We start from the raw sequence: 71,005 nt of genomic DNA, 5'->3' as shown, positions 1-71,005 counted from the left end.
CTCTATACAGTCTGTGATCAAAGGAGTTTCACAGGCCTGACAGTTGTACATCTTGTCAGATTAGAGGAAAACTCTGTTTGTTTCAGCTTGCTGCTTGCCTTGTGCCTACCGTTCCTGCAGGATGCTTCTAACTCAAGTCCGCTGTTGTGCATCAGGACTCTGAGAAGGGCTCTAGAAGGATGGAAGAGCCCATTCCTACTGCAGAAATGCGTGTCTTCCTTTCTGTGGATAGAAACACTCCATACTCATTTTCCCTTCCATTTGCTTTAGTGTGATTTGTGTTTCCAAATTGTCTTGTTGATGATAATCCCAACATCGCTTCCAGCAGGGAAAGTGAAAACATTGCTGACAGCAGAAAGTTTGGCTCCTCAGAGTAGTAGGCAACACTTTATTTCTGATTTAGTTCCCCAGTTTTTACTGCTGTGTCTGTGGTTTATTTGATGTCCAAGTTGGCTGTGCTGCTTCTCACTTCCACAGTCCTTTCTAGTTTTTGTTAATCCACATTATCCTGAGTCTATTGCCTCTTATTTTTGGTGATTACTATTCTACTCCTTAAGCAGTTCCATGTGAAACTAATCCCGTGGACTTCAAAGGTATTGCTGACATGAACAAAATGTGTCACCATTCCTTTTCTTATTCTTACTTTGAAAAGCAACATTTCTGGAAGTGTCTGGTGACTTCTGGGTGCTTTAGCTCTCAGTTACCCACCTTGAAACTTCACCAGCAGGCCTGATGTTTAGGAACTATCATACACTTCATCTTACTATCAGTCATGTCCCTTTATAGAGACTCTGAACCATCTCTTGAGGCATCCAGAGCTGCTTGTTGCCTTCTAGAGTTTTGGCTGAGCTGTCTCCTGCTGATTAGATGTGGGCTGATTGCGCAGAGGTATGAAGAGGCTCCAAGCTTCAAACTGCCTTAGTCCAAAGTCATAAACGCATTTATCCCCTTGCTACCAGAATGAGCCTGTGCTTTCAGGTCCAATGCATTTAACTTATGCTTGAATGCCTAGAACACTGCAGTGGATTTTGGTGCCTTTGCCAGGAATCATGTGCTGATCAAACTGGAACATGAATAGGAAATACTCAACAGCTTTCTAGGTGGCCAGCTCATGGTTGCCTTCAAGACTGGAAGGTGTTACTAAGTGCTGGTTGGACCAGTTGCTTTTAGGTACAGAACAGAGTGTACCTCTCCCAGGAATGGAGGGGGGAGCATTGTTTAAAGGGTGAATTGCTCTGGTGACTTCTTGAATCTTTCAGATAGGGATGTCTGGCACATTGTCAGAATGTATCTGACAAAAGTAGTAGTTGTTCTGTGCACGTTACTCTTCGTCCAGTTCTTACACACTCCAGTTTTTGGAGGTGTTGCTGCAATAAAAGTGGATCCCATTCTGCAAAGTGCTGAATCTGGGCAAGAAGTTCCTTGAGATACAGTGGAGATAATAACAGCGTCCTGCTCTTGAGAAGCTTGGTACTTTGACCCCTAATAGTAAAACAGTTTATCACTTCAGCTCTGAAGTTCTGATACTGTTTCAGAATGTCATAGGCAAATAGTGGCTAATTAGTGCTGAGAAAGTGCTTTTTCCTTTTTTAATGCAAGAGTAAGTAACTTTAATATTAGAGACCTGATTCTTGCAGCACTTCCATTCTCAGTGGGGACTTCAAGCTGCAGAGAGATGGAGCTTAATGTAAAGGTATAAAGTAGCTATAGAAAATGAAGGGAAAGCTGCAGTGCCAAATTCTCTATCTCTCTGCATCTTGTGCAGTTTAATGAAAACTGATGTGCTTACTGCAAATTGGGAGTAACTTGTTCTTCATTCTTCTTGACAACAAAGGGATCAATATCCTTCCTTGGCTTTTTTCCTTCCAGAGCAAGACCCTTAGTTCCCAGCCAAGATTTCCTGTTCCTCATTTCAACACTGTTCCCCTGTTTGCCATTTGCTTGTTACCTGAGACAGGTGGCAAGATAAAACCTCTTTGGAATGAAAGGTGTCTGGAGCTGTGGAGCTGTGCATCTCTGTGCAGTGCCAGCTCTCTGAGCGGGGCTTGTGTCGTTCTGCAAACATGAATCAGTGAAACCACAGGCATCCTTTATGGGAGAGGAATCTGTTAGGAAGCCCGTGTTGAATAGGAAGGACTGGAGGTACAGAGGCCAGCTGCAATCCCTGTGGTTATGCACATCAGAAATCCTGCCTGTCTCAGCCCTGCCAGCATGAGTTAGCTCAAGTGCTAGTTTCCACAGAGGTGCTATCCAGTGGAGGTGAAGAGTTTCTTGGCAGCATATCCCAGGTTTCTTAATATGCAGTGGGCAAAGCCACGCTATGAATTCTCATTCGGGTTGCAGGAGAGCTTGTCTGTTCTTTCTGAGCACCTGAATGGAAAGGGGAAGGTGTTGGAGGCCTGAGAACAGTTGGACAAAGATTAATGGCTGGATTGCTGGTGGGTTACATTTGTTTGCAGCTGATGAATGGGATCCCATAGCTTTATATTCTCTGTGGGTCTATCAGCTTGAGTTTAGATTTGATACCTATAGGTGTGATGCTAGCCAGGGACAAGGAGTTTTGACTCAAGTGGACTGTATGGTGAAGACTAGCTTGTAGGTAGAGTTGGGCTCCATGCTCCAGCGCTGTGCTTGTTAGACCTCCTCTTCACCCTGACTCCCTCTGGAATGAATGCAAACAGCAGAACTCATTACACAGTCACTCGCTCCGTTCTGTACAGTAGTATTTCCAGGTTTTCTTTCTACTTCCTTTGATGTTTTGCCCAGCAAGAACTAGGACAGTAATTTAAAGCCAGTGGCAAATTCACTTAATTCTTTTGAAAGTGCCACACGCTTTCAAGTTGGGAATTAGCTGAGTTGTCCAATTTATCAAGTGATGGGTTTTTGCTTTTACAAATCTGCTTGAAGATTTCATTGCAAAAGTAACTCTTGTGCTTCATGTATCTGAACACCAGTTGCACGTTTGCAGGCTTGGAGGGGGAAAAAAAAGGTTATTACAGACAGACTTGGTAAAATTCATTTGCAATCTCCATATTGTAAATGAGCATTTGCTTCCTCACAGGCCACAGAAAGGGAAATGTTCCACATCAGAGGTTACTCTTGTGAAAACTGCATTTCAGACCTCTGGTAGGTATATGCAGTTGTTAAAGCCAGAATGTAAGTACCACGATACTCAGAAGACTGAAGGGATGGACCCCTTCTTTTGTAGAGGACAACCCAAAGACTGGTTATGTGCCCATTTTCTTCTACATCCCTATCTCTAAAATACACAGCACAGAGAAGATGGATGGTATTTAAGTTTATTGAATTCCCATGATATCAATAGGCCTGAACACAAATCACATTCTGATTCAGCTGAAGCCAGTGGCAATCCTGTTGATTTCTCTGCTCATATGACAGTTGGAACAGGGTTAGAATGATTGCTCTCAAGGACAAGGTTATGATTTAATATATTTTTGGGGAGAATACTGATCATTCAGGCTAGATGTTACTGCTCAGATTTCAAAGAGGCAGGATATAGCCCCAGGGCTTGGAAGAAATGCATCTTACAATAATATCAAGCACCCTTTAACCTAATAAGATCTATATGGCTCCTGTCATTGTGGTATCTAGTTCTTGTAGCCTCGCCAGGAGATGAAAAGGAGCAGTCTTGTCTTGTATCCTGCGTGCTGAGAAGGTCACTGTGTTACAGGGAAAGCAGCTGAATGTACATCTTGGTAAAGGAATGAAGCGATTAAGTGCACTAGGTAGATGTTTTGTGAAATCAGAGCTGGTAGAAGATGCAGCTTTGATAGCACCACATCTGAGGTTTCTCGGCAGCAATAACACCATTGGGAGCTCTTGCTGCACCTTTTTCCTCCTCGAGCCAACTTAGGCTGCTCAGCCTTGAGCACCGCTAAACCTGGAATGTCAGTGCAGCATCGCTGCCTGCTTCCTGCAGTTCATTCCACTGCAGCACTGACATGCTATTGCATTTTTGTTTAGTTTCAATCAGCCAGAGCTGAAACAGGCTGTAGCCTTAAAAACTGGTTTACACTGTGGCTAACACTTCATTGTTTTATCTTCCCTTCTTATGTCTGAACACTGTGAGGTGTTCTCACTGACTGCAGGAAGTAGATGGAGGCTGCTAACGCAGCGGGAACATCACAGCCAAAGTGATGTTGCAGACAACCTTAAATGGTTGTTGTGTAAAGATGTATCAAGAGAACCTGATAAAAGTTTATAGAAGTGTGACTCTTCAAGTAGAGAGGCTGGGCTGCTTTCTTTTTCCATCTGTGCATCTGCAAAAGGGGACATTTCATGATGTTCCGAGGAGATGGAATTGCAGTCCTAGGGGTTGTTCATTGATGTTTTCTTCTGTCAAGCACCAGATTTGGTATATTCAGGAGCAGGTTGGCTCTTACACTGCAAACACTGATTTATTTCTCCACTGGCTCACACCACTCCCTCTTACTCCAGACATAAGCCGGGACAGCTAATGTAGATTAATTCTTTATCTGAGCTTAAAATCCCTAAGGGCCCATTAGGAGAAAATAATAAAGGAAGTAGGGAGCCTAGTGAAGAAAATGACACAGCCAACGATTTGTGTGTGGGTTACCCATGTGTACAGTAAATGCATGGTAACTGTTGTGTACTGCAGCTCTGCTGTGCATTATTCTGGTACACATTTGCAGTAAGATGGTCTGTGTGTATAAAAACAGCAGAGCTTTAACTCCATGGTAAGATGGATAGAAGGGAAAATTGAGCTTTGTAACTTTTGAGGACAGGGTGGGTTGTTGCAGATCCTGGAAGCTCTGAATCGAGTCAGGGTGAAGGCAGAGTGGGTTTTGCCCAGGGTGTCTGTGTAAGTGTATTTGGAGAGACTTGTCTTCAGGTGGTTTTCCTACTGCAGGTTTTCTTTGCCGTTGGTTTCCATGGCCTAGTTGTGAGGAGGAGGCAGAGAGGCTGAGACTTCAGTGTTCTGTCCGGGCAAAGCGTGGAGCTACTTCCAATGTGCACTTAGTGACAGAGAGAGGTCTTGAGTGTCTGTCTGCTCACAGTTTGCCATAATGCTGTAACCAGTGCCCTGCCAGCCACTCTTGTAAAGGTAAGTTTGGAAAAGTGACTGGGCATCCAGAAAACTTATTCTAGAGCCCCCTCAGTATAATAGAGGGTTCCTGTGCAGTTCAGATCACAGAAGCAGCTACAGTTTGGGTGCTGCTACCCCAAGCACACTTACAGAGAGACACAATAGCTTGTGCTGTGATGACATAATCACTGCTTTCCAAACCAGTGTGTGTTTAGGGTGTGTATCTCTCTCCTTATTGCAGTATAGATGCACTTTGAGAACAGAATCTCTCTTATTTTCCTGCAGCTACTGTGGTATAAACACTGCAATAAATATTTAAGGAGAAGATGACTAATGGGAATTCTGCAGACATGAAAAGATGGAGATTATTTCTTTTTCCTTTATAATCAGTTTGTCTCCTGCTTCAACAGTTCTGAATCATCTCAGTTTGTCTGATCTGACTCTGCTAAGCTCTAATTAAAATATATGGACTAATTTGTCATTGGGCCTGCCACTTGCTCCAGAGCATTGTTGTGGAGCTGACTGAGGTTTGAGTTTGTAGAGTTTAAAGCCATAAGAGACCATTAGATCATGTAGTTGGAGCACTTGGGTGATGCTTGTGAAGCCAACCCTATTCCCAGGGGCTGAGGTTGTTCAGTTGGGGCTTTTTAAAGCAATTCAGGCTTTAAGAGATGAAAACATTGATGCTAGAATCTGATCCAGTGTATGATGGAGAGATGAGAGTATCCAAAAGTTGATGATGGCATGACTGAAAGAGAGAATCTTCCTCAGTCCCAGATCTGGAAATCAGTCTGTGCATGACACACTCTGCAAAACATTAGATTATTTGCTCATCCCATCCCCAGGATAATATTCTGTTATTCAGAGGAAATCAGTAAAATCCTACCAGGCTTTTGATGCACTGTGCATCTGGCAGACACGTTTCCTTGTCCTGGGCACACGAGCAGGTAACACCCTGATTGAGTTTGGTTATTGGAATAGTTTTAGGTTGGAACTGCAAGTGTGGGAAGCATGTCAAGAACAGTGGCTGTTCCTGCTTCTCTCATGGTTCTCAAAGGAAAGGAATGAATATAGAAACTTGGTTGTTACTGAACTCATATGAAACAGGCGGTGCCACGTCCTCCTGCATAGGCAGATGGTCTGATTCTGCATTGATTTAATGCCCTTTTTTAGAGCCCTGAAATGATTTGGGTGGGAAGGGACCTTAAAGATCACTCAGTCCCAACCCTCTGCCATGGGCAGGGACACCTTCCACTGGAGCAGGTTGCTCCAAACCCCATATTTGAACACTTCCAGGGATGGGATAACCAAGTTTAAGGGTAAGTAAGGTCTTTCCAGGTGTATTCCTGTGTGTGGGGCCAGCCTGAAATTTGAAGTACAGAAGATGTTAAAGGTCCACCTCCAGCTCATCATGTGTTTGATTCTGAGGTCTCATGATGGCTGTTAATGAGAGCATTTCCACCCTTGTAATCCTGCTGTTCTGCATTATTTGCATTCAGAATGCTAAGCAGTCACTTGGAACTTTGTGTGGAACTCGGCATCAGCTCCATTCAAGAGTAAGTTTTCTCATAACCCATTAATGTGCATGTTTCCAGTGGTGAACTATGACTTACTTTTTTGGTTTTGAAGAAGTCATTTGACATCTAAATCTTCATTATGTTAGTCTCAATTTTTCAGACACAAATTCCTGGGAAGCTACAAGAACATTTTTGCTCTGACATCAAAAAGCCTTTGTTCCTATTAAGAATTAATTCCTTGGGCAGTTCCTTGTCTTTTAAATAAAGCCACTGTTTTTTTGGTTACATCTTGGCAGCAGAGAGCATACCAGGCTTCTCCAAAGGGGCGTCCAGCAGAAATGCCACGGCTCAATACAGGGGTCTGCAGCAGAAAAGCACATACTTGTGTTTCTGTACAATACTTTTTGACTCTCCAGTTGAAAGATGTAATGGGATGAAGTCTGGTTATTGCAACAGCTCTGAATGTGATTCTTTGTTCAGAGGAAGCAAGGCACAGCCCTCTCCTATCAGATAGTGGTGAGGGCAGGCTGCAGAGAAGTGGGACATGGTATTTGGAAGCAGTTATCGTGTCTTTGTGATGGGTGGAGGGGTGGTTATTTTGAGCCAAGTTAGAGATAATGGATCTTGCAGTGGCTGTGCTTTTCAGGCCAATAATCCACATTCGAAATGCATTTGAACAAGTTATTGAGGGGAGGATTCCATTTCATTCTGCTCGGAATTACACACAAAATAGTATGTGACAGTTTCTGCCTCATTCACGTCGGTTTCAAACGGTTCAGCTTCACTTTGCTTTTAGAAGAGTCTTGAAAATGAGTTAGTCTTGTGGTTAAAATGGGTCTAGGAATTAAGACTTGATTTTCACCTTTGAGTGTGCTGCAGATGAACAGGACAATGTTCAGTTTTCCTGCCCTCAGTTCCTCTGCACGCGGAGACCAGTCACTACCTTTCTGACCTGCACTGGTGGTACTGTGTGAAAGACACTGTATTAGTGCAGGAGATCACTTACCCAGGTGTCTGCTGGCTCTTTAACGAGCCAGATGTGTATGTAGCATTGGAGCCCACTGCACCACCACCTTCCTTCCACATGGATGTTGTAGGTAGGCACCGAAGAAAAGAGCCCGACTTTCATGGAGACGTGTGCCAGGTCTGGTTTCACTGAAAACTAGGATCAGGCTCCATGAGTTACTTACCAGACCTCTTGGAAATGCAGGTTCTCTCTCCTAGGGCTCTTGGACAAAGTGAAGCACACTGTGGAAAAACCACAAAGTGGTTTTTCTAAGTGTGTTTTGGGTTTGGGTTTTGTTTGTAATACAATTTTGCTGCTTCTCGTTTTCTGCCCTGTGCATGACATTGAGGCTTCTCACTGCTTTAAGTGCCGCTCTCTGGTGTTTCACAGAAATGTGCTGTGATTAATCTTCTGTCTTCATGCAACTGCAGGGAGTGACATATCAAACCTGCTCTTCCCATCACAATACTGCTGTGTGCCAGCCCACATCACGCTCTGTGCCTTCTCAGAAACATCCAGCTCACTATCAGTCATTACTCAGAGCCCTGGCTACTCTGGAAAGCCCAGGTTTCCTGCCTCTGCTTTCCTTTTGTGTAGCCCTTGGTTCTGGAGATGACTGTTGTGTGATGCTTCAGAGGAGAGCAGTGTACCCCCACATGAAGGGTGCATGCCCTGTTATGCAATGCCTTTAGAGGTCCTTCTCCATCTGCTCTGAGGAATCACCTTCTGCCCTGAAGCATGAAAATTGCTTCTCCTTATCTTCACCTCCATTACTCTGGCTGCTGTCATCAGTCATAAAGTTATCTGTTGCCCTTTTCAAACCAGCCCCAATGTTGACTCCTCTGACCTTCCCTCCTAATGAACTCCATGGGCTAGATGCACTGTAGAAAAAAACATTTCTTAGACTTTCCACTCGTCAAACTGGGGTCTGTAAATGAAATAATACCTTATATTGCCTCTAGTTACACTCAGAAGAATGTGATTGTTCAAACAAACCCACTGTCTCCTTCTCGTGGACCACGTTCTCCACCTCTGCCTCTTTATTTGTATTGAATTTGCTAGACTTGAGTGCTGCTTTTCATTCAGGAAGATAAAAGGAAGGGAATCACTGTTCTAAAGTGAATTTCAAAGGACAAAATCTCAACTGAAGTTTAGCTTGAAGCAGAAAGACTTAACTTCAGATATTCCTGCAAATATGGGGACAGAAGTCTCTATTTTTTTCCCCTTCTTGCTGCTGTCAGGATTTATATGAAGGACTTTTATATTTTCATGCCATGACCATGTTTGTTATGTGCAGCTTCCTTTTCCTTTCAAGTCTGCAAGAGGTCAGATTAAATACACACAAGGAAGAAGAGGCGAAGCAGTTCAAATAACTGCAGATGGACTGTTTGGGACAGGAGTGACATCAGGCAGCAGGAAGCATCAGTAAAGCTCCCAGGGAAAATATGCCAGCAATTTGTCTTTCATAACCTTCTGCATAACCACTGGGTAGGAGATTTTCTATACAGCGACCCTCTGTTCTTGCAAAGCAAGATACTACCAGTCTTGCCCTTCTTTTTGATGTGCAGTGGCAGAAGTGTGTTTCTTTAGCTTCTAAATGCTACACATGGGATCTGAAACCTTTCTGGTAGAGAAGGGAAAGAGAAGGGAACTGCAGTGTTTAGTTCTCTGTTTTGTGGCTGTTGTGATCTTTGAGGAAGGGAACTGCAATGTTCAGTTCTCCCAGTTCTCCCTCTACTTGGGGCTCTTGTGTGCTTGGGCTTTGAATTAACAGTGTGTTCTCTAAAGAAAGGCTTGTCTGATGGCCGCCCACCTTTCTGTGGGACACTGGGTGCTGCTCACACTGCTTTTGTCTGAGGCTGAGGCAGCAATTTATGGAAAAACACAGACTGGTATTTATATAATGTCTGTTTGTCCCACAGAAACCCAAGGCATCTAGAAACTGGATGGAGGAATCCCTCTCCATACAAGCACACACGCGTTTGTAACCAGGAGCCATTCCTCGTGGAGAGAGAGGACAGGAATCCCAAGCAGTGTTTTAGCACAGAAATCAGGGCAGTCCAGCTGTAACCACAGGAGGAAACCTCAGTAGACAGAGTGTAATCAGCCAAGTCAGAAACTGACAAAGATGCTCTCCTTTAAATCTTGGAAGCCTGTTGACCGTGCTGTGGGATTGTTAATGTCCATAGAGTGTGTGATGCCCGGACTTCACCTGGGGAATGGCACCTCTGGATAGTGCAATGTCCCTGTAGCCAGCGGCTCAGCAGTGACTCCAGAGGAAGCCCAGATTGCTTTATCCATCCACACCTCTTCCTGCTGCACCTTGGGGAGGTTTGGGATGTCCCATCCAAGTAATGGATTGCAACATCACTCCTTAGCACTGGGGATTTGGCAGGTTTACTGCAGCAGAAGGCATAGCTTCAGGGATTCACTTCCCTTTGGGGTGGGCGCTGCACTTCCCTGCTGACTCCTGCAAACCCTGGCAGGGTTATTTTCTGTATCTGGCAGAACAGTTTCTTTTTAACTGAATCAAATACAATATTAACCAGCTCTTCTGACCATTCATGGTCTTGGCCTCTGTCAAAACAAGGTAGTTCTTAATGGATTACTGTGATCTACTCCTGCGTATGTTCATGTTTGTGTTTGGCCATAAACGTTATCCAGAGTGTTCTGCAAAGATGTGGATGGAATTTTTACTTCTGGGCCTATTCTGGTGCCTTTAAGGTGTTTAAACTGAATATCCAGATTACCAAGTTCTTAATTTCTTAAACTTACACAAGTTTTTATATCTTGGCTTATGAAACCATTGCAGGGAGGGAGAGGAAACTGGATGTTGAAGCAGCCAGTGCCATAGGGGCAGAAATCCAGCAACGTTCCTGTGACCCACTGGAAAACAACATCATGGATTCAACCCATCCTCTGTGTGTGTCTCTGCAGGCACTGGCGTTATAGTAGGCATGAATTAGAACCTCTGAGAACAAACACGGCCCCTGCAGCGTAAGAAAAGAAGTATGTGTTTGTGATCAGGGTCTATTTAAGATCCTGCAGGGAATTCACGTCTCCTGCCTGCTTCTCTGGGATTATTTATAGTTAGAAGCTGGTGTATGTGAGGGAATTTCCGGTGTGGTGAGCCACAGTCATTTGTTTGTGCTGGATCCTTTCCAGGAGGCAATATACCTCCTCTTGATGGAAATGATAGGCACTGGATGGGAATTTCCTGACAGAAGAGCTCTATCTTTAAATTTATTTATTGAATTTTCAGAGTTCTTCAGGCACAAACCCTCTGAATCTGAGAGATTTTCCCAGAGCCCCCTGCAAATGCTTGCATCATTGATTTGCCTTCTGAAAGATCAGCATTTGTGCTTCTTTCAATAATAGGTTTCCTTGGGGAACAGATTGGGATGTGTAAATATGGCACTTGTGTGTGTGAGGAGGTTGTGTCGCTGCAGTTAAGATGTGAACTGTACTTAAACCAGTGTTTTAAAGAAAGAAAGAAATGAGATAATCTGGTTTTGGTGGAGGAGTGGTCTGTTCTGATTCAATTCATTGAGCCATAGCAAAGCATTTTCCTGCTGCTTTATGTCTTTTTTACCTGTGCTGGTTTGAAAGCAAATTCAGATTAAACTTTCTCACCTTAGAAGCCTCCAGCAGCTCTGAGAAAGGCTTTTCTGCTTTGCCCAGGGAATCTGTGCACCCCTCAAGAAAGTCCCAGAGAAAAGGCAGTTTAGAAGCCTGGGCTTCTGGACTTAATCCTATTCCCACTGGAAAGCCGATAAGCGTTCGGATTAGCTTTGTCTTTGGTAGGGATTACATCTGCAGAGGATCTCAAGTTTTCATGCTAAGATTGGTTCTTGTCTGGGAAGAGCCTTTAGCAGTGAATAGTTGGAGACATTTAGTATAGAATAGTGCCAGTTTTGCTTAGGACGCCCAATTGATGTCGTTTTGCCAGTGCTTGTGAGTGCTACATTGCAGTTAGTGCTGTGAAATGCTGATCAAAACTCACAGCTACCTCCTTGATCCCTAACCTCTGTGTGAGGCAATAGTGACCTTTGCTGGGCAGGTTGTCAGTGAAGTGACAGGATGCAGCTTCTTCATAGAGTGTCACAGATGTGTGTTTTTAAAGGGAAAAGACAAACTTTGTAGGCTGTTAAGAATGGCATTTCTTATCCTTGCAGGAAATGATGATAGAATCTGGAAATACATATGCTACATGTTTTTCTGGTGTGTTATATACACAGGACAGCTAGTCCTGTGCTTTGTCATATCATAGTCTTCAGAGTGCTTTGTCAAAATCGTATCCTGCCTTTGACAGGTGCCATCATACCAGATTTCAGTGTCTGATCACTTCACAGCCTTCATGGTCGTGGTTCTCATTTCTCTCTCCCCCTCTTCCTCTCTTTAGCCATCTACAATTACGATGCTGTCCAAGATGTGGAGCTCTCCTTGCAAGTTGGTGATACAGTTCACATTCTGGAGATGTATGAAGGTAGGTCGCAGCTCACTTCCAAGTGCTTTGCAGTGGGTTTTGACAGTAAATGTAACCAATTCAGGTATTTTTAAAAAGAATACAAATTCCAGATCTAGATTTTCAACTTCCAATATGCCCAAAAGCACAAAGCTTGCTATGTAGAGGTAGCTGTATGCACCTTATTGTTGAAGCTGTATTAAAAAGGCATAAACCACAGAAGCATCAATCCGATCTACACTGCTCCTGGCAGAGGTCTGTCAAGGTAAGGTGTCACTGGTATCTCAGAGCAGCACTGCAAGAGGAACACACACTTTTGGCTCTTCATTCCTGTTTTCACCCCCACACCTGCTTACCTTGGCTCTTCCTTGTGCCAGGCCTCCTTCTATAGTCATGTGATGAACTGATCCAGCTAGAAAATAGTAATAATTAAAAAGAAAAGTAGCTTTTAACTTGAATTATTTCTTTGATCTGAGACAGCGGAGGCAGTGGATGAAAGAAGAGGAGAGGCCAGGTCTAATTGTTCCAAAAGGAATGTTGGTGTAAGCCATAATATCACGAGCTGGCATTATGTGTTTTAAAATGCCTCCAGTTACGGAGCTTCTGTGCCTTTTTTAGGCTGTTTCTCCCAGTACTTTACTGGGAAGTTCTTCATAATACATACCTTAATGTAAAACATCTTGCAGAAAGGCAGACAAAACCCCTGTTCTAAACACGGTGAAAATCACACTTGTGCTTCAGATCTGCTTACTGAACTAGACTGTTGGCTGAAGATTGCAATATTGGGAATGGAACACAGCCATTTAATATATTTTACAGAATGCACTCGGAGGCTCTCCAAAATTTAAAAACTCTTTCCAAAATATAAATCCAATCGTTTTCACAAGCAGCATCAGGTTGAAAGAGACTCAATGTACAAAACCTCTTCAGTATCTCTGCTGGGAACAGCAAGCTGCTTGTTTAGCATTTTGTTCTTAGCCAACTCTTCCTTTTCCATTTCTCTTTGACCTTGACACTGGAAACAGCCAGTTCCTACGTGTCAAAGCGTATTATGTTGCTGAAGTGTGTTTTTACACTGATGTGTGTGATAGTGATGAGTGTGTTTGGCAGAGAGAGAGGGAGAAAGGGAATAAAATCTGTATATAATGGTCCTAACTTACGAACTGGATTTGCGAAAAGACACAAGGAAGAGGGAGCATCAGGGATGAAAACTGCCCTCATGAAGAGGATGCATCTCAGACTTCCCATAATGTTGAGCTGTTTCTTTTTCCTTTCTTAAAACAACATCATTTTTCAATCCTACTACTTGGTTTTAATCAGCTGTTTAATGGAGAGACAGTCAAAAATAGAAAGTGAATACCCAAATGGCATCCCTTCTTCCACATGAAATATCCCAGTTTGGAACTTCAGCCTGAGGAGATTGATTGTAAACTGTTTGGGAAAGTGAATGTGTTTTGAGTGTTTTCATATACTGAGCCATCAGTGTGGTATCCTCATTTGTGACTGAGCCACCAGGACTTGTGCAGTACAACTGGATACTTGTCCTGGAAAGACCAGCCAAAATCCCAATCCAGGCATGTGAATGTGAAGTAAAAGTTGCAGGTTGCCTCTGAGATGGCAGCTCTGCTGTGGCTCCGGTCTTGTTCCCAGAAATTCATCTTTAAAACTCCAAATTCTGCTATCTGTCTGCCAGGGAGGAAATTCTTACGTCTCATTGTATCTATTTTTCTTTCTTTTGGGACTCAGCTTTCAGCTTTGTTCCCAGATATCTGTGGGTTGTGTTTTTGAGGGTTAGTGTTCCCACAAGAAGCTTTTTTTGCTTTCTTCTCGTGCTGATGATGTGAACTTCCAAATACAACTCCAGGCTGATAAAAGTGGGGGTTTGTTCACTAATCACTGCTCTTATCTAGGTACACAAGTCCCAATTTAGAAAAAGGCTCCATTTAACCAGGGTGTTGGCTTTGCAATAAGAAAGGCTCAGAGGTGCCTTGTGAAGTCCTTTTCTTAGTGCGTATGTTATCCCTGCAGCTCCCAGCTGAGGGCATTCCTTAGGCTATCGGAACATTCCTTAAGGAATTAAGGAGGAGTTTTCCAGGATTGTCCAGAGCTGTCATGTAGTGGTGGTAGCCACGTGGAAAATCTTGCTCCTTGCTATTGTTCCCTACTTCAGGATGCACAGGAGCATCTTGTGAGTTACCAGAAGGTTCTCCACGCTGTTGAACCACTATTTGCTTCCCTCTCTGGCAGCCATCTAGAACGTGCCTCCTTTTTGCTCCTGGTTGAAGCCAGCAGGTATTCATTCCTTAGCTCAGTGAAGGCTCACTGTGTATCAGCCAACCCTCACTTGAAAGCTCTTTGTATTCTGCATCTGGGCTTTGGGCTGGCTCCGCTCTGTCTGTAAGAATTGAAGTGCAGGGTTTGTCCCTTGACAGAAGGCAGCAAGGTTGAAGCTTGTGCTGGGTTTTGGTGTTAACAATAAATGTTATCTGACTCCCAACTAGCTGAATAGCTTTGAGACATAACACTGATACAGCTAACCTACTGGGGGAGGTGCGTGAGGAGCAAAGAGGAATTGAAGTGCAAGCCAGAAGGTGGGGATGCACTTTGGTGCAGGTCACAAACTTCTAATGGTATGTGGCTTTGCAGACTCTTAGGTGGATTGCCTGCAGTCAGGTGCTGCTGTTGTACTGCCTTATGGCCTCACAAGGAGAAAAAACACCTTTAAATTGCAAATTCCCTGCTCATTTATGCTAGTGCATGCTGTCGGGAGTTTGAGGCCTGTTGCAAAGGCTGGAAGTCCCTGGAAAGTTGGCCAAATTTGAGGTGAGTCTCTGCCGTGTAACTTTTGCTAGTAAAGCTTTCTTTTCCATGCCCAGACAGATGCTTTGCCTAATGTTTTGTAAGTGCCAGCTATAACTACACAGTTAGGCTTGGATTGTGAGCGCACAAAAGATAAGGGAGTGATACTATGGTAGATTGTCCATGTTGCTGAACTGCAGCTTGCCTGTGTCAAGGATTCATCAAAGGGTGATCATTCAAATTGGACAAAGTCCACAGCATTAAAGTGAAGGTCATCAGAGCTGAAACCACAGGCTGAGAGTTTGAGCTAAAGGTTTCAGGTATTTCTGGTACAAGCTATAATGTGCTGATGCCCACTGCAGCTTGGATCAATACAGAGACAACGTGAGAGCTGTTTGCTGTTGTGTTGAATAATGTCTATGCTGCAGCATTCCTTCAGTCCAGGAGAATGAAGATTGTGGCATCTTTGTCAACGTGCCATTAGATGCAGTTGTGAGTGAGGTTTGCAATGCTGATAGGGTCTAAACTTGCATCTTCAGTGGTTTACTTTGATTTTAAATAACTTCTGAAATGCCTCAGTTGGGCTTCAAGCATGCTTTGGAACACCCTGGTGTGTTTATTAGACAGGAAGATCTGGAGGATACCAGTTTTCTTAGACTTACCTTCCCTTTAAAACAAATACACGTGTACCCCCTGTGAAGAATGGTTTTCTCAGTTTAGGGGTCTTTTTCACACTACACTCTTCTAAACTGCAAAGCAAGGGGGTTTTCCCCTCCTTTCTCTGCAGAAGGGCATGAGGCCTTTGTGCAAAATTACTTTATCCACTCGATAATAAGATAAGCAGAGTGTGCTTATCCAGCAGGATTGCCAAATATTGTCAAGACTGGGCATATGCTGCAGAATCCAAGAGAAGAAGGAAACTTGCTGCACCCAAGGCTGCTTCAGTGCAGGATTTACTCTCTGGGAATCTGTCCTTGAGCAGTGAGCTGGGGAGGATACATTTCTGTTTAAGGGAATCTCTTCTAATCAGCACTGTATGTTGTTATTTCATGGAAGCTGTGGGAAATAGCCAAGTAGTGGATAGAAGGAACGTGCCCACATACTGTGATTCCTATCAGTTTCTTCTCCCAGTGACAAGTTTGCATTGAATTTGATCCTAATTTCAATCTTTTATGTTTCCTCTGACCACTGCAGGCAACTGAAGCAATCCCTTGTTTTACTTCAGTGCAGTGCTGTATGTTGTGGTTCTGAGAGACTACACCACAGTGGAAGAGGAACAGAGACCTTGTGGTTAAGCACGTGATGTGGGACTGCATCGCTGTGGATAACTTCTCATCACCTAAACTCTTGTCTTTCGAATCATTTTTCTGATCTTTTGCATACCGTGTAAAATTCTTTTAGTGCAAAGGTAGAATTGAGGACAACAGTTCCATTGAAAACAAAAACCAAAGCCCAAACTTGATGACATTTCTTTGCAAGACACAGTCTGCTCTTCCTGCATTCTTCATCAGGCTTCCATTTTAAAGAGTGGTGTAGTAGCCAAAACTTGCCCTGTCTCCAACTGAAAAGCCTTGCTCCATTTAGCACCTCTCAGCTGAGGAAAACACTCAAGAGAAACACTTAAATAGTCTTTTATTCCCATGAAGCTTTAGGCAGATTTTGGTTTCTTTTTGAAGATGAAATCAAGGAATCAGTTGCCCACCAGCAAAAGCTGTTGTTCCTTTGGAAATGCTGAAGAGGAGTATTGAAAATTGGAGCAGGATTCTGAAAGAATTGCCTGAGATTCTTGTTGAAAGACTTTTGTGTCATAATATACAACGTGCTTTTATGCAATGATTGCAAAATATTGCACAGGAATGTGGTTAATGCCAAGAGGTCATGTTAAATATGAGGAAGCTGAGAGGCTGTGTCAGATGGAATGGAAATCACTGGGAAAATACTCTTGTTGAATTCCATGAGCTTTGTATTACACCCTAAATAACCAGTACTTGGTCATTCAAGTAATTACAACTTAGACAAAAATAGAGCCTAAATCTTCTCATCCCTAATCCATACCTTATCCATTGGTGCATGATCAATGGATAATCTTATCTTCATCCTGTGGAAAGAATGGAATTTCTTCTTTGCTCCTGAGTTACTACTGGAATGTTTGGGGTTGTGTGGTTGAGATGATTCACCTTCTCCTTGCTGGGGAAAGGGGACAAAGCTGTGCTTAACACCCCCCCCAAAACCAAAACTAAACACAGCCCAAATAACCCCCCATGCCCCCCCACCCAAAAAAAACCCAAAGCAAAGCAATACCAAACAACTCCCACACTAAGCTGTGATTTATGGTCAAGGGGTCTCAGATCCATGGTTCTTCATGGAACCTTCTTTGCTAAATGTATAAATATATGGGGGGAAAGAAACCAAGCAAACAAACCCCCACCCTCCCCTCTCTTCTTTGCCTGATTATTCCCTTAAATCCCTTTGCCTCTTGGTGCTGTTCCCTCGGCCAGCTGGCTGAATGTAATCATCTTGGAGCGGTGATGTCTGTCTTGATAGCTCTGAACACCATTCATTCAGGCATTATAGACCTTAATCTATACCCTTCATGTTTGCTAAGAGTCAGTGTTTTCATTTCCAGTGCAAGTAGAACCTTAGGAGAAGAGGCAAAACCAGTGCTCTGGGAGCACAGTTAACAGAGCTGGGGTTGCAGTGTCCTGACGTTTGGAATGATGTTTTTAGCGGCTGAGAGTCAGTGAGAAAGTGCAAGCTTGCATCCTGTCCCACAGTGGTGCAAGGGACATTATGTCTGCACAGCAGCATGTAAAACGAGCAGATTATTCTTCCAGAGTGTTCAATTTGTTATTTTCAGTACAGTAACTTCTGGAGGGCTGAAGGTGACGGAAACTGTTGCTTATGGCAAGGAACAGGCAGGCAGTGGAAAGAGGGCTTGAGCATGCACGGCTCTTACATGGCCCAGACAAATGACACGGTGAGGGTGGAGAGAAAATAACCCTTTGTCTTTCAGTTTGGAGGCAGTGGAGGAAGAGTGGGAGTGTCCTGCCCACAGCCACGCTCCTCTGCTCTCTGCACATTAAGCAGGGCTCGCTGGAGGACAGCACAAATCCAGCAGTTCTTCCATACACTTGCATGTCAGTGGCCTTGAAATCAAAATCCTGGTCAAACCCCGGGTGCTGAAGGGAGAGGAACCTACCTCTCAAAGTGACACCATGCTTCTGAGTCTTGGGGACCACAGTTACTACTTTGTACCTTTTACTTTACTAGATCTTGTCCAGATAATGTTGAGAAACAGTATCTGTACCAGGGCGAGCAGTTCAGGGTTGGGCCTTTTTTTACCTTATCTAATAAAACATTCTCTTTCAGCCTTCCTTTGGAGGAAGGTTTTAGACTGAGTCACAGGAGAAAATAAAGAACCTGTACAAAGCGGAGCTCAAGCACAATCTGTAAGATGATTTGGGTGAAAATGCACTTCATGGAAAAGAAGATTTTAAAGGGATGAAGTGGAATTGGACTTGGGACACTTGAATGTATTTCTCTTTGCCGAATAGATGCTATATGACCTTGGGTCGGTAGTTCTGTGTGCATGTCTGTGTGTCTCTGCCTTATCTGGCAAATGATCAGACAAGTAGTTCTGTGCTGTGGGAGCTTTATGGAGCAAGAATTGCCACTTTGAAAACACATAGCATGGAGTGGCCTGTTTTCCAATGAGCCCTCTCAGCACAACCCCAATGGATAGCTAGAGTAGATGTGAGGGTGTCAGTCCCTGGTAGGAAGAGACACCCTCTGCCCTATTCTGAGGCCCCAAGCCTGCTACAAATAGAGCAGAGGTGGCTTCACAACAGTAGATCTCAAATAAGAGGGATCAATAAATAGAAACATGGTGAGAATGGCTGTGGACAGGCAAAACTCACTATGACTGTTTTTGTTTCCCTTCGACAGGCTGGTACCGAGGGTACACGCTCCGAAATAAATCCAAGAAGGTATGACCTCAATTTTCAGGAGCTGATTTTGATTTCACGCCTTGCCAGACCCCATCCAGTGCTGGAATCTGCTGTGCTGCTGCTGTATTTCTTGTCTTAATATTGTGCAGGACTCCTGACCTCTGTGTCCTTTTCCTTAGTGATAGAAAGAAGTGCCCTTGAGCTAAATGTTTCAGAACCATTAACTGGGTACTCCTCCACTGTGAGCATGTGTAAGGGAGTTTAAAGTAGCAACATTGACTGTTGCATATCCACATACACAAACTTACTGCTTTGATATTATGGTCTTGGACCTGTACACATCCAGCATTAGTTATATGTAATGCTAAGATTAGAGTTTTGTTTTGACTTGGAAAATACTCCCCAAAATGATGCACGTATGGATCTCAGCCAAACTGCTTGAGGTTTGTGAAACCAGTCCGAAAACTGCATGGAAGTCTGGTTTCCCATAGGAATCCTGGCACCTCTCACGTGGTAACATCCATCACAGCCTCCATTTTTCAGGCATAAAGGGAGTGAAAAGAGAACAGAAAAGGATTCCATCACTCCTAGAAGATTTCTCTTAAATAAAGGAAACTTGGGGCAGGAGAATGTCTCCAAATGGTGTCTTGTGTTAGGAGGTTTTCTAGAGAACCACAGGTCCAGGGCAGCTTGACAAATGACTCCAACAATATTCTGTAGTAAGGGCGGATGAGTGAACATCAGTCACAGTTCCTGTTCTGATCATGCTCTTACCCCTTTTCCCTGCTTTCTGCTGAATACATTTTTCTCATGTTATATCCTAGGATGCAATTGATTTACTTTATTTCTGTATTTATTTTTAGGGCATTTTCCCAGAAACATATATCCATTTAAAAAAGGCAATTGTGAAGGACCAGGGGTAAGTTGGCACTTCCTGAGATGTACTTTTGGTAGCATTTAGAAACAAACAAACAAACAACTTTAGTGGTGGTTGTAGTGGATGCCACTGCTTGGTGTGTGCAGCAGCGCACAGGACCTGTGCTAGGCTTCCAGAGCTGTGTGACTTCTTTTTCTCAGAGCACTGTACATACCAAACCAGTTGTAGGTATAGGTGCAGGAGGACACTACTTGCAAGCATGAGAGAGCTCTGCTATACAAGTTAGTAGTGAGGCAGGTCAATCAAGCTACATTTAGCTCCTCTGGGGACTCCTGCAAGTCATAACACACTCCTGCTCGCAGCCAAGTAGCCAGCAGGAGTGTGGATTCCTTCCTGTCTTGGAAAACACTTAAGGAAATGACTCCTCATTTGATTCTTAGAGCTGATTCTGTGATCATTATAGTGAAAGGAAAACAGCAGTTGTGGCAAAGGAGGAGACTTTAGAAAGTACTTTCTTTACTAACTGTGGCCAAGTTACATTGCAAGTGGTGATTCTCCCAAACCTCATTTCTGTTGAGCATGTTTCTGGAGTGGATCCACTGATACTAACAAGACAAAGAAACTTGGAACATGTTTGCATTAGAAATGGATAATGAATGTGCCTGTATGTGTTGGGGAACCAACTGAACAACTTAAGAATCTTGGCATCGTGTGAACTGTGTGAATATCCTCTGAAACTCCATTTACATACTTCTCCAAAAGGATGTTTTACTGCTAAGTTTTAATCCCAAGTGCAGCACCTTTTTTCTGTTTTCTTCTTTTTTATGCAGACAACATGAGACAGTGATTCCAAGTGAATTGCCCCTTGGACAAGAACTCACTTCTACCCTGAGGGAGTGGGCAGTTATCTGGCACAAGTTATATGTGGTAAGTTTTCTTTAGTAGCTGGTATTTTATTACATGACTTTGGATGAGATGAGACTGGGCTCTTTGCAGGGTGCTTGAAGCCTTTGGAATAGAACATTATGCAGACTTGTAAAACTATCAGTATTGCCAAATTGGTTTTAAGAGGCTAAAAATGTTCTACTTCAACCCATGTACTTGCATAACTGTGTGATGACACAGCACTGATGAAGCACTGATTGGCACAAGTCATACTGGTCGTCGTGTCAGGTGGTTGGGGCTCTGTGTGTGTCACAGCTCACTAGGAAAAGAAAGGTTCCTGCTTTGTTGTGTGTCTGTCCTGATGAGGGCAAGGTACCTGATGTTCCTTTAACAGAACCTTTAGCAAGTATGGACTCTGCTTTTCTAGAAGTATTGTAGGTACGTAACAGAATGGTTGATCCTCACCCCAGCGTGCCTGCAGCTCACATAGGCAACATGGACAAAGGATGGGAAGAGAATTAGGGCCATGTGTGGAGGGCAAAGTCACAAGAACATACTTAGTTCTCAGTAGGGCAGCAGAGACACCTCTTGTCTACTAAATCTGAGCCTGACCATATGACAGTCACCTCAAAAAAATCAGAAGCCAAGGTTGTTACCCATAGAATGGGTGGTTTTGCTGAGGTAGGTGCATTCTTGGTCAAAGAAACACAACTGGAGTTCACAATGAACTGCCTCTTTTGAAAGTGATTATTAAGGCATATTAAAGAGAATCAAACTTGGGTTTTCCTGGGATAGTAGTGGGTTCAGCCCACGTAGTGTGTGCTCTGAGACTTCCATTAAGATGAGGGGATGGGTTTAAATTATCTCTAACTGTTCAGTTTACCCAGAGCAAGCTTTCCTATTGAAAAATTCACCAGGCCACAAGTACAGTTTGTGTGCCACGAAACCACAAGAATTTATTCCACCCTCTTAATTTAATGAGAAGCTGTATGCGAGGGTATTATTGTGTGAAAAGAGAGGTTTGTGCCTGGCTTTTCTTTTTTCCTCAGTAACTTCAGCATTCTTCCCTCAGAATCTATTAAGAGCAAAAATCTTTAATGGTCCTGTGCTTAACCGATGTCTTAAAATAGCCTTGGAAAATGTTGTGGTTTGGAATGGATTTGAGTTTATTTTCCTTTCCCCGCAGTATGTATAAAAAGAAAAGAGGAATAAAAAAGGCTAAAGGAGGAAGGAGGTATTTGAGGAGAAGGAAACATGGTTGATTTTTTTCTCTTTGGCAGCATTTCACTTCTTCATTTCACAACCCACTTCTAACACCAGTGGGTATTATCTCCACTGCAAAACAGATGTAAGAATGGGTGAGAGTTTTTAACTTCGTGTAGTTCACAGGAGCCAGGTAATGTAAATAGCTGGAGAGATAATTGAGCTTTAGCCAGCTGTCATGCTGAGGTCTGCTCTGTGTTTCCCTGGGAGCTAACACAGGTTGCCTTCTCTTTGTCATTATTTTTATGCAAGTTAAGAACATGCTTTTTTTCTCTGTTTACTAAATATGTCTCTAACATCTTCCCCATAGGAAGTAAAAGACTCATCTTGCCCCTGTCAGCCCCTTGGCCCAAATCAAAGGAAGATGGCTATTTATAACTCCCTTTAGATTTGTGTTCTCAGGGGGCAAATTAGGAGTAGTTGGTATCATTCCTGTTCTTTGCAGAGAGCAGAGTGGGGAAACAATTGAACTGAGCCTCTCTCTCTGGCTGTGTGGGAGCAGTCGGGGTTCATGGTTAAACATTAACAGCCTTGCTGCAGCGAAGTGACACTAGTCAGCTGCTGCCTGAAGCATTGGCCTGTTGCTGCTGGCTGTTGGGTGTGATGTAGTCAAAAACCTCTCGAGGGTCATTTTGGAGCTGCATAACTATAAACATTAAAGTTTAATGTCCTTTGATTTGTGGCACCTCCCTCTGAACATGAGCTGCACTTGGCACTCAGTGCAAGTCAGAATCATCCCAGTAGCTGGCTCACTGTGTGCTGGTAAAGGCTGGGTTCTCTTTTGAGTGGTATAAATGATTTAGCTGACACTTCTAAAGGCTTAATTGCTTATCTAAGTGCATACAAATATGGTAGGTTACCAGATAGCCATCCACATTTTAATTATGGCATCAGCCTTGAAGCCTGAAACTATAGGAAAGAGGTGGTGAGTGTGACTGATTTCATTAGGGTGGAACCAATAAATAGCATGAGAAGTATTTCCAGGAATTAAAGATGATAGCAATTGAAATGGCAGGAGAAAACTCTTCACGAAGCAGGTTTTGGTGTCCTTTTCAGTCAGTGCTTTCTAATTACAGGTGCTGCATTTATACCAAAAGATGGAAATGCAGTGGCTGATGACTGCAGCAAACAGGGGCGAATACCTGGGTAGACTGGGGAGGTGGTGCCTGGGAATCCAGTCCTGTGAACTTCTTGTTCCATTTTTGGACAATCTCTGGCATGGTGGATGCTGAGCAACTGCTGCTGGGGTAGTGCTTAAAAGCATGGGATGAGTCAAGACTGATTCATTCAGTTCTGTACAAATGCAATCACAAATGAGTGTAAGGTGGTATTCAGCCTTATACACTGATAGAGACTAGCCAGAGAGATTATTGGGTTCCTACAGAGCTGCTTTGATTGCCATGAAACTCTTGTCTGCAGATCACACGTGGACACAGTGAGCCAAGTGTGAGTTCCCAGCGGGGGTAGAATATGAGCCCTGAAATAGAAGGTGTGTAGAGGCAGGGAAGCAGTGGTATCCCAGACACTGCTGCTACTGCTTTTATTAATGTGATGTGATGGGACAGGATGAGAGCAGGCAGCCATGGAAACAGGGGAGGAGCAGGCATGAGAAAAATCCAATGTGGGTTTCAGTGTTGGCCATCTATGGTTAATATTTGTGTGTTGGTATCACCTTTAGAGTTGTAAAAGCAAATAAAGTTTTTGCCTCAGAGTCTTACAACTAAATAGACAACAAGAATTGGAAACAGACTTAAAAACGGTTTGCTGAATGTCACACGTTCTGGGAGAAGCAGAGGTGGGGAGAAAGGGCCTTTCCTGTCTCAGTCAGCTAGAACACAGTTGCAGTCATTTAGCATCATCTCTCCATCCTGTATATCGAAACCATGCATCAGAGCAGCTTTGAAATCTATTTTTGTCTATGAAGTTTGTCTGAAATAATGTCCTGAGGAAATGGTGAAGTACTTGTTCCATGGCTCTAATCTTGTAGTGTTGTAGGGTGCCAGTTTCTCAGATAGTTTGTTCAATACAACTTGTTTGATAGATTCAACTGAGCACTTTTGGAAGGATCTCTGAGCACATTGTTTAAAACTGTCCCTTTTTGTCATGTAGACTAACAAGACAACACAGTTCCGGCATGTTCAGCAAATGACTTACAGCCTGATAGAGTGGAGGTCACAGATACTGTCTGGGACCCTCCCCAAAGATGAGCTCGCTGAGCTCAAGAAGAAAGTCACTGCTAAGATTGACTACGGCAACAGGTAAACTCCAGACTGTGTCGAGGGGAGGGGAGAATCCAAATCCCAGCAAAGGATCTAGCTGGCTACTAATGGAAAATAATGGAAATGGCCACGAGGCGAGCACTGAATTAAGTGTCCATTGGAAAGGGGACAATTAGAGCTTCCAGTTCCCATCTCAATGTAACTAGCCTGGCAGGTGGGCTTGTGGCAGTTGGTGTTCATATGCCAGCAATCTCTTTGACTTGGCAGGAGACCTTTTCTGCCTTCGTTCTGCATTACTGCTGGCACATGATGGTGCTTCCCATAGAGCACAGTTTGTGCCTGGCTGGCAAGAGCTGGGATTTGGATGCTGGTGATGAAGTAAACTGCTTTCTCAGCAGCTGAGTAATACCATTCTAGAGGCCACCCAAACTCCACCTTTCATTAGTTTGGAGAGAACAGGGATTGTCTCCAGAACTCATTTATCTACCTGTCAGACTTGGTTCAGGTCAAATAAGTCAATTAACAAGAAAGCTTATGGTAAAGAATAACAATCAGCCATCGTCTATAAGCTCGATAGGTACACATAGTGTTTTGTTAAAAAAAACAACCTTTAAGCAAGAACAAAGGAGATGTCATCTTAAAATTAAGTTACCTGATGAATTATTTTTCCCTGTAATGGGAAAATGGAGGATAACTGTTTCGAGGCAGGAAAACCAGCAATGTGATTGTTGCATGAATGGAGCTGGTTTGCACTGGTGCAGTCCACAGATGGAGCTGTGGCTTGTGCTCTTTCAGTCACCTCTGCTTCTTAAATACTGTAATTTCTTTTGTCTTCTGACTTGCATGTTGTTCAGGATCCTGGGCTTGGACCTGGTTGTACGAGATGACAATGGGAACATCTTGGACCCAGATGAAACCAGCACAATCTCTCTCTTCAAGGCCCATGAAACTGCATCCAAGAGGATCGATGAAAGGATCCAGGAAGAGAAGGTACATCTCTTGTCATTGGCTTTGTCCTCTTCAACCAACTAGTACCCACTGTATTTTTATATTCCTCTTAAGGAAATTGTGCTCCTTTGGCAGCAGATCTGAATTCTTCTTGTTTTTAATGGAAGTGCTCTCCTTCTTTGCAGTCCCTGCAACAGAATTTGGACCTCCGAGGGCAGCCAATATTCAACACGACACATACATACAGCCTGTATGTAAACTTCAAGAACTTTGTCTGCAATATTGGAGAAGATGCAGAGCTGTTAATGAGCCTCTATGATCCTGATCTCTCCAAATTCATCAGGTGGGGGTTTCTGTAGATGCAGAAGTAATTTAGGCATCACGGGGGTCATTCTGAGGAAGCCAGTAGAGGTTAGAAAGGAAGATCCAGCAGATCCTTTTTTCCAGTTCTGTTGGTTACTGCCCCAGTGATTTGGAAAGGGGGTTATTTAATTTCAGATGAGATTTTGGAGAAGTCAAGGTTCTGAGCCCATGCACTTTTAAAACAGGGCATTTTGGGGATGTTTAGTCAAAATCCCAGATTGTCTTTTTATGTTCTTAATTTTCCCTACTGTTGTCACTAGACTTGATACATTTGATTAGCTGCTTGCAGTTGAATCATGTATATGCATGATGTTTGCTGTCCAGTCAGTGCAAGTTCACACCTAAGAGCTGGGCATCCTTTACCAGTAGGGGAGGATAGGAAGAACTTTATCAAGGAGGCATGTGTGTGTCAGGCACACTCTGTCTCCATCATTGGAGTTATCAGGTTGGACATGAAGTCAGAGTTCTGTAGGGAGATAGCTGAGAATTCTCACTCACATCCTGCTTGCCTTCTGCCTTCACTGAAATGAGTCACTTCAGAACCACTCTGAGGTAGAAGATTTTTTGGTAGAAATTTTCAGATACTCCTAAGAGATCCAAATGCCTTTGAGCTTTTGCCAGGAAATGGGAATTTCAGGTGTTGATTGATTTAACTTTCTTCCTTTATTTGCAGTGAAAATTACCTGGTTCGTTGGGGCAGTAATGGGATGCCTAAAGAAATTGAGAAACTAAATAACCTTCAAGCAGTCTTTACTGTAAGTTGCTGTATTTACACCCTGGAGATTCTTCCCCATGCTGCAGACATCTGAGTTTTGGGTTCTTTCCCTCTCCCTTCTTCCCATGGAGAAAGGAGGGGTCACATGCAGCATTTTGGGGTGTTCCCATGGACACATGGGATGTTATAGGCGGCCTCAGAGAAATGCTGAAACGTTTTGGGGTTTTTATGTATGTCCAAAGCAGTAGTAAAGGTGTATTATTTTGCACAGTACTGTCAGTGAGTGTTGCTCACCCATGCGTTGCTGGAAATCCTATTAGGCACTTCTCTGTTGGAGCCTAACTGCAGTGAAGATCTAGGCTTGAGATCACAGTTGTTTAGTTTTCAGTTCATTGCTTTGCTGATCCTTTTCTGTGTTGGAGTTTGTTATTTGCAACAAGATGTTAATGGAAGAATTGTACATGAATGGAGGAACTTCTGACAAGTAGCAAAGGTGGCACAAACTAACTGCCTGGTCATCAGGATCTAATAGTTTTGCAATTAACATCATTTACTCTCCTTCTAGTACTGCTGCTGGGGTGTGTTATCAGAGAGGAATGAGATGGTTAGAAATTGCTGTGTGAAATTTCCAGTGTTCTGTTGTTTTCTCCCCTGGGGCTCAAAGGGAACAGGTTTTACTTGTAAAAACCCAATAGATTTCTTTCTATATGTGTGTACAGTCTAACAAAAGCCATCGTACTCCCTCTGTCTTCTTCTCTTCCACTGCTGAAGCAGACTGATGTAACTGGATTATAAATGATTTCTAGGATTTAAGCAGTTCTGACTTGATCAGACCGAAGATCAGCTTGGTGTGCCAGATTGTGAGGGTGGGGCACATGGAGCTGAAAGATGGGAAGAAACATACCTGTGGACTCCGGAGGCCCTTTGGTGTGGCAGGTATGACACATTCCATCCATGGAGAAAAGAGCATGGGCAAAGGGCTCACAACTGGGAAGTGTGTGCTGTGTGTCAGCAAAGCCTGCTAACCTCTTAGTGTCAGCGTCTCTGGCTTCCAGTGGAGATGCTGATGCTGAGCTGGATGTAGTGTCCCTTTGAGACCTTTTAATGAACGTTGTGTATGAGATGAAATCCTGTTCCTGTTCTCTTCAGTCACTCCCCAGAAAGATAACACACTGCCATCAGCACAGTAGACTTTTTCAGATCTTTATCAAGGAGGGATTTGCTCCTCAGGACTAATGGGATAAAGCTGAAGGTTTTAAAGGAGCCTTGGTGAATGAGACATCCAGTTCCTGTTCAATTCCTGTGATACCTTGTGAAGAGACCTGCTTGAAATTTGTGGTGGAAAACAGTATAATCAGCGTTTGAAATCTAAGTGTAATTTCTTTGCCTTGAAATGCCCGAGTCCCACCAGGTTTTTATCAGAGAGTGTGTTCACATTCACTGCCACAGGCTGACTTACACATCAGTGGAAAGGTGCCTTTTAAAGAGTTGAGATGAGAGTGGTGCTGTCATGAGTGGCATTGGCCCAAAATAAGCAATTCTTGTTTCCAGGCTCATAGCAGAAAGCTCTCTCTGTATTCTTTAGCAACTTGGCAAAACTATGTGATGAACTTGTGTCGTTGCAGTGATGGACATAACTGATATCATACATGGAAAGGTGGATGATGAGGAAAAGCAACATTTTATTCCATTTCAGCAGTAAGTACTGGACTTCAGAGTTCATCACATATCTGGCTTATTTACAGCAGTTGTCCTTTGGAGAAGGACAAATTTGTCTGGGAGCCTGGCAGTGTACCAAGGGCTCTACAAATAGATTAGCTTACAGCAATAGTCAGCTCTTTGAAGGAAAAGGTTTTTGTCAGCCCTCTGAAGCCTTTGTTTCCCTTGGTTTGCATGTCTGTTTAGTAGGAGAAATTGCTTAGGGAGTTGTGGCAATGCAGCTGTAATTGCTAGGTACCCCTATCATCTGTGGAAAGGAAGAAGAGCACAAAGGAATGTTGTGGGGGCTTGAGAGGTAAGATTTTCAGAAACACTTGAGCTTGGAGACCACAACTCCTCCTTGTCACTGTTGTGCTGTACCCCCTGTGTTGTCTGGCTCTTGACTTTCAGATTACCTTCTAAGGTTGAGGCAGAGGGTTGTTTTGGTTTTATCCTGACCCTTTCAGGGCCTGAAAGGCTGCAAAGAAGGATGTGTTTTCCTTTGCAGAATAATGTTAGTCTGCCACCTTCCCTCCCCGCTTCCATTATTCTTTAGTTCTAATGAGGCTGAGTTTAGATCCAAATCTGGACACCTCTGCAATGATGGGGAGCCTGTGGAGACATCGTTTTGTATATACTTTGGTTTGTTATTCTGCCCCATCCATGACAGTGTTCCAAGGCCAGGTTGGACAGGACACAGAGCAACCTCTGTGGACAAGTGGAAGGTGTCCTTGCCCATGGCAGGGGGTTGGAACTGGATGAGCTGTAAGGTCCCTTCCAACACAAACCAGTCTGTAATTCTATGATTATTGGTGCTGTTGGTACAGGAGTGAAGTCAGGTTCAAGATCCAAAGCTCAGGGGACATGTTTGTGATTAGGGATAGGTTCATCACTGGTGTGATCTTACAGCAGTTGTTACTTGTATTAATTTACCACTAGTTAATGTGTGTAGTCTCTTAGGGACATCTCTGAGCACACCTGAAGGCAGGGCTCAGCTCATGTGCTGGCAGTGCAAGGCTGTATGTGTTGAGCTGCTCCCGTGTGAGGCCCGCAGCTGGATTTGCTCTCACAGGTCTGCAAGGTCTGTGGATGGAAAACAAGAGCTGTGGAGCTGGCTGGGTTTATGCTTGTCCTGAAGGCTGCTATATACAAATGTAGTCACTAAGTCTATAGGTCAGTGTTACTTATCCTAAGCCTGAGCTAGCACTGTGGTGTGTTTCCTAGTTAGAGAGTTTAAACATGTTTCCATTGGGTTTGTGCAGGTGAAGAAGGAAAAAAATTCCCATGGAATCCTTTAAAAGTAAATGTCTTTGGAAAACAGGCAGTGTTGGCCAGCCCTGTCATGCAGAGCACATGTTTGCTGTTAGTCTGTCTGCTTCCTGGTCCCTCTTGTTGTTCTTCTCAGGATTGCCATGGAAACATACATCAGACAGCGACAGCTCATCATGTCCCCACTGATAACTTCCCATGTGATCGGAGAAAACGAGCCTCTCACTTCTGTCTTCAACAAAGTCATTGCTGCAAAGGAAGTGAATCACAAAGGGCAAGGTATGGGTGAGAAGCTAATGTAAAAACCTGGTGCAGGGAAGGGTTCCCCTGGCTTACAGAGGAAAATAAATGGCTTGTTAAAGTCCAGAACTCGGGAGTTTGCTCCCTTCCCTGAGCCAAACGGATGGTCTTTGTAATGTCTGTGAAGGATCCCTGCCCATGGCAGGGGGTTGGAACTAGATGATCTTAAGGTCCTTTCCAACCCAAACCATTCTATGATTCTGTGGTCTGTTCTGACTTGTGTGAAGCTTCTCTTGCTGATGATTTATTTGCTACTAATTCAGTACTTCTAAGATAAAACTGTTTATATGGACATAAGATGTTTTTAAGTGAACATGGCTCTGGTTTAAGGTGCATTATTCAGGGTTCTTCTGCTGGGCTTTACTCAAATACACTAGCAGATTCAGCTCAGAAAGTAGGTATTTTATGTCAGAGGATCTTCTTGCCCAGTAATTGGTCTTATTCAACTTTAGGAACTAGAGAAGTGAGCAAGTGAGAACCAGCTTGGGATATTTAAGGCATTCTTGCATGGAGATCACATGAAGCAAGTTTTCTGTTAAGCATAAGCTTAAATGTCATGTTTTTATACTCTATTTTTCAGTAAACAAGCATTGCCTTTCTTTTCTCAGGTCTTTGGGTCTCCCTGAAGCTGCTTCCTGGTGATCTAGCACAGGTTCAAAAGGATTTTTCCCACCTTGTAGACAGATCGACTGCTGTGGCTCGCAAAATGGGATTCCCTGAGATAATCCTTCCTGGTAAGGCCCATGTGCCTCTCCACTTCCATGGGGTGAAAGAGCCAATTTCTGCTATGAACAGACTTATTTTAAAGCTGTCTGAAAACTTGTGTTCATTTTGCTTAAAACTTCCAGCTGATCTTTTATTTCTATCACAGAAGTGAAAACATCAGCTTCCTTTTTATATTGAAAACTAATAGTGTGTACACTTCGGGGAAGCAAACCTCTCTTTAGTCAGAGAGACATTTTTGTTGCATATAGGTTTGACCCTGCTTTATTCAATCCATTCAAAGGGGATTTAGCCCTGTAGAGCTCATTACATTGCAAAGAAGTTACACAGACAGAGGTTTATCAAAAGGAGAATGGTTCATTTGGAAAGATTTAGTATAATTTGAGATGGAGATGAAATGATAGGATGTTGGGGGTGGTTAAAGGCTCAGTAAAGGCTGAGAAGAAGGTAAGGGTAACATTGTTAATATTAACCCATAAAACTGTATGAGAAAACCCAGCTTATTAAGGGCTATGAATTTTAGGTGATGTTCGAAACGATATCTACGTCACCCTGATACAGGGGGAGTTTGACAAAGGGAAGAAGAAGACTCCCAAGAACGTAGAAGTCACCATGTCTGTGCATGATGAAGATGGAAATCTCCAAGAGGTAGGAGGAGGTTACAAGGCTGCTGTCTTTGCTAGATATTAGTTCCAGTCCATGGGATCTTATTTATCACATGTGTGCAAGAAGTGTCTGATACTGAACAAGAAAGATTATAGGTGATCTCAGTGACCCAATGTCTTGCTAATTTGATTTTTTTTTAATCAATGAGTTGTGAGCAGATCTTTAGAGATTCTGTAAAACTTCCCAGGAGTTGACATGCATTGAGCTCCCTTGACTGGAAAGCACACGCTTGAGTACCTCTGGCAGTTGTATGCTTGAGTAACCAAGATACTTCTTGCTTTCACTCAAGACCTTACCTCTTCTTTCCCCCCTACCCTTGTCTTTTTGTCCAAAGAAAGCTATCCATCCTGGTGCTGGTTATGAAGGTGTCTCTGAATACAAGTCTGTTGTTTATTATCAAGTCAAGCAACCTTGCTGGTATGAAACTGTGAAGGTAGGAGCATGGAATTTACAGCCTTGCTTCCTTCGTGTAGAAAGGGAACTAGTTTAAAACCAGTAGCTACATCAGCAGCAGAATGTCCTTTCAATTGACTGGAGATAGAGAATGCTGGTGCTGCATTTTTCCCTGTGTTACCATGTGCAGGTGTCCATTGCAATAGAAGAAGTCAGTCGTTGCCATTTAAGATTCACTTTCCGTCATCGGTCGTCACAGGAATGTAAGTACCAGAAGATCTGCAGGAGTCCTGTCCTCTTCCTGCTCTCACTGCGTACCCACCAAAGCTGTAGCACTGGCATTTCTGCCTCTTCACAGTGTTGTGGATTTTCTTGCAAGCAGCCTTTAAAACAGGTTTGGTGCTGGTTTTGTTCTAAAACTGAAATGAGATGGGGAGGAACATTTAGCCCCCTTGAAAGGCAGTTGTCAGTGTTCATTGCTGCTTTGGCTTCTGTGTGTGTGGTGTTGGTTTTAATCGGTTTCAAAATGCAGTGCAAGCCTGGTGGGCTTCTGGTGATCTTCCTCTAAGAGGATTTCTCATTAGGGTAATGAAAGGCAATGAGAAAGAGCCCTGAAACAAGATCAGCAGTGTAAGACACAGAGTTTGCTAGCTCCTTTGTGTTACTGTGTGATGCTGTTAAGTAAAGAAGATGCTGCATGTAGTTAAGAGAGCTGCATTATGGCTAGTGTGGGCATAAATAAGACAATTCCTAATAAAGCTTTTCCCTTCTGTTTGCAGCTAGGGATAAGTCTGAGAGAGCTTTTGGCCTGAGCTTTGTGAAGTTGATGAATGCAGATGGAACAACACTGCAAGATGGCAAACACAATTTGATTGTTTATAAGGTAGCTTGGGCATTTGCAGTCTTCACTTTTGTTTGACTAATCAAAACAACTCTCTTGGCTGACTTTTTTCCTACCAATGTAAATATCAGCATTGCAGAGATCTTAAATAACTTTCCTTTGATAATAAAATGGTAGATACCATTTTTGTTTTAGTAAGTCAGCCTCAGCTCTGCTTTCACTGACGGGTTTTCTGACTCCACAGATCTTGTCTGAGTTTCTGACTTCACACATCACTGTATGTATCTGAACAGAGCATTTTTCCTCTAACATCATTCACCTCGACAGTGTGCAGCAAACAGGCAAGGTGAACACCTGCTTTGGAGGATCAGTGTGTGATGAGAAGAGAGACCTGGTGCCTTGAATCACAATAAGAGGAAAAAGTTAATTCATTGCAGTAGAAAGTGAGGGGGGCAGGAACCCTCCTAAACTTTGTGGCTGAGCTCTGAAAAGAGCTGAGTTCAATGGCAGAGACAACTTCTCTTCCCTAAAGTTAGAGGCCCAGATAATGTGAATAAACAACTCTAGCCAGGAAAAGGTGTTTAAAGCCCTCTCTGGCTGTGTTGAAGTGTGTCTGCAGATGAGAACTGCAAGAGTTCAGATGAGGCGTGCTCAGTGTGAGATAACCCTTGGCTTTGCTGTGTTCAACCAACAGGGTGATAACAAGAAAATGGAAGATGCTAAATGCTACTTAACTCTTCCTTGTACCAAAACGGAGATGGAGGAGAAGGAGACCCCCTCGGGGAAGAATCTGCACCATCTAACCAATTTCACACCCACTAAAGATAGTACAAAGGACAGCTTCCAGATTGCCACTTTGATCTGCTCCACCAAACTTACCCAGAATGGTAAGTCTTGCATGAGCAGCTGAGCTGTATCATGCTGGATATTTGAAGTAAAGAGGGTGCTTGCTTTATGCAGTTGGCTTTAATCTTGCTGTTCCATGTGTGAATGGAATCATGCTGCCAGTACAAGCTGATGTTACACAGCCACTAGAAACCATGTCACATGAATATTTTATCCTAATATTACCAATGTTAAATTGAACAGGTCTGTTGGTATATGTAGTTCACCAAGCATGTTTGCACCTAGAGGGCAGAACGTAACCTCTGTTTCTGAACGTGGCATTCTTTATCAAGGCTGTTAAGCTTCATGTGTATTCTTACATTTGAAGGCAGCAAATTAATTTAGTTTCAGGACAGAAGGTATGTACATACTTCATTAACATGGAAGATGTGTGAAACCTGCTAGATTCCTTTGAAAGCCTCCATTGTAATTTGTAACTAAACTTGAGGTCCTGGGGTTTTCCAAACCTGTGATAAACAGCTCTGCAGCTTAATGTCATTTATACAAGAGGTTTCAATTTTAACTTTAAGAACCATCTCCAGGAGGCTGCTCTAAAGTAAACACAAGCACTACTAAGAAAGTCATGCACTCCAATAAAATTCCTAGCTTGAAATGCTTTCTCTTTGAGTGCACAAGAAGCCTGCAAAATTGTCCACTGAATGCCTTGTGTTATCAAATTACACCAAGGTTTCCATTCCTAGCAAAACCTAACTTTCTTGCCAAGACAAAAGAACCATCTCAAGGTAATTGTCTACACATCAGTGTGACTTTTCCTTGTAAGCTGATTCTAAAAATAACCTCTGGTCCTTGTTCTGTGGTGTTCTGCAGCCATGAAGTCAGCTGTGATGTTATAATCTGTCTAATTGCTGATGTTCTGTCTTGCTAGTTGACCTGCTGGGTTTGTTGAACTGGCGTTCTAACTCCCAGAACATAGCTCACAACCTAAGGAAGCTAATGGAGGTGGAAGGAGGAGAAATTGTAAAGGTATGCAGAGAGAGTTGAGTCTCCTTTTGTGCAAACACTTAAGTACATGCTTGATGTGCACCTTGAAGGGTTGTAATTGTGCTGTACTCAAAAGCTTTCGTATAGGCAGGGAGAACCCTTCTAGCTGCTGAGCAATAGGACAGAAGTTGTACTTTGCCCCAAGAGCTTTCATTAGTGGAATTCACCAGAATTACACAAGTTAAATGTTACCAGGATCAGAGTGATAGTGGTGACTTTATTTTCCCCTGTATCCTTACAGAATACAAGCTACATTCAAAGTCTTAACTTTTCATTTTCTGTAGTGGCTCTGGGCCTCCTTTGTGAATAGGGACTAGCTGTGGATCTAGGAAAAGAACACAGAGAAGGCCCAAAGAGCTTATAGTCAGAGCACTGTAGGGAATAGACCTGAAATGTGGAGAAACACCACAGAAAATAGTCTGCTGAAGGATCTAGGAGGTAAAGCTTCCTGTGCTTCCAAGTGTGGATCTCATGGGATTATGCAGGGTCATGGTTTTTCTTAGCTGCTGAACAGCTAAAGTAAATGCTGTGACACTGCAAACCACTCTTTATGTACAGTGTCATGCCTTAGCACGGTGTATTGTGGTTGATTTGGCCCACTGCAAGCTTAAACTACAGAGAAAGAATTAAGTGTGTGCAGTAGGTCTCTTGCTAGATGAAGAGGCAATGGAACAGAAAAATGGGGCCCTTCAGAGCTGGTAAGAAAAGGTCCTGCTTGCTGTAGTGAGAGAGCATAGTGTGATGATCATGACAAGCATGTGAATGAACACAGGACTAGGATCCCTTTTTCATTGTTCTTTCATGGACAGCTTTTACAGATGAGCTGAGCTGGGCTGGAAGGGGGGAAAATTATCCAAAAGAGTAGGTTTTTGTGCAGGATTCTTGTTGTCTTTTCCTACCCTTTTACTATTTTTTTCCCTCTAGTTTTTGCAAGACACCCTCGATGCACTTTTCAACATCATGATGGAAATGTCAGAGAATGAAACCTATGACTTCCTTGTGTTTGATGCACTGGTGAGTGAGTCTTTCGTGTATTTAGAGTACTTGTTTTTCAGCCACATTTTCAGGCTATTCCTGGTGCTTCCTTCAGATGAGTTATTGGTAATTTGCTGCAAGAAATCAATTCTATTTATACCCTTCTTAAGGCATCCTAAGGACTGAGATATGCAGCGAGCTTTTTAGTAACCACAGTGAAAACAGGAATAAATGTTTACATAATTTATAGTAATTTCTTCAGATAACTTTTAAGTTATCTGCATTAAGGCAGTTTACAGCAAAGAAGAGCCTATTATCTATCTGAAGCCCCAGATGAAATGCTTAGGGTCATGATGGTGGAGGATTTGTGGCTGTGGTGGGAACCTCTACATCCTAAATCCTAGCCCAGGATTTAGGCAGTAGGGATGACTGTTCCTCCGAACCTTGATAGAAGGATTGTAATGACTGAGTAAAAGACTTCACAGCGGGGGTTCTATGTCTTTGGAGAGGCTCTGTAGTATGTGTGTGAAAATCACCAGCTTTGGTGCTCAGTAACAGAGCTGCTTCAGCTGATCAACAAACATGTACTTGACAGTTCAGGAAGAAAGATGAAGTTAGGTATATCCAGCTGACATTGGTCAGAGGAGCAAATACAGGGGGACAGAATGTCCTGGCTCTAATACATGTCACTGTAGTAAGAGGACTGAGTGTTTGCTATGATCATCCAAATCTCAAGTTCTAGCTTGGAAAGCATCACTTCTTAGTTTGAAAACCAGCCTTCAGCAGCTGTGTGCATAGCAGTTGTGACAGTGTTACCTAGACTGTGAGTAGTGCTGCTTCCTGTATCACTGCTGTAGCTTTGAGAAGTGGCTCCCTTTGAGTAGCTGCTATGACCTGCCTTCCCTTGGAGCAAGAGGCAGTCACACACACCACAGTAGTTAGTCACTATCAGAACATGAGTAACACTGCAGCATTAATGCTTTTAGGAAGACAAACAAAACCCATGACCCAGCAAAAGAAATGACACGCAACGAGAGCCTGAGTTCTGTTTGAGTGAGTTAGAGGTTGTGGCTCTGTACATCTGTTTCCTCTTGCATTTTTGGCAGGTATTTATTATTTCTTTGATTGGAGACATCAAGTTCCAGCATTTCAACCCTGTACTTGAAACTTACATTTACAAGCACTTCAGTGCAACCCTGGCATATGTGTAAGTATTGGTAACCACAAGCCCACAGGCTGTCATTCAGACACTGATGGTTTCAGTAAACTACGCTGTTGTGATGAAGGCAGCATTGACCAGACAAGAGTGTTCCACCCTCTTCTCTGCTTTCACGAGAGAAGGAAACTCTGTAATTACTCTTTTTACCCTGTAAGAAGTTTCTGTTGTGGAATTCCTTTTATCTGTGAGGAAAAACTATGGCTATGGTGGAAAATCCTGTCCCAAACTCTGTGAATCGGACTTTCTTTTGACCTGTGTGTCTGTGATGTAAAAGCATCCTCATGTTTTTCAGCTTGATTTCCTATTGAAACAAGTTTAATGCAGTCAGTTTGTGTACATCTCTCCCTCAAAACTTTTGTGTGCTTTGGTCTAGTATCGCTGCTAAAAGATCTGGCATCCCATGAAGCCAAAGATTTTGGAAGGAAATAGTCTATGAAGAGGAACCCTTGTCTGCTATTGAGTTATTAAATTCTGGTTCCTCTCTGGAATAAGGAAGCTGGACTTCCACAGAGACCTAACTGTGCCTATATTAGTTCTCCTTTTTCTTTTATTTCCAAAGGAAACTCACCAAAGTACTGAACTGTTACGTGGGAAATGCTGATGACTCCAGCAAGACAGAACTGCTGTTTGCTGCTCTGAAAGCCTTGAAGTACCTGTTCCGATTCATTGTTCAGTCCCGAATATTGTACCTGAGGTGAGAGCAAGGTCATTGCCATCCTTATGTCTCTTCTTGGAAGTCAGTGGAGTTGCTTCCAGTCAGCACCATTGGAGAGGACATTCTTCAGCATATCCTCTATCCTTGAATTAAGAGTATCTTTCTGCCCTTTGTCTGTAGTGGAGGAAGTGAGTTGATTAAGAGTGAAATACCTAATCTGAAGAGGAGATTCCTTCTAGTAGCGTGCTGTAAGCAGCATTTTGATAGTGCTCAAAAGGAACCCATTCTGTATTACATAATCAAAACATAGAATGAATTCCTCATTTTAAGAAACTTTGAGAAACAAATGCCCCACAGTTACATGAGAGGTGAGGATGACTCCGTGTCCAAGTAGGGCATGGTCAATGACGGTGGTTTTGCTATAGCTTCAAAACATGTTTTCAGATTTACAGTGAATGTTTGGAACCCTTTGCTCATGTTCATTTTGGCTCTTTTCTTCCATAAAGAATGAGCTACTTGAGTCTTGGAACCCAAGCAGAATGTGGTGCAATGCCAGTTTAAAAAGTGCAGCTTGTCCCTTACAACAGATTTCAGCAGCAAATCACTGCAGAATCCCTAATGCCAGTTTTACACTCATGTCTTTGTAGAAGGAGACTGCATTAAGATGTTGTTCCACAGGATGAAATCATATTTCAGCTACTATGACACTGTTGGCCTAGATTTATGTAAGTAGCCCTTTCTGTTCTTTGCAGGTTTTATGGGAAAAGTGAAGCTGGGGATGAATTTAATGATGCAATACGCAAGCTCTTCCTCTCCTTCAATGTCCTCATGGACCAGCCTTTAGAGGAGGCTGTCAAGATTAAGGTATGTATGATGTGCAGGGCGAGGGAAGAGCTTTTATTAACTGATGCAGTTGGGGGAGTGGGGCCAGAAGAAGGGACAAGCTTTGAGGCACATAAAACCCATTCAGGTGAGTCACACCCCACCTCTGACTGTCTGTTCTAATGAACTGTGTGTGGCAGGAAAGGAATATTTAAGCCCCAAAGTTTATCAAATAAAGATGAGAGCCATGGCTTTGCTGGAAACCCTTCAGCACCTGCTAGGCTGAAAGCTAACAGCCAGTGAAGATGTCATCTACTGCAGTGTGCAAGACACTTCAACCAGTAACACCACGCTTGAAGGTGATGGAGATAGAAATGTGAAACCAGTGCAAAAATCAATGATGCTGGGGATGAAAGTAATGAAAACACAAGTGGTTTCTAAATTTATTTTAGATTTTATCCCTGTTCATCTGGTGTCATCTGGATTGTGAGCCTTCTGTTTGTGCTCCGAGGAGGACAGCAGCCGTGCAATGAGGCTGCTAAATTGCTAAAGGCAATGAGGCCTTTAGATTGCATTACTTCAGTTCTTGTAGCCAACATGCTTTTCTCTGTTTGAAGGAAAGATTGATTCTAAACTTTTAATTGGCACTTGGGTAATCTAAAGTCCAACTTTGATTCTCAGGCAGTCACAGTATCTGCTGGCAGCAGCCATAGAACAAAGACCTTTCATTGCTGTTGCACCTAGTTGTCTGGATGCTACGTTTATGGAAGCCATACTACTACCTACGTAACTTATTACTGTGGGTGTGGACATACTAAAGTGCACAGAACACTGAGTCAGTTTAACTGAGTAGTGCTTTTCCTATCAGGCTGTAGGGAGCTTAATCCCTGAACTGCAGGATGTTTGCAGAAACAAAAGAACTTGGCTTTGGAGCCTTCCTCTTTCACCTTTTCCGCCCTGCGCTGCAGATGTCTGGTTGCTGGAGGCTCTTTGGATGCATAAATTTGATCTTAAGCCAGTTCTCTACAGGTGTCCACATATTTGCTCTTGACAAAAGCTGGATTTGCCATGTGAACTATGGGCACTGGTGTTGAGACTTTACACCCTTTTAGAATGAACTAACTCAGTTTCCGTGTGTGTTTTATGTCCTTGTTTTTTCTTCTTGCAGGGTGCAGCTTTAAAGTATTTGCCAAGCATCATAAATGATGTCAAACTAGTATTTGACCCTGTTGAGCTCAGGTAACCATATTAACTTTGTTTGTCCTCTAAACCCTGCTTGTCTCTCAGAAGGAATGTTGCAAACTTTCCTAATAGCAGCCCCTCTGATTATGACATGATGATGCACATAGTCTGTGTGAATTTGAGAAGGCACTTGCAGGGCTTTAAAGGAAGTCAGTGTAGTTCAGAGGAATCTGTGCATCTCTTAGACACCTTGAGATTTGACTGGAAACCCAAATTCGAGGGCTGAGAAGTGATAGGTTGAAATGTTGTGCAAGTTTCATTCTTAAGGAGTGCTTCTGAGGTAAACTGAAATGTGTGGAAACGGCAAAGCCTTGGTCAGGAAAACAAAAGTTGTATTTATTGAGGAAATAGACACCACTACGTGGATTTCTGTTCTTTGGTGCTCATAGCTTTGCCCAGAAGCTCCAAGCCATGCCTCCTTGTTCTGACACACATAATTTGCTCCTAAACAGTAGACAGACAGCAAGTGTACATGGAATTTAATTTAATAGAATCTCAGATTGAAATGAGTCATCACTCTTGATGAAAGGGGCATCTGGAAGGATGTGCTTTTGCTGTTGTATGTAGCAGTGTTTCAAGTTTCAGCAGTGGTCTGCTATTCTGCTTTCATTTTGTATGAAAATAAGTAAGATTATCTTCTGCTGGCACTGGAGGGCAGATAGTATTGCCTGGTTGTTAGCTTCTGTGGTATATGTCTAATGTGTCTTCAGATACAAGCTTCGTTTTAAGAGGTTTAAGCCTGCAAAAGTCCTGTGCTAAGATTGGGTTCCATAGTAATTTGCCTGGAGCCCACTTGCAGGTAACATGTCCACACAGCGACAAAACTACTTGACTTGCTGAGGTGCAGAACAGCACAAGTGTAGGATGGAATCACCTTGGTGAAAACACTGACATCTTGCTTTGTGGTTTGCACACCAGTGTCCTCTTCAGCAAGTTTATCCAGAGTATTCCTGACAACCAGTTAGTTCGACAGAAGCTGAACTGCATGACCAAGATAGTCGAGAGTGACCTGTTCAAACAGGCTGGTAAGTAGCAAATTGAAGTCTCTGGATTCTGCGTGGGGCCATGCACCCTTAAACAAAAATGTCTTTCAAGTTCCCATGTCCTTTATATCAGTCACCAGCAGTGGTCCACTGTTAAATCCACCTTTAGACATGCTCCTTTCCGTGGAACAACCGCAGCTTTTTTTGCTGCTCAGTCTTTACATAATGCCTAATACTATATGATCCTAATCTTGATTTAGAAGGAGGCAGGAGGCCTGGATGTGCTGTTTGATGCAATACATATGATTACAGGTTTTATATGACTCTCTCTAGTCTGTTAGTGGTAACTCAGGCAGATTTAAGCATGTTTTGTTCTTCAGGATGAACTTAAAAGCAGAATGCTACTGTGTGGTACCCAAGTATGCTGAGACCAGCAAGATGTGGTGCTCTCTTTCATTTTTTAGAATGCAGAGATGCTCTTCTGCCACTACTAATAGATCAGCTAAGTGGCCAGTTGGATGACAACTCAAACAAGCCTGACCATGAGGCCTGCTCACAGCTACTTAGCAATGTTCTTGAAGTCCTGGATCGGAAAGATGTGGTGAGCATGAACTGTCAAGGGTGCAAATTTAAGGTTAATTCTTCTTTTGAGAAGTTATGGCAAAGAAGTGTTCTCAGCTTATGCTCTGAAGAGTTACCAAGTTTTCTGAAGAAATCTAAAGAATTACCAGATTTCTGATGTTTGCAGAAATTGTGTTGTATTGCCGTGGAGTTCTCTGAATCTCTTTGCACATGAAGTAGCTGTGTCTAAGAAGGAGCCATGAAAGGTTGCATTAATGGTTATCACACAGTACAAAAAGCAGTTACTTTCCTTTCTAGGAACCAGGATGTTATTTCTGGGTATTTTGGTGGCTTGTTGAATTATTTGGAGGAAGCTGTAAAATACTTGGATTTTGCAATGGCATAGGGATAAGGACCATGTCAGCAGAACACAGTTACACTTCTCATTAGTCATGGAAATTGATTCAGTGTTGCTGTGAAAAGAATAGTTTGAACTGAAAGGAAAACAAAGCCAAAGCAAAGCACCAGCTTTTGTTTAGCTCTGCCAGGATGAACTAATGAAGCTGCTATAGATCAATTATGCTAGCTCTCCACCAAGTGTATACCTACAGGATTGATTGCTTTTGTGTTCTCAATCTCCTTTTATACATCCTCTGATAACAGTTAACCACTGTCAGGGCAGTACAGAAGAGTATACATCAAGAATTGTCTCAGATTTTCCTCACTGCCTGTCCCCAGGGGCCCACTGCTGTCCACATCCAGCTGATCATGGAACGCCTGCTGAGGAGAATAAACCGCACAGTGATTGGAATGAACAGAGAGTCTCCACACATAGTGAGAGCCTTTTACTTGCTTCACTTATTACTTTAGCATTTCTTATAGTGGAATTTATTCTCCTGGGAGATTTCAGCGTGGAGCAGTGGTTTATGAAATCATCTTTCCATTTCCTGCAGGGCTTCTGTGCCACTAAAACATGGCTTTTGGTGGTTTTCCGAGGACAGGTATTAGGATACACATTGTCCTACTCCCGCAGCAGTTTGAACTGAGTCGCAGGTAGCTGTGATTTCACGTTCATTTGGGCCCTTGTGCACAGAGCATTTGGTTTCAGTGCAGTTTCTAACACACAAGGAGTCACTGCTGAAAAGAAATGCTCTTTTTTGTCACCTTGGCTGAACAGGATTAAATGAGGCATCTCTAAGGGGCCTTTGTGACCACTGTGTGGCATCTTAGAACATAGAAGCACGTTGGTATGTTCTAATTTGCCCTGTGCTTCATCTACAGAAAAATAGAAAAATCAAGAGCTGGGCATATATAACAATATCTTATTTTTAATAACTCTAAGGTCAAGTTAATGCCATTACCAGTGTCAGCCGTGAGAATTACAGTTGGACATAGTAAATCTGAAAATCATAGAATCATTTAGGTTGGAAAAGGCCCTTAAGAAATGATAAAGTGGTTCATACAGGAAAATAATCAAATGTTTTGTTTTTCATATTCCAGGGTATTTTTGTGGCCTGCATGACAGCCATCCTGAGGCAGATGGATGATTTCCATTACAGCCATTACATCAGTACCTTCAAAACCAGGCAGGACATTATTGTAAGTCAGCCTGGCTGGGGGATTAGCTCAGTCCATAAAGCATCACACTCTGTTTCTGACAGGTCATTTCAAGTTATTGTGCTCAGTTTGGAGTGATTCTAGTGTATTCATCAGCAATGACTTATGGGCACCTAGTGCCACAGCCACTGGGGATGCATTGACATCACCCTGCTGGGTATACACAGTGGATGTTGCTGACTCAGTACAGTCTGAGAACAGCATTTGTAACATGGAGTAAAAACCACCTTTAATGACTTTTTAAGCCTATGCAAGTAAAACGTCAGGAACCAGAAAAGTGAAGGAAGATGAAGAGGAAAAGCATTTCCCCCTCTCTTGCTCTCAGAGTATCTCTTTGTGGTCCTCTTTATCTAATTCTTTCTGCTCCTCTAGATTTTAACTAAATGTTTTAGTCTTGCTTTAGTGGGCAGCAATGCAAATAGTTCCCTCTGTGTTGAAAACTGTCCAATTCATGTCCCCATAGACTTTCAGTGTGCAACCAGGTGAGACAGTCAGTTTTTATGGTTTTGGAAGCCCTTAGAATTAACAGCTGTGTCCAGATTTTCCTCCAAACCGCCCAGAACAAGTCAGAACTAAACCCAGTATTAATGCAAGTCTCTGAGCATGACACAGCAACTGTTCTTTGTCCCCTTTACTCCTTGTGCAGCTTAGTAGTGCTTGCTTATTGAAATCCTGGCTGAGGAAGAGCCTGAAGTTGTGTTCTTCCTCTAAAAGCCAGATCAAAACCCACAAGAAGGTGTTTGTCATTCAGTGTGGATGGCAAGGTGATCTTTTTCCCTGTGCAGTTGGAATTGCAATCTGTTGGGCAACATAGCCACCTACAGGACACACGTTTTATCACTCCTGCGTCTGAAAGGCCGCTCGGCTGCGTTGTCTATAGAGCACTCATCATCTAGTTTTAGACTTGCTTTTTCTGTTACCCAAGTAATTTTCTGTGAATAAAGAACAAACAAAATCATGTTAATTTAGGAATTCTCTTCGTGTTCCTCAAGAAAATGGGTGAGAAGGTTTTCAGTAGGGTTCTGTAGAAACACTGTGTCTGAGGAAGAAGGGTGCTAGGAAGTCAGATCCTTTCTGGAGTTTGGAAAAAGGTGGATTCAAGGCAGAATCAAAACAAATTATACATTGATTTGGCCTCAGCTCAGAGTTCTTCCTTCTCCTGATGAGCATCTTTGGGTAGGAGACCAGCATAACTGAAACTCAAAGTGAGGTTAGGCAAGTGCTTAAAAGCTTTCCTGAAATGTGAAATCCTTAAATCTTCAGAAGCAAGCCCATGTCTGGGGGGGTGCAGTGGTAGTTAATACCAATAGAACGTTGTGTTTGGCTTTACTGCACTAATTGGGTTTGGTTTTGTTGTTTGTTGCTGGTTTGAATTTGCTCTGGTATTTGCAGCCCTGCCATGGCATCATTACTTGGTTGCTTTAACACTGTTAGAAGCTAATTCATACCTTCAAGGTGCCCCATGTCAAGTCCAAACCTTTCCATCAAGCTCTGATTTAATAATGCCTAAAGGATTTTTACTGAGGCAGCACCAAATGCCCATTTCTCTCTCTACATCGATGTCACTTGCCATTCTTTAGAGCAAGCTGTTCAGCTTAACACATGGATTGATTGATTGATTGATTTTCATGGTGATCTTTGCAAGGTGCTGATGTCTCATGTGACCTTCTTTGTGGCCCTCTCATTTTTGAATGCTTATATGCTGTCTTTGTAGGGAACAGAATCCATTTGTATGCTCATAGATACCGTTTATATCCGTAGAGACCACAATATAGAGATAAATATTATTGATATTACCTCCTTTTGCTTATCTCTCTTCTTTTTCCTTTTCCTCTTTTCTTACTCTACAATTCAGTCTTGCCTTTTCCAAGTCTTAAGGTGGGATATAGCTTTGTTTGGAGCAGTTTAGTGTTTGTGCAGCAAGTCGTTTCCTACAGGAATGTTCTAAACTATGTGCCTGACGGCGTGTTCTCTACCTTGTTTAAATGATCCTTCTTTAACTGGACCAGAAAAGACTTAACTAATTGGGAAGGGAAAATACATTATAATTGCCATCTTTGTGGAAGGTACTGCATAGGGCTGTTGTATTGTCACCATTCAGACATTTGGAAACAAGTCCTTGAATACTGGTTTTGCTTTTTAATCCAACTAGTGCACCAGAACTCCCTACAACACAGCTTAATGCAAAACAGTAAAGACAGATTTAATTAAACAGCTCAACACGTTCTGTGGAATTATTTCTCCTTCTGTAAGTGAATGGGTGAGATGTCAGAAATAATTGAGTTATTGGAATATACCCACACAATAAGAGCTTCTTCTTAGGAGGTACAGTGTATTGGTTGCTAATCAATGCAGTGGTTCATCGATGCAGTTAAAACATCTGCATTTCCCTATATCTTCCTGTGGATAAAAGATTACAATGTGGGCTGTGGGTTTTGTTTTTCCAACAGGACTTCCTGATGGAAACATTCATTATGTTTAAGGATCTGATTGGAAAAAATGTCTATGCACCTGACTGGATGGTCATGAACATGATGCAGAGCAGGTACCGGGTTGCTGCTGTTTAAAGTCTTGTTACTGCTTTGGAGCCTTTCTGGTTCTGAATGGAGGGGGACTCACCCAGGCAGGCTTGTGAGTCCCTGGGGTCACAAAGCCCTATTCTCTTTTACACTTTCAGGGTGATTTAAATCAGATTTCAGTAAATTGCAGTGCCTGCACTGCCATTTCTGTTGATGGAGCTGGAAATCTTTCTTCTCCTGCCCAAAGACGCACAATGAAAACCCTGCAGTCTTTTAAGCCAGTCACCTGCTGGAGAGCACAACATAAACCAGAGAAGCCTTTTTGGTTTCAGTTCTAAGGGAATCACATGGGAAACATAAAGCTAGAGTTGGACATAAGTGTGGTCTAGGGTTTAGAACTTGAACTACTCAGATTCACTTCTGCCCTCTGCTGTGGGCTTTGTTTGGCTTCTTGTGAGTCGTTCTTCTGCTAAGTTGTACCATTTGAATGGCTTTGGCTCACTGTCTGCTGTGCTGGGTAGCAAAGCACGGCCCAAACCTGCTATCCATGATACAGCAGGGTCTGTACACCTGAGTTTATGTTCCCATGGGCAGTGTCAGCAGAACTGGGGCAGAATGAAGAAACAAGCAGCAGGTAACTCTTGGTTGCATGTCGTAGTCGTGCAAGTCATCTTCCAAGCAGAGTCCGTGTAGCTCCACAGTGTTGTGAGGGTGCAGTGCAGAGAAGGACATGACTGTGGCAAGTTATTTGAATGCCTCAGTGGGGATGGGCTAAACTTAAGAGAAGCTGCCACCTGGAATGACACTGTCAAAGAGCCTGGATGACCCAATAAGTGTTTTGCTTCTCATCTGCCTCCAGTCAAGGTTTCTTTTGTTCAGAAACAGAGGAATAACTTTCCATGAATGCCCCTCTTCTTGGAAAGAGCTGAAATAGCCTTATAGAGGAATACCTGTCTTGTTTGGGAGCATCTGTTCTTGGCTCCTGAGCTGTAGGAGTCATAAACCCAGAACTGCAATGTTAGCCATCTTTTACTTGATGGTTTTTGTCTCTTCCAGGGTTTTCCTCCGGGCAGTGAACCAGTTTACCTCTGTACTCAACCGTTTCTTTCTGGATCAAACCAGTTTTGAACTCCAGGTAATAGTTTATCTATTGTTAATCCATCGTTTCTGGATTTTCTTACGGACCCTGGTCCTGAAAGGCAGGAAGAACAAATAAATCCCCCTGTTAAGAGATCTGTTGACATGGAGCACGCCTGAGGAAGATGTCTGTAGTCTTTCATAGCAAAGCGGGAGGATGCAAGCAAATACAACTGCTGCAGGCTTTCCAAGGTCAAGTTTAGCATTATGCTGACTGTAGCTGGTATGTGCTTGACTAGTTCAGAAAAAATACTGTATGGACATACCCACTGTCACTGCCTTTAGTTGGCAAGTATCAGCTAAAGAGAGGGAGAAATTTGAGGGTGCTGTGTGCATGTGGCTTGGCTGGGAACACACTTATCTGCCAGCTCACTGTGGGTACCCTTCCTCATTAACACTCACTGCAGCATCTGGGGCTGTGTAGCTGTGTTGTGCTGGTTGTTGCTTCTCCTTTGTCTTCTCCTATTTTAAACTTGTTTCTCTTCCACAGCTCTGGAATAACTATTTCCATTTGGCAGTGGCCTTTCTCACTCATGAATCCCTCCAGCTGGAGACCTTCTCACAAGCCAAACGCAACAAAATTATCAAGAAGTGAGTTTACATGTAAAAAGTTGCCAGGCCTCTTTGCTTTGAAGAAGCTTCATTGGTACCAGTCCAGACATACCCTATACAACCTTACAGTGAGATGAAGCATGTTGTAGAAGTACTTGATTAATGAATGATGATAAAGGGAGGAGGGGTGACTAGGACAGTGTCAAGTCTTTACCCTGTTGGATATCTGAATCTGATCCTAAGTTGTTTGAGCTGAACTTCAGTACCTTGCCAAAAGATTCTTTCCACTGTAAGGCCTGTAACAGAAGTCTTGCCGTAGTTCCCAAAGCAATGCCTTGTGCAATTCCTGAACCACTGCAGAAGGTAGGTAAGCAAGAATCCTAAAAGCTCTGCAGCTTCTTAGTCCCCTCTCTTTGCTTTTTGTTTTGCAAGAAGACCATTTCAGAGGCATTCATCAACCAAAACGGAGTCATTTGTAGTAACTTGGCCAAATTCACAAAGACACGGAGCAGCTGTTCCTTCTGCATTTAGCTGGAATCAGGTGCCTAAATATCTTTGTAGATCTTGACATGGAATCTTGTTAGGGCATACACAGTTAATGTTTGCCATCTTTTGTCTGCAATAATGACAGCTTTAGGATGCTGGTAATTAAATATTCGTGCATTGACTCGATAACAGCAGTTAAAGCTTTAGGGAAAACCATGAAATACAACAAAATTCTGGGTAGAATTGCATAAAGCAGCAGGGCTGCAGCTTTGTTCTGCTCTCAGGGACTCTGCAGTCTTCTGTCATATTGGCACATGGCCATTCTCTTTCTCTGTGCATTAGTGCTGGGCAGGGTGAGGAATTAACAGGATGAGGTGAACATCTAACAACAGGTCTGTAATAATGAGGAACTTCTCGGTAGACCCTTAGTAGGGAAGATCATTTGTGAGACCCCTTCCTGTTCAGTGTATTCAGGTTTGTGTGTGGTGTTTGTTTTAAGGAGAGGGTAATAGATCTTACGGGTTTGCTGTTTGGTTTCTGCAGTGACTTTGCAGAGGTAGTTTCAGTGTGCAGGCCTTTTTCAGCTGTTTCTTTCTAACCCTTTTTTCTAGGTATGGGGACATGAGGAAAGAAATTGGCTTCAAAATAAGGGATATGTGGTATAACCTGGGTGAGTTCCAGCTAAAGAATTGTCTTTATCCAAGCTCCAAGCTGTGTTTCAGATCTTTTATTACTTTATGAAAGCTGCTCATGTTCAATGTGGGGAAATGCATTTAAAGTTCAGCTGTTCCAGCACACAAAATCTCTTTCCTTTTTCTGTGAATAGCTTGCAAAAACTGCTGAGATAATTTCTTAGCTTCCCTTTAAAGGATGTGCTACCATATGAAGGACAAGAGTATAATTTTCCAGAGAGCCTTTGTGATTTGCAGCACTGCATGCAGTTCAGTTCAGCTGTTTTCTTGGACTGCTCCTGTTTTAGAGCTGTACATGTTGATTCTACTTTAAGTAGCCATTATCCACATGAAATACACATTCCAAGCAGAATGTCTGTGGTTTATGGGCTTTACTTTATGGGAATAATGTGCTTGAACATTTGAATATCCAAATCCTGCCATTAAGATGTGTCTGACGTTGACATTCTTGCAGGTCCCCACAAAATGAAGTTCATTCCAGCAATGGTAGGCCCAATCCTGGAGGTAACCCTGGTCCCAGAGCCTGAGCTACGGAAAGCCACCATTCCTATCTTCTTTGATATGATGCAGTGCGAGTTTAACTTCAGTGGGAACAGAAACTTCCATATGGTAAGGGAGCCTGGTATTTTCAGTACAGATGTTCTGCACTGGGCAAGGAGAAGAGAACATTTAAACAAAAAGAAAACAAATACAGGAACCCCACACAAAACAAGCCTTGTGCCAAACACTTTGGGAAGTTCCTGTGGTTTGTAGGAGGCAGGCCTCTTCTGTCCCTGACTACCTTTGCATGACTTGGGTGATGAATGAATTCCTGTTTTCCATAGCTTTCTGCATTTGCAGATGTGTGAATGCCCACATCTACATTGTGAAGCAATTTGAAGCCCCTAAGAGAGTACTCTAAAAGATAATGTCTATTTCCATTTATAATAACACTATAAATTCCCCCAAGACAGATCTTTGGCAGTAAATATAAGTTACTCTACAGAAGATGGCTGGACAGGCAAGTGTTAGGACTGTGCAGTTGCTTATGTCCTGGCTAATCCTTCAGTAACTTCAGATTTGACAACACATTTATGAATCCTGATGCCATCATTATGGAAAGGAGAACAGGGATACAAAGGAGAGACACGATTTGCTTGAGGATACACAAGTAAAAGGACAGAGCAGGGAACAGAACCCGGATCCCTGAGTTCCAACCCTGTGCTAATTTCTTCAGAAGTTACCTTTTATTGTTACTGAGAAAGCACCAGAAAGTAAGGAAGGAGAAAGAGGAGCTTCACTTTTGCCCTGAGGTTAAGCTTTCACTGCAGTTTCTAAAGACTTATCCTTCCAGCTTTCCTCTGGGGATATGAGACATTAACATCTCAACTGGCAGGCAGGGGACACTGTAGTTACGCTGTAGACAGTCTTCTCCCTGGAGATGGGTAGAAGCCATCCATCCAAAAGGCAGCCGCCTTGGCATTTCAGACTCTTGTCAAATGTGACGTGCATCTCCCTAAGCACCATCTTCACACCGCCTTAGACCCCAGCTTCAGTGTGCATATGGGATCTTTCTTCCCTTGGGGTCATCAGTCCTTGGTGTGGTTGGCCCCAGGCTCTTGGGGGTTTTTGGAATCAGTAGAAGGAAGCAGGATGCGTGTGGCATGGATTTTCCATTCCAGTGCTATTTATATACTAGCTACAGCTACAACTGGGACTATGTACTTGACCTGCTTGCACATAACAGGGCATACCTTCATGGCTAGACAGATAATCACACAGGACTTGGTTCTTGCATCATGAGAAGTTGCTTTAATTAGCAGTTACAGGTGTTTATTATGGCTGGAGAGTTGTGACTTGCCCTTAACTGATGCTGGTAGTTCAGTTTCTGTAGGATGAGTGAACGAGCATGCTGTAAGCTGGCTGCTAGACTGCTTCTCCACCCTAGCAAAACTGAACCGTTCATGGTGGGGGAGAAGGGGAAGAATTACCCCAGAGCATGACTTTCCAGTGACTGTAGGATGAGAGAGGGAGGACTCTATTTCTTTGGTCCAATCTTGTCTTGCTTTCTTACCATTTTTATTGTGGTCCAGCAATGAAAGCATCCTCTAGCTAGGCTTGTAACACTAGCATCTGATGGTGGGGTGGTTCAGAAACACCAGCCACAAGCATTGCTAATGTTCAGACCACGCTTTTGAGAGCTGCTGTCTATTGGGTTGTGGTTTTCTGCCTTTTCAGTTTGAAAATGAGTTGATAACCAAGCTCGACCAGGAAGTGGAGGGTGGCCGAGGGGATGAACAGTACAAGATTCTGCTGGAGAAACTGTAAGTTTCATAAAGCACGTGGAGGCACTTTTTCACAGCTTAGTTGGCTATTTTTATAATGCAAAAAACCTCTAATTCATTACTGCAGTGAACAGGCAGACAGTGGTCTTGGTGCTGTGTGGGTATTCTGAGACTGATTGCCTTAAAATGATGCTTTTATTCTGGAGCAGCAACTTGCACAACTACCCTAAACTTGGCACTGAAAGCCCAGAGGCAGGTGCCAAACTGGCAGGGAGCTTGTAAGTGGAAAAGCTTGGGAACAGCAGGCTTGGAGTTAAAGCGGAATCAGAGCCTTCTTTTAACACCAAGAGTAGAACCCAGGTTTTTGATCAGTAACACACATTGACCTGCCTGACTGGGGTATCTCAGGTCTGTGGGTGTGATGTGTTGTTTGGCTCTCCTAAGGGAATGTCTTTGACTCGTAGCTGAGTGCCTGTTTGGGTAATTTGCACTGAAGTTCTACTTACCACCACTCAAACCCTTACCTGAGGTTACCCTTCTGTCCCTGTGCATGTACCTGCAGCCTCCTGGAGCACTGTCGGAAGCACAAATACCTCTCTGCATCTGGAGAAGTGTTTGCTTTGCTGGTGAGCAGCCTCCTGGAGAACCTGCTGGACTACAGGACCATCATGCATGATGAGAGCAAGGAGAACCGCATGAGCTGCACTGTCAATGTGCTGGTATGGGGAGGGCTGGATCTGAGTGGAGCTTTACTGACCTGGCTTTTGTGGATTCTGAAGGATTTTTGTAGGATTTTAAGTAATTTTTTATGCCATTTCTGGTTAATGATGGGCCCAAATCAGGCTACCAGCTATTGACAACTGTAAAACATAACAGTTCATAATCAAGTCCTTGTCTACATGGTAATCTGAAGCCCTGAAATACAGGCAGGAAAGATGGCTAGCTGATAGTTTGTGAAATGTGGGCTTAAGTCCCTCTTCCACTGCAAAGAGCCTGTATAACTTCAGACAAGTCACTGTGCCTCTTTGACTCACTCCTTTTCTAGGGGTGATAGCCCCACCTCATGTTAAAGGGATGGTTGCAGGGATAAATGCACCTAAGCAGGCAAAAGGACAGCAAAGATCTTTGCAACACCTAAACCTGATGCTTAAGTTACTCACCTGGAGATGATCACACAAACCCATGCTCCTTCACATCATAACAGTTTGACTTCTTTCTATTGGCAGAATTTTTATAAGGAGAAGAAACGAGAGGATATTTATATCAGGTAGGCTGTTTGCCTCCAGAAACCTGTATGCGTAGCCTTTATTTCTCTTGGTACCCTGTACACTGATGCAGTGTCCTTCACATCAACTAACAATTGCTTTCTGCTTCCTGAGGTATCTGTATAAACTCCGGGACCTGCACACAGACTGTGAGAACTACACAGAGGCAGCGTACACTCTCCTCCTGCATGCAGAGCTGCTCCAGGTATGACACTGAAGCCAGTTCTAGTTCCCACTGCCAGGGTATGGGTTTGAAATGAAATCAAATAGCTCAGAATAAACAATTCACCTGGGTTTTTTAATGTGACTTTGCATTCCCTGGGGTCTAGTGCTCATAGTGTTTCTTCTCTCACATGTTCTGAGTACATGGCTGAAGGGATGAAATAAAGATGTTATTAGCATCAATTTGTTCCATAGTCTTGGTGCAACAGAGTGTTGTAGTGAGCTGGGAGAAAATGTCCATGTTTGGGGTCATAGTACAGGGTTTTCCCACTTCTGTGTGAACACTGCAGCCTAAGAAGTCTTAATCTGGATTTGTCAAGCTCTTCATGTCTTCCACAGATGAAGAAAGCATACACATGTAGTTAGTGCTCTGCATAAGACCTTAAGCCAAAATCACACCAGTTTTGCAGATAGAATTAAACTGCAAAACTTCTTTGTTTTCCCTTTGTGTTGCTGATGGATTTGTTTTGAATGCATCCGTGCAGAAGCTGAGTGTCTCCACTGTAAGGATTTGTTGATCTCAGAATGTTCCAGTTCTTTCAACTTTGCCTTTTTCTCTTCTGTACCAGTGGTCTGAAGAGCCGTGTGTCGCTCACCTTCTGCAGAGGGACAGCTACTGTGTCTACTCAGAGCAGGAACTCAAGGAGAAACTCTACCAAGAAATCATCTCTTTCTTTGACAGGGGCAAAGTGAGTGTCTCTGCAGCGTTCTTGCACTTCACTGGTAAATCCTTGCCTTGGGGAATGTGGCTGGCTGAAGTTGGTTTCAACAGGAAAAGCAAACGTGATTCCATAATGGGCCTTTGACGCTTAGGGCTGGCTTTTTAATAGGGACTGAAAACCCTGTTCAGGATACTGGACAGATGAGAAACAACCTGCTGGTGTTTTCCTTTCTTTTTCTGGGTAGTGGCTTTTGCATTGCAGTAAGAATGGCTTGTCTGGCTCATACTGGGCTTATGATAGTTGCACTTTGGATAGATGGTTCTACCAGAGCTAAATGAGACAAACCCAAGGAAGCCTGATGGAGCAAATGAGGTTTTAGTGTAGGAGGAGACCACCTGGGCTTTTCTCCCTTGCTGATTAGTTCAGACACGTCCTTCCACCTCTTTGTGCCTCAGTTTTCTCTATCAGGAGTAGCAATGGAAACCTTTGTAAATCACTTTCAGATCTACAAATCAAAAGAGCTGTGTGACTGTAATAATGATTGCAAGAAATATACAGCGTGGAGGCTGAGGGAAAGTTGGCAGGGCATGAAAGTACTGCCTGAATGAAAATCAGCTGAATGCTTTGTTTACCTATCTCTGGTAATGAATGCTTTTAACTGAGGCTTTTATGTTGCTTGTGCTCTTCTTCCCCCACCTGCCTCCCTTCACCCTCCATGGAGATGTGGGAAAAAGCCATTCAACTAAGCAAAGAGTTGGCTGACATGTATGAAAACAAGGTCTTTGATTATGAGGGACTTGGAAATCTCCTGGTAAGACTTTTTTCCTCCATTTTCTCCATTCTCTGCTGACTGCTTAAATTAATATTGTTGAGCAGGATAAGCCCAAAATACATTTATGTTAAAGACAGCAATATCTGAGGGGGTGGCGATAGGACAAGGGGCGATGGGTGTAAGCTGAAACAGGGGAAGTTCAGGTTGGAGATAAGGAAGTTCTTCCCTGTGAGGGTGCTGAGGCGCTGGCACAGGGTGCCCAGAGAAGTGGTAAATGCTCCGTCCCTGGCAGTGTTCAAGGCCAGGTTGGACAGAGCCTTGGGCGACATGGTCTAGTGTGAGGTGTCCCTGCTTGTGGCAGGGGGTTGGAACTGGATGATCATAAGGTCCTTTCCAACCCAAACCATGATTCTATGACAAACCAACCAACATAATCTCCGTGGTCTTTTAAAGCTTAATATTAGAAGGATGTTTTCATATTCTTTTTTCAGTGTGTGGTTTTTGACCTTGTAATTAGCATCACAATATCATGTGCAGGTGTTTAGCATTTTTGGTGTTAATCACATAAGGTAACATTTGCACGGTGTATTTTCAGGCTCCATAAATCTCATCACCTTGTTATTTCTGTGGTAAAACTACAGTGCATGAACAGAGCACTATAGAATCATCTTGGTTCTGAATGATGTTTTTTAGTGGTTAAAGATGTCAAACCAGATGGTCTGTATGTTCTTGCATATGAGAATCATCTGCCCCGTTTTCTTTCTGCCAGTTCTCTGACATTTGTCACCATTTGTGTCTGCTCAGTTTCAGAACATATTTGTTTTTAATTTGTGCTGCTGTAGTTCAGGATTTCAAGTATCCTCCTGGTGTCCTAAAAGCCATGGCACTGCTCTCGTGGCTGCACACCAGGAGATGAAGTTGATTCTGGCCCAGAAAAACCAAATATTTAACCAAGTAAATGGATAAGTATGAGAGACTGTATCAAAACACGGTTGTAAAGCTATTCTGGAGGGGAGAACTGATAGATCAGGAGTTGTCAGTGGGAATGTTGCTGCAGTCTCATGGTGTCCCTGAATACTCCAAAGGGAAAATGTTGGGGCCTTTTTATCTTTTTCAGAAGAAACGAGCTACTTTTTATGAGAACATCATGAAGGCAATGAGGCCTCAGCCAGAGTACTTCGCTGTTGGATACTATGGTCAGGGTTTCCCCTCTTTCCTCCGGGTAAGGATTCTTCAGCACTCATGTTCTGGAGTGCTGGGTACCCTAAAGTACTTCTGCAGAGCTTCCAAGATGCCAAACTCCTTTACCTTTGAATGTCACTGCAGGAGAGAAATCCCTAAGTGTTTAAAAACACTTCAGTGTATAAAAAGAGACAAGTAGGAGACCAGATCTTGTGTTACCAGCTTTAATAAAGTTAGTGTGTTGCAGTAGGGTTTGTTAGATGCGTGCTATGTTCTTATAAGGACTTAAACAGAATCTGCCTGTTGTATTTGTGCCCTATAGGCTTCCTCAGAAGTACAATTCTTGCCATTAGAAAACCTGTAGCTTGTAAAGAATTTATCCTGTTGCTTTGCAGCGTGAATCAACCTTATTTTCAGGACGTGGATCATCTCAGTGCTCAAGCACATAAGTGAGAGTTTGTCCCACGCAGAACGATTAAAATGCAGAAGTGCTTCCTGTTTGAGATTGCTGCTAAGCATTGCTGGATCTATGCTAGCTATAATACAAGAATCCAGCCAAAGTGAGTCAGATGGGCAGGGTGCAGCACACTAGAAAATACTCCTGCTGATGATTTAAAATGAAGGAACATTCACATTTTCAGGCTGGAGTTGTTAGAAGTTGTTGGCCTTAAATGGAAGCCAAGCTTAATAAAAAAGAAATAATGTTAACTTGGAACTGTGTAACCGGATGGCATCAGAGGCTTTCAGCTCCAGGTCATGGCTTTGAATCCATTCCTTCCAGAAACCACACGTTATCTTCCTTAAAATCAGCCCCCTGTCTGAGATTTCATGTGCTGGATGTGCTTAGAGTGCTAGAAAGGATGAACGTGTTCAGTAACACTTGTGTGTGGAACAGGGCATTTTCTAGACAAATAGCAGGTTGCCTTTGTGGGGCCTTGCTCCTGTTCTCACTCCAGCCTGAGTTGCTTCTCACATGTTCTGGTTGTCTGTTAAGCCAGGAGACAACCCTTCATATAAACTAGATCTGAGATTCTCTGTGTGTGTTTGGAAGGCTCTTGCTCATGGCTTTGTTTCGTGTTAATTCTCCTTTTCTTCTGCTACCCACAGAATAAGATTTTTATCTACCGTGGCAAAGAGTATGAACGAAGGGAGGACTTCAACCTGAAGCTACTGACCCAGTTCCCTAGTGCTGAGAAGATGACCAGCACTGCTCCTCCAGGGGAAGAGATCAAGTCTTCTCCTAAACAGTGTATCTTTTGGTTCTACTAGGTTTTGGCACATTCATTGGTTATTCTTGCCTAGAATAACCAATTCCTGGAATGGGTAAACACCAATAATAAGCAAGGAACTTACTGTACCAGGGGGACCTTGAAGGCAGGGACTGAGCATGAAAATAAGACTATCCAGAACTTGAGTAGTGAACTTAAAACACACTGGAAAAAAGAGACAGCTTGATATTGTCAGAGTTAAACAAATTGCTGTTGGGATGAAACCTGAACAAATGGCAGGTCAGGATTTCTTGTGCCTTCTTCTCAAGCAGGTGATGTTCACTGCTATAGGATAAGTGTGGTCCAGTTTGGTCCTTCTAGGTTAAAGAGGTGAAATACAGGCAGTAAAAGTGAGATATAAAATAAGTGGAAGTATGTTCTCTTCTTGCTTGCAGCGAACTAGCATTTATGAAGTAGCTGTTTTGGGCTGGGTTTTGATTCCCTCAAAGCTGTTTTGTAAGAAGTGTGAGTGATTTTGCTGGTGGAAGTTGTTGGGTGAACAGCACTTTTAAAGATTTTATTACTGCTATTTTTCATTACGCTGGTGGAACTCCAGCCTGTGTCCCCCAGCACACGCTTAAGGCTTAAGATCCTCTTTCTCCTGATTGTGAGCATGACCAGGTGCAACCTAGCAAGATTCTTGTTTGTGACTTCCAGTTGACAGGAGGTGCGCTCCTGGAAGATGTGTGTCAGTAACAACCAAGTTACTGGGCTTCCAGCCCGTGTTACACAGGCCAGACTAGAGAATCTGATGGTCCATTTTGGCCTTAACAGTCTGTGCACAAAGGCACAGCTCAAGCAGTGATACCAGATGCTTCCCTTGCAATAAGCCTGCCAAGCACTAAATCCACATAGGAAATTAAAAGTCATTCAAGACCAAACTTGGTATCAAAAAATGCCTCTTCTATTGCTGCTTTGTTTCAACTACTTCCTTAGCATCTGTTTGTGTTTGTTCTAACGGTTTTGGCTCAAGATGAACCTGAACTGCAAAATTTGGATCCAGATCTGAACTCTTCCAAAAGTTTGGGGGTGTTTGGTTCCGGGTCTTTGGCATGGCCCCATCATGAAGGGGAGCAGCTGCATAGTTTGGATTTGGTACAGGTTCTTCTCGGACTCTTACAAACACCTTCTGAAAAGATGAGGAGTTGCAGTGCCCAAGTCTCTTGTTGTGTTAGGCAGGCGGTGGTGGCTCTGCAGTGTGGTTTCATTTCATGCTGTTCTAACCTCCTTTGTCTCAGGCTCTTTTTTGCTTAGGATCTTTTCTCACTCTTTTATGATAAATGTCTCGTTGTTCCTTTGGTTGTTTCAGAATAGGGTACTGGAGATACCAAGTGGGCTCTACAGCATCTCGGGGAATGCCTGCACACCTAAACACGAGTCTTCCACCACTTCTGAGCTAGAAGCCATATAGCACACTTAGCAGGGCATAAAGCCCAAGCTAATAAGCAATCCTGAGAGAAAGAATATATTAGCTTGGGCTCAGTGCTTGATCTAATGTGGCTGTGTGGGTTTGGGTTCTGATTTGGCTGGTGTCCAGCTGGCTCATCGGTGTGGGCAGAAAGACCTTGCCTTTGCTTTCCAAATACTGTTCAAAACTACCCTCAGTGAAATAAAGGCTGTATAGGGCTACCCTGCCCACCAGTAAAACAGTGCCACTTCAGGGTGCAATTGGCAGGTGATTCACAGGAATAATCTATGAATGAGAGTCAAATTGTTCATGCTTTACTTTTCCATACAGGTTTTTACTTCTATAGAGCCCTCAATTTCACTCTGGAGGAACAACACTGTTAAACTTCGGGATATTATTTCTAATTTATTTTTCCTATCTGTCATGGTTCATAGGTGCAAAAGCTGAAGATGAAGTAGATATTCACTGATTCAAACCAGCCCACTTTCTTCAGTTAGCTTTATCCATCTAAAAAGTGGGAGGGAAGGAGGAGCAGCTTCAGTGTACTGGAAGAATCCGACAAATAACCATGGGGTGCTCAGGGAGAGAAGAGAGACAGATGCATCCATTACAGAACCTAGGACAGGATCTTGTTTCCTGTCTCCAGAGCAGAAATCAGTAACACCCGGGCTTCCCAAGCATCTCACCAGGGAATTTCAATAGTTGGAAGTATTTGTACAGCCCTTATCTTTGTGGCTTTTAGTTCACAAGTAGCGCACAAACAGGAGAAGCAATAGAATGCCCAGGGTTGTTGATGAACTAGGAAGTATTCTTCAAACGTGACAAGAACGCAGGGAATTGTTGAGGAGTCTGATGTTTGATGAAAACAGGGAGGATATTTCCCTCCCTCTCCTCTTTTCTCTAAAGGGTTCATAGTTTTTCATCCTTAACTGCTGCTCAGATGTGCAATGCTTTATTGTGAAGCCTGTGATGAACCTGCCACCTAATTATAAAGATAAACCTGTTCCTGAACAGATCTTGAAGTAATTTCTTTTCCTTTTCCCTCAACATGTCCTCTGTATTTTGCTCAACTAGCCCAGGCACAGAGGAGGAGGTGCCTTTGTGTCTTGTGTAAATTTGTTTCACAGTCCAGTTTAAACTTGGTTGGTTTTAAGAGGAAACAGAAGAACATTTATGTAAGGAGGATGGGAGGTAAGAAAACTCACCATTTACTCTGCTTCTTTCTAGCTACTACAGAGCAAATGAGGTGCAGCAGTTCACACACTCCCGACCAGTCAGGAAAGGAGAAAAAGATCCAGACAACGAGTTTTCTGTGAGTCCCTTGCTTTTGGTGCCAGTTGTCTTGAGTGTCTGAGTTCTATGCATTTATTTTGTTGGTGGCGTTTTGGGCACCACTGTCACTTTCCCCCCTTCACCTGGGCAATGAGGTTTGGTATTAAAAATACAGGAGAAACAAAGGGCTGTACTTCACATGGCAATCTTCACATAAAGCCAATGTGATAGTGTCAAGGGGCTCCGCAGCTGAAGTTGTAACATTCAAAATCCTTGATCTAGAATCCATAAATATTGTGCTGAGAATAATGTAGCTATCCATAGGGAGGCCAGCCTCTAACCATGATGGATCAGTTCAACTTCAGGCCAACTTCTAAGGTCTGAAGTGCAGAGTGAGCCTTGGGTGTGGTGTCATCACCTTTGTCCTTGCTGCCTATGAGGTGTAGTGTTGCTCACGTGCAGTGTTTGGGCATGTTGCATGTAACTCTCACTGAATATGCCATAGTAGCAATCCACGTGGAGGGTAACAGCCTACTGCTGCTGATGTTGATACCATTGAAATAGAGGTGGTGTTTCTTGCAAAAACCCCTGGGTTCCACCCCAGAATCACTGTGGAGGTCCTGCCAGCTGGTCCTGGAAGCCTGGCTCTGTGCTCTGCTGCAGAAGAGAATTAAATTGCAAGACCAATATTTTCCTTACATCTTGGAATTTTTTTTCCTTCTCTAACTAGAACATGTGGATAGAAAGGACAACCTACACAACAGCGTATTCATTTCCAGGCATCCTCAAGTGGTTTGAAGTCAAACAGATTACAACGGTGAGTTCTGCACGTGGGTTGGGTCTAATCCCTTCTAATTTGTCTCTAAAGAGTCTTGCAACAGTGAGGAGTAGTAGTCCTTCCACTGTTGAATGTGGTGCACCAGTAACTTCTACTTCAGATAAAAGCAAATGTCTGCTTTCTTTCATGTGCTTGTCTTTTTATGCCATTCTGCAGACAGCACTACCCAAGGCAGCAAAGTTGTGCATTGACTCTAATGCTTGGGAGAGTGGTTACTTCTGTAGCATAATCCACAGTCAGCAGCCGAGTCCTAAACTGTTGTTCTTTTAGGTTGAGGTGTAAGATCATTCTTGCATTCATCATGGCAAGACAGCACAGGGAGTCCAAAATCCTCTGCTGGAAACTGTTAGGCTGCCATTCATATATGAGGAGTTACTGAACTTTATATTCAGTGGGGGCAAACAAAGGTTTATTCTGTTTCTTCTTTCCCTCAGGAGGAGATCAGCCCCTTGGAGAATGCCATAGAAACAATGGAGCTAACCAATGAGAAAATCAGCAACATTGTGCAGCAGCACGGCTGGGACAGGAGTCTTCCTGTACATCCTCTCTCTATGCTCCTGAATGGGATTGTGGACCCAGCAGTGATGGGGGGATATACCAACTATGAAAAGGTCTTTTTTCACTTTATCTTGAGCTCAGTCTGTTGACCTCTGCAGTGTTGAAGACCTGGATTGAAGCCTTTAGTGACATGGTTTAGTGGCGGGACTTGGCAGTCCTGGGGTAAAGGTTGGACTTGATGATCTTAAAGGTCTTTTCCAACCTAGCTGATTCCATGGGAGATTTCAAGTTCAGTTTTCAGCTACTACTCAGATTTAGTGCATACTGTAGCTTATCTGTGTGTTCAGAGCTCAAAGAAGAGGAGAAAAGAAGAAAGATGAGAGGTTTCCTCTAGACTACATGGTGGGAAACATGCACATCTTTAGTGCTGAGTTTTAGTGCTGTGCATTGCCACAGCAATGAATGATCCAGCTCTTTTGGGCCTCATTTATGGCAGTGATAATAACATGATCCTACCTCATGGGGGCATTGAGGTGCTTGGTCAGCCCAATGCACAGCGCAAGTAACAAAGGAAAGCAAAAGAGCTCGTGTTTCTCCACTGTGCTAATACAGAGTGGTGAGGCAAATGAGGATTTCTGTTTCCAGCAGATAATCTGTCCTTGAAGTCTTGCAGCAAAGAGCAGGTATTTCAGGAAAAAAGCAGTATTTCCTATCCAGGTTTATTCTATGATTCAGTTGACTTCAGTTGACTTCTTCCCTTTTCGTGATGTTTAACTTAAGGTGTTTACTCCCAGTATCTGATGATGGTATTCCCAGCACAAAATACATTGCTTATTTCCATAAGCTGAGTGGATGGTGTTAAAACACATTTAATTCTACTCAGATGTGTTCAAGTCACATGAAATGAAGTGCAAAAGTTAAATGGGAGAGGGTCTGATTTATCTGGGGTCTAACTCTGCTGATTCCAGAGGAGTTGCATATGCTTCGCCAGGGCTGAATTTGGCCCTGAATCCTCCCATTTTATGAATTAAGGTTGACATAAAGTTTAGAATTACGAAAGTGGGAAAGCAGTTAAAATGAGGAAACACAAAGTATCTGAACCACATCTGGAAATACTCATTTCTACTTCATATTTTCCTATTTCAGCTGAAGATCAGTACAGAACATTTGGCTTTTGTGGGCGGCTAAAATCTTGAGTTTTAATTGTTTCATTGTAGCCAAAAGCCAAAGTCTGTGTTTCTAACATGCAGTTTCTTCTTGCAATAATTAAACACTTTCAAGAATAATCCTCTGGGACCTGCCCAGCAGTCCTTCCAGAGGCTAACCTCCTCTTGACATCAGCCGTTTGCAGAATCATGCCTCTAGGCCTATAAACACTTGTACATACAGCCCAGCTAATGGAACACAGAGCTAAGAAATATCTGCAGAGGCTGAAGTAGATCAGAGACATGTTTTCAAACCAAATGAAAAATTATTTGGGGTTTTATCTAGGAAAAAAATGAAATGAAATTCTTCTGACCAGGAATCGTGATACATTTTCAATGCACTTAATGTGACTTGGCACATTTGTAAGGCTTCAATCCAGGGAAGTGTACTTGTGTTTGTTCAGCTTCAACCCGAGACCAGGTTCTGTTGATTGAAGGTTAAACACATAAGAAGCATAGACTAAAGGTGCTTTGTTGAATCAAACCATGAGTCAAAAATCTCAACGCAGCCTCTATTTCTACTGAGTCTTTGTGACAAGTCCCATGTGACAATATTGTACGTAAGGGTTTAAATCAGAGAGCTTAAGGAAATTGCAGGCGGGAGATGCCCTGTTCACCTTTGTGCTGCTGAGGTTGTTGGCGTGTCGTGTACTGTAGGTCACCGAGTGCTAAAAATGAGACTTTTGAAAGCGAAAACTCAAGAGGCTGGATCTGCAACATGCACTTGTGCAACAGGTGATGTAACGTGGGTTATTCAAATCAGTGCTGGTTTACGAGAAGGAATTGGAACTGAAGAAAACATTCCCAATGAAGTGGCTTTTCTGCATAGGTGTGTTTCACTGAAAAAACTAGTAGGTTTTTCATTAAACAACAAAAATGTCTCTTTTGTTCCCAGTTCTCAACAAATAACCATGGTTCTTTGCCCCACAGCTTTGTGTCAGGGCAGGATTTGTCTTCACAGTGAGGAGTAATGGCAGTGAATTGCTTTTAAAGCACAGGTACCTTTCACTCAGAGTTAACAGCGAAAGCAATGTAGTGTCTCTCTCATTTTCTCTCTCTGCTTTCAGGCCTTTTTCACAGAGAGGTATCTTCAAGAACATCCTGAAGATCAAGATAAAATTGAACTGCTCAAGCAACTAATTGCTCTACAGGTATTGTAGTGGGAAAGAAGTGGGAGCACTATATGTGCAGTTGTTTTTCCAGCATCATAGTTTTGGAGAGATAATGGAGATAAATGCTATAAGAACAATCTGGAAGCTGCTGTATTCTAAAATTGTGGCCTAGAGTGTTCCATGTGCCTTGTGTTGTTCTAAATGTGGTGTAGATTTATCCCTCATGAGTGTAACAAAACAGCTTTTACCTTTTCAGGGAGTCATCAGAGCTGATGTTCTGTCAGTCTGAGCACTGAATGTTGCCTCTTTTGACCTGCAGAGCAATGAAAAACTGCCCTGTTTTCTTGCAATGCAAATTGCATCCCTACGTATTCCCACACAACAGGGCCCAGTTAAAGCTACCGCACAGTCACACAGCTTCAGGGGTTAAGAAGTGATACTCCAACATTTAACATATTCTGTTTTCTAAAGCAGAATGTGGAATCTGAGTGGGGAAGAGAGAACCACAAGTGTAGGTGGGGAAAGTGTTCATGTTTCTTGAACACGTGGAGCTCAAACAGCCAAGATACGAGTCAGTAGCTGAGCTTCCTTACTGCGTGGCTGCTTTTTTTGCCTCTGCCAACTCAAAGCACATTGATTTATGTCCTTTAAGTGTATCTGAGATGTGGAACGTACATAGAAAACTCCTTCCTGAAACAGGAGAGCTGATTTGTCCTTTCATAGCTTCTTTTAATTCCTCCTTTCAGATGCCATTGTTGGCAGAAGGGATTAGGATCCACGGTGAGAAGCTGACAGAGCAGCTGAAGCCTCTGCATGACAGACTGACAGCCTGCTTCAAGGAGCTGAAGAAGAAGGTGGAGAAGCAGTATGGAGTGATCACTTTGGTAAGCATACCTAGTTGTTTAGTGTTCTGCCTTAAAGAAACTCAACTCTCCCCTTTCCCACTTGCGAGTTAGTGTTACATGACTTATCAGAGGCATGTTTCTCTGCAGCCTCCCTCCCTCACCGAAAGGAAGCAGAGCAGGTCAGGCTCTGTGGTGTTGCCATATATCATGTCCTCCACGCTGAGACGGCTCTCTATCACCTCTGTGGCATCTTCTGTGATCTCTTCATCTTCCACATCATCTGACAGCGCGTCTTCCAGACCAGGTTCAGATGGGTTAGTAATCATCAGCTTTTACATGTGATTTACTGGAGTGGGGAGATGCCTTTGCCAGAATTAATTACTCTTAAAATGAAGATTTATTCCATACACAATAGGGATTCTTACACATGTAAAACTTTAAATTGAGGCCAATGTTGTTATTCCTATTTACAGAGAGGGGGTTTGAAGCACAGCTAAGGATAGTTCTGGGAATTGACCATTTCTGAAGTCCCAGTTATCTATATGATACTGAAGAGGGATGGAGGCAGTGTATTTTAGATGCACACTGTATTTCTTCCCCAGGAATGCTGGGAAGCAGAGCTGTAAGATACTACAAGGTAATCCAGTTTGATGTGGTCTGCAAAGAGGTGCATAGTTGTATGGTACTTGTTCCACCTACCTATTTGTAGCGGCCACACATGGAAAGATTTCCTGATGTCACTTCTCTGTACGTGCAGGTCTGGCATTTTATGCTGAACCTTTTATCTGCTCTGCAAGTAGATAACACTTTATCTTGTACATAATACATGATACTCAGATTAGCCAGAGGAACTTAGGAGCACAAATCTCACTGAAAATGCCTTGGTCCGAACTCAGTTTTTTGCAGTAATCTGTTATTCAAACTAAGAGATCAGAGCTTTTAACAGACAGCACTTTACATGTCTGATGGATTAATGCTTCATGTTTTTTCACTCTCGGTGTGGGCCACAGATCTATTCTGGAACCTCTCTTGGAGAGAAGAGTATCAACAGCTTCCAGAGCTGAGGAACTACCCATGAAAGATGATGGTGATAACCGGATTAGCAAACTGAAGCGGAAGGAGTGGAGTATTAGCAAGTCTCAGGTTATTGTAGAGAAGGAGCCAGAAATGGAACTGACTTCCAAAATGGTAAATAAACCTTTAAAACCCAGCAATAATAAAATCCCTAGCAGGAGCTTTTAGTGTTTCCATCAGCCATAATTGTCATTGGGAACTTCATTAAATAGTGGGAGGGGTTCAAATACCAAAAGCTTTGGTCATCTGAGTCATTCTTGCTTTTTTTTAATGTGGAAAACTTGTGTCACAGACCCAGCTGCAGTTTGGCTTGTGGTACACATTGGAAGCATGAGGCACTGATGTTTCATCTAGGTGCTTAGTGCCCTTGATTCTGGTAGGAATGGAGGACTGTGTGATGCACTCAGCACCATGTAGAATTGTTCTGTTTTTGTTGGAGCAAGCAGACTCTGCGAGCCCACTCAGAAAATCCAGCTGTCAAACCAGATGTTCAGCTGCTGTCAGTCAGCACCACTGCACTCATCGAACGTACTGCAAGGTGAAGATCAGTTTGATAGACTGGGGAGTTGAAAAAGAAGGTTTGGTACTTAGGTCACCAGCTTGGGACTTGGAAAAACTGGTTCTTCCAGTGTGTACTCGGCTGCAGCCCTCCTGCGGGAGGCCGGGAGTGTTTGCTCCTTGAGCAAGTGATTTGCAAGAGGAAGAGAAGAGAATCTCTGTCCCCACAGGAGTGTTGTAATGGGGAATATGTTGGAGGCTGTTTGGCATTAAGGTTGACAGTGGGATTTAGAATGAACACCTAATACAAACGGATAAGTTTCAGCCCAGAAGTAGAGTTGTTTGACCTTGGAGTATTATCTTGATTGATGCAAAGACTACGTTACCCTGTCAGAGAGTATGGTAGAACTGGGCATCTGAGTATTTAACCTGGTGGTTCAGTGATACTAATTTGACTTAACGCAGGCTGTATAAACAGTGAGGAAAACACAAGTTCTTCTGTTTCCCCTTTTCTCCCAAGATCTCAGCTGAATCTGGCAGGAACAGGTTATGCTGCTATATATTCAGGAATTCTCATCAAATCTGAGGGATGCTGCCAGCACTTGGAGCCTGCAGAATCTTTATAAGAAGGGGGAAGGTGGTTCTAGAATCATGTCGTTTGGTATTGACAGGCTTTCAACCCCAGAGGAGGTTGTAAGTGTTAGTGGTTCATGAGACTTGGCCTTCTGCCTCTGGAAGAACTACCCTTGAATTCCATGGGTTTAACCCACAAACTGTGATATCAGCTGCTGATCACTTGATAAAGTAAAACTAGAGGGAAAAGATCTGGGGGAATGCCCATGGTGTCAGCCAGTTCACTAGGACACTGCGGCATGTCTGTCCAGGGCTTTGCATTGCAGAGAGCAAACACCCTTCTCCCCCCATATTTCCAAGGCCACGTTATGTGTGTGGTCAGCTGAGCAGTCAAGGGTTATGTTCATGCTCAAGAACATTGCAAAGTACATCAAGAGCTGGTGTTTGTAGCTGGTCTGTTTGGAGCTGCATAGTGCAGCACAAGATTTGGACAGCCTGATTTTACACAGCTCTTGACCAAGCTGCTTTAGAGCTGGAAAGCCAGAAGGAACCAAAGGCTTGTGGTGTGTCCAGCAGCTTTGGTCTTTGCAAGTTTTATATTCACCACACCAGTGTATGGTCCTTTCTGTGCAGTGGGAAACACTGAACTGCTCAGTGATGGAGAATTGATCTCTCAAAGAGCCCAGTGAGTTTAATTACGTGTGTGACAACCTTCTCTGTAAAGCAATCAACTGATATTTAAAAGGACCATAATACTCGAACACTGGACTCTTGGGACATATTCAGATGGCCTCATTATTTGAATGAAGAGCACAGAGGACATGTGTGACACTGGAAGGAACTGGGACAACACCTCCCAAGTCCCAGCTGTAAGGCATTTGTCCTGTAAAGCCTGGAATAGTCTTGTTTCACAGCCCTGAGGAGCTGGATGATACTGACGGTCCCAACTTGCACCCAAATTTCAGCTGTGTTTTCTTCTTGGAAAGACTTGCTCCCCTCCAGACCTGTTCACAGAACTGCAGGTCAAATGCAGCAGTTCTTCAGCCTGATTCCTTCAGTCAGGGAAACTGGCATCTTCCCTTCTCAGTTAATACACTAAGGTCATTAAAAGCAGTTTACTATTGCTACACAGTTAGTAAGGTCCCACAGAGAACTGGATGTGTCATAGGAGCACAGTGAATACCTTTTGACATGGCTCAGCCTGTGCTGTGCTTTCACTCTTAACGTTTCACCTGAGTGCACCTTTCTCTCTGCGTGGCTTTTCTGGAGCGTGTTGATGCCTCTGTGACAGGTCTGATTATCCCATGCGTGTGCAGCAACCTTGCTGACTTCTAAGGGGTTTGTTTACTCTCTGTTTCAACCAGGGCATGTCAGGAAAAGCACAAAGGCCAAAGAGTCTTCAATTAGGAGACAACAGACTGACTTTGCTTCAGGGTTCCTCACTCCAGCAATCAACACCTCGAAGCCCACCACCCATCACTCCCAAAACCCCAAGAACCCAAAGTAAGTTCTGTTCCGGAGCAATCACCAGATCCTTCGGGGCAGTAGTAGGAATTACTACGTGTTTGCTGAGGTAACCTCACTGGGGAGGGAGGGAGGAACTGCTCTGAAGTACTTCACAGAAAGTGACTCTGGGCTGCTAATATTTGCAGGCGTTTTTGTCAGATAGCAGGATTTGGCAGTGATATCAAAGGCACTGCACTCATCCTTGTGACTTACATATCGCTCGTTACAATCAGTACATCAGATGAACTCCAGAGAACAGTTTTTCAATTTCTTTCTTGTTTCCTCCTGTATTGACTTGAGGGAAGATATATTAAACCCCAGGGAGAACATCACATGCAGTCAATGTAGATGCTTGTAAATGCATCAAGTCAGGGGTTACAGCACATACTAGAGGAATATCTCCTGTGCATTGACTGGATGGAACTGCACCAATCCAGCATGGTATTTTGCATCAGCTCTATGGCTGAGTTTTCTCAGCGAGCCCTGAAGGCTTTGGTAACTCATGACCAGGAACTCCCATCACATGGCAGAAAGTTTCAGGAGAAGCTGCTCTGCAGCTTGGAAGCTCAGCTGATAAATGTGACACCTAAAAGAGGTGGAGTTTATCATCAGCAAAATGAGTATTTTCCCTTCCAGCAGGCTCTGTAGTTAGTTCTGAAACAACAGATCAATATGGCTACGGTAAAACTACAGCTGTGGTGTCACCACTTACAACTTCCTTTCTCACTCTACTGCTCTGTTTGAAGTTCATATGTAGAACCTGACTGTCCTTCCTCCTATATGGACGTAATTCAGAGTCCAACGTAGAATATGAACTGAACTAGCCTAAAACTGTTGTGAGAGGATTAAAACCAAAAACTACAGATCAGACTGGGATGGAGTGGGGAGACAACCAGAAACTCAAACAAATGCAGGAGTACTGCATGAAGAAAGATCTGTGAAAGGAATTTGAAACCTCACTCTTGTACTTAGCAAGTGGTTTTAATTGCCTTCAGTAGCAGGACAGCTTCCCAGGAATTCTTCTGAAGTTTGGTCCTTATCTGTTCCATCAATTGGAGTTAAAATCAAAGTGAAATCTCAGGTCGAGGCCCAGGCTGAAAGGAAACCCCACTGAACATTGCAGATGTGATAATGGATTCAGTTTTCTCTCAGGCATGCACTTTTCACATAAGCTTAGATTCACTGGATGAAGATAGAACTCTTCTGGGCATTTGAAACTTAAGGGAGAGAGATCCAACTGTGCCTCTACTCTGACATAGCCATTCAGTTTTAGCTGCTAAAGCAGAGAACTGTTAGCAGATCAAAAGAGAGATTCATTTAATATCTTGTGCTTAACATTCTGCACGGCCAATCCCATTTCCCATTCCTATTCCACCTACTTGAATGTCTCTTCTCATTACTGTTGTTGCTTCTAGGTTTTCCCTCCTTGCAAGCTGATGGACTGGCAAGTGCTGGCTTACAGAGCACCCCACCTCCCCCTCCGCCCAAGAGCAAGCCCTATGAGAACAGCAACCCCAGGAATTCTGTGGAGGTAAGGAAATGAGAGCTGACATCTCTTTGGAAAACAGCTTTTGAGAGAGAGACACCAGCGGAATTTTCCAAGCTGCTCCTAGGGTGGTGCTGCTTGAAACTTGTCTCATCAGTTTACTGGTTCACTCCCTGAAACCACAAAAGAATAAGAGGGTTTTTGCTTCAGGAGAAGGCTGTCAAATGCAATCCCTTGGTTTTGGGTTCCAAGTGGGAGTTGTGTTGTCCTTGGTTGGGCAAACTGTGTATGAGGGTGGGAAGATCTATTGGAACAAACAAGCACAATGATTGAAAAGTTTCAAAAGCAGGATCAACATAACCCAGCACTGTACTCTGGTGCTGAAAAAGAAGGGGAAAGAAGTTCACACGTGTTCAGAAATGGTAACTGCCTCCTGCTGAGTTCTTAGCTCGGAAGAATCCAATTTTTCAATGTGTTAGTGACTTAAACCAAGTCACAGCCTTTTTCTCCATTTCATGAAGCTGATTTCCTTCTAGGAACATCAAATTGCCACTTTTTTTTGTGCTCTAAACTAATGTTTCTCTTACACTACGGGATTCCAAACAGCTTGGCAGATACTTCACATGCAAATACTCTTGTCATTGTGTCAGAATCGTTTCATCTGCCCCTGAACTGGAGGTGCTCCTGATAGGAGACTGTAATTGCTTAGCAGTGCACAGCAAAAGAAAGCATCCTTTTGTAACTGTGAGAGGGCTGGATGTCTTCCCCGGTCCAATTTGCCAAGAGGATTTGTGGAGTACTTTAGTGAGATAAATTGGAATTTGACCAAAAAGAATTGAAAGAGTGATTGCTCTGACAGCACAGGAAGACAGCAAAACTGCTGATCACTTAATTCTCTTAGAGAGAGAGACAACACTGGCATAAAGCCTTGAAGCATGGGATAAAGAGGAGGACTTTCTACTTTGTCCTTCATTTGGTCAGCATTGACTGAGAAGAGGCAGCGTAGCTGCTATAGGTGGTGTGAATAGTGGAACCATGACAGCTCGAGGGATGCTCTGGAAGTCGCTGCTTTAAGAGGATTAATAAAAGAGCCTCCTTCCCTTGAGTCTTGTAAGAAAACTAATTACTAACGTGTTCTGGCTTGCAACATTGACCTTGGCTTGCAGCCCAATGCAGAGGATTCAAAGGCACTAAAGAGAGATTGTAAAAGTATTTTCTGAAAGGTTTTCTTGAAAGAACCCACTAGAGCAAAGAACAGAAACATCCTGCAAGCCCCTGTGCTGGGCAGGAGGCTGTGGCTTGCTGTAGTAGACCTTCACTTGCTGCCATTTAATGGAGTTCCTTGTACCGTTCTAATTTGGAAGCATCTTGCATCCCTCTGACCCCTACTTGGTGCAACTCATCCAGCCTGCAAGATAAACATAGTTGAATTTTGAAACCATAAGGGCCTTTCTACTGATAAACAAGAGTGGGACAGAGGCACAAATGGCTCTGACTCGAAGTCAAACTGCAGGTCAGAAGCAGCTGAAGGGTATTCTAGCTACTAAAACCTATCTGCTTTTGTTAGCTCCAGGGCATCTGTCCTTGTTTGCCCTTGTGGTCAACTGCATATAGTACTGAGAGGCTGAATTCAAAGATGTGGTCCTGAAGGAAGCATCAAGCAGTACAGAACCTCATGTATTTCTCATTTCATAAAGCATAATGCCTTAACTTGCTAGTAATGGTTTATTTTAATGTGTGGTTTTGTTCTGTCTTCTCAGGTTGCTCCACCACTCCCCAGCAGACGTGAAGCCAAACCTCCTCCTCCACCCCCAAAAACCAGGAAATCCAGCGTTGTCTCTTCAGAGCAAGGCTTATAGTGAGGATCAGCACTTGCTGGAGCAACAGCAAGCACCCAGAGTGAAACGCCTGCTTTCTTTTTACTGACAGTGCTGGGACTCTGACCCAAACCAGCCAGTGATCTCACCTGCCATTCCACTCACTCCCTTTGGAGTTTTCTTTGGGAAATACCAAAAGGAACTGTTATTGTGACTGTGTTCCCTAACCTCTGGTTTACCTTTCCAGTACTGAGACACTAATCACATAGCAGGAGAAATCACCCTGCTGGACTTCTTCTCTGTCTTAAGTCTTGTCTGTCCCAAGTTCTTTCACTGATGCAATTTCAGCAGCTCATTCCTAGTGTAGATCTGTCACAGTAGTGATTTGCACCAGTGTTTGGAACAAGGTAAGCCACACCAGCATGTGTCCTGCAGTGTTTTCACAGAAGTTCATTACACTTTACAGCTGCACTTCCCTCCTCCTGTCCCTGTGGCATAGCCCAGCCCTGATCTGCATGAAGTGAAACAGATCACAGCCAGCCCTGAGTTGTGAAGTGTCAGCTCCTGGGATGTCAGGTGCTGGTGTATGATGTGCAGTCTCCAAAGGTTCTTGATTGCAGGCAGGGACCTGAGCATTGTTAGCAGAATATGGTCTTTTTTTTCTGCTAGTCATCGTATGTATTGCAGATGAAGTGCAGACATTCTGCCTTCACCTTAAATACATACATCTACCATCTCTGCTCTGAGTAGTGGCAGTTGCTCATTCCCAATGGAGGGTTTAGGTTCACCAGTACTTTGTCATAATTTCACTGTTGATTCTGGTTTTAACACTAGAGAGCAGTTGATACTCCACCCTGAATTATGTTACCTACCTGGTTTGTGCTTTCGTCTGGGGCTTGGTAGAATGTTTCATCTTGTGCTTTTTAATAGGATGCCAAAAGGTGCCTCTCACCAGTAAGTATGTGGGAAGAGTAGAAGCTGCACTGGTGCTAGCACTGTACTGGTACCAGCAACTGAGAGGATGGAGTGCACAGATCTAGCTATACATCCTGACCTCAGAAACAAAGCCTGACAGTTACTGTAACCTTTACTTTGGCTGGATAAATTCACAAAGACATAGCTAATTCTCATCCTGGTTTTTCCCTGCACCCATTTGTGGCAGTACTTGCACTTTGTTTTCTAGCCTCCCTTAATCTGGGTTTTTAACAGCCACTGGGCTTGAAGGAGCTGTTTAGATCTGGGATGCATGTGGAAGACTTGCCCATTCACCACCTAGTTCCTATTGCTTCCTCCACCTCTCTGGAGCTTTTATTTCCTTGGACAATGAGATCATGTGTTTAATTTCTCTTTTACTTATTTATTTCCTGCTCAGTCTGAATATCAGCATCAGTCCTTGTACAGAGAAAAAATGGTACAATCTTAGGTTTGAATGTTTCTCAGTTCACATGATCCATGCAGGAGGTGGCTGTTGCACCCTGTTAGTGTGTCCTCACAGTTGCATAGTGAGCAGAAACTCAACACAAAAACCACTGTTATTTCTGGACCAGACAGGCCTCAGACACAGCATCCCTCTGTGCCTGAGCTGCCACTGGAGTCTGGCTGGTACAAACCAGGACATCCCCATGTGTGACCAGTACTACTCATTTTGCACCTTTCAGGGCTACTTGCTCTGGGCTGCAGCACTGAGGTGGGGACCTGCCCCTTACAAGCCAGAAGACAATTTGGTTTAAAACTCTCTTGCACTGTATTTCTCCTCTGTTCAGGGAGAAACAAAACCAAAGTAACCCCACGGTGGTTTCTGTTCAGACTGAAGTAGCCCTTTCTTTTGTTCCTACACATGCCTTTGGCTCCAGTGTGGCTCCAGTTCAAGAAACCTGCAGAAGCTGCATTTGCTTTGGTGCCTGCATGGCTCTGTGAAACAGACTGCTC

At 43.3% G+C, this 71,005-nt stretch overlaps 1 protein-coding gene across 1 annotated transcript; it reads left to right on the top strand.

The window, feature by feature from the left end:
* The first annotated feature begins 11,999 nt into the window (after positions 1 to 11,999).
* Positions 12,000 to 69,118, top strand: DOCK5 (dedicator of cytokinesis 5). Its single transcript, XM_010024114.1, has 51 exons — positions 12,000 to 12,077; positions 18,801 to 18,841; positions 19,666 to 19,721; positions 20,510 to 20,606; positions 23,937 to 24,085; positions 24,901 to 25,036; positions 25,180 to 25,337; positions 26,031 to 26,112; positions 26,879 to 27,008; positions 27,698 to 27,767; positions 29,236 to 29,318; positions 29,948 to 30,073; positions 30,586 to 30,710; positions 31,063 to 31,161; positions 31,312 to 31,384; positions 31,901 to 32,004; positions 32,657 to 32,849; positions 33,734 to 33,831; positions 34,774 to 34,863; positions 35,931 to 36,031; positions 36,603 to 36,737; positions 37,451 to 37,562; positions 38,689 to 38,759; positions 39,681 to 39,787; positions 40,210 to 40,346; positions 41,045 to 41,140; positions 41,807 to 41,905; positions 44,374 to 44,468; positions 45,499 to 45,577; positions 46,070 to 46,170; positions 47,229 to 47,287; positions 47,764 to 47,918; positions 49,527 to 49,612; positions 50,136 to 50,292; positions 50,800 to 50,840; positions 50,953 to 51,043; positions 51,630 to 51,749; positions 52,444 to 52,533; positions 53,615 to 53,716; positions 54,784 to 54,925; positions 57,293 to 57,374; positions 57,580 to 57,664; positions 58,355 to 58,441; positions 58,897 to 59,073; positions 61,233 to 61,316; positions 62,024 to 62,161; positions 62,270 to 62,436; positions 63,133 to 63,310; positions 65,632 to 65,770; positions 67,189 to 67,304; positions 69,020 to 69,118. Exons 1-51 carry the CDS (start codon positions 12,068 to 12,070, stop codon positions 69,116 to 69,118), a joined length of 5,448 nt encoding a protein of 1,815 aa, XP_010022416.1. The 5' UTR covers positions 12,000 to 12,067.
* Positions 69,119 to 71,005: the final 1,887 nt, after the last annotated feature.

Source organism: Nestor notabilis, unplaced genomic scaffold, assembly GCF_000696875.1.
Source record: "Nestor notabilis isolate BGI_N333 unplaced genomic scaffold, ASM69687v1 scaffold19131, whole genome shotgun sequence".
Taxonomy (NCBI): Eukaryota; Metazoa; Chordata; class Aves; order Psittaciformes; family Psittacidae; genus Nestor; species Nestor notabilis.
This window is presented reverse-complemented; position numbering and strand designations above follow the sequence as displayed.

Excerpts from the sequence above, each read along its gene's own strand:
- DOCK5 (XM_010024114.1), top strand. Across the intron at positions 40,347-41,044 it reads TCCTGGATCGGAAAGATGTG|GGGCCCACTGCTGTCCACAT; the intron begins GTGAGCATGAAC and ends GCCTGTCCCCAG. Across the intron at positions 50,293-50,799 it reads GCTGCACTGTCAATGTGCTG|AATTTTTATAAGGAGAAGAA; the intron begins GTATGGGGAGGG and ends TTCTATTGGCAG.